This window comes from Rhinopithecus roxellana, chromosome 15 (assembly GCF_007565055.1).
Source record: "Rhinopithecus roxellana isolate Shanxi Qingling chromosome 15, ASM756505v1, whole genome shotgun sequence".
Classification (NCBI taxonomy): domain Eukaryota; kingdom Metazoa; phylum Chordata; class Mammalia; order Primates; family Cercopithecidae; genus Rhinopithecus; species Rhinopithecus roxellana.
The window spans coordinates 107486222-107558310 of NC_044563.1; the positions used below are offsets into that span (position 1 = coordinate 107486222).

Sequence of the window (72089 nt, forward strand, 5' to 3'; positions counted from 1 at the left end):
GAAAAAGATATTTATCAATATAAGGACATTGATAGGAGCATTATATTCCTAACTCTCAAAGTATGTGGTGTTATCCACGTTACAAGAATGAAAGCCAAGGCTCAGAAAAATACATACGTTGTCTAAGTTTTTATAGATCATCGGGATCAAGGAAGACAAATCCTAGATCCCTGTGACTTCAAAATGTTTGTCATCGTCACGGTGCTATACTGCCTTAATTGAAGTGCATTTCTACATACAATTGAGCTACTACGTTTATTCAATTTTTTTATAGAGAAGTAATGACTCCCAGGCCCAATGCTATTAATAAATCAAAAGTGTATTTCTAAATTATTTTTATCCTTACTTTTTTATTTTATTTATTTATTTATTTAGAAATAGAATCTTGCTCTGTCTCCCAGGCTGGAGTGCAGTGGCACAAATCTCGGCTCACTGCAACCTCCATCTCCCGGGTTCAAGTGATTCTCCTGCCTTGGCCTCCTGAGTAGCTGAGATTACAGTCACCCACCACCATGCCCAGCTAATTTTTGTATTTTTAGTAGAGACAGAGCTTCACCACGTTGGCCAGGCTGGGGTCAAACTCCTGATCTCAGGTGATCCACCCACCTCAGCCTCCTAAAGTGCTAGATTACAGGCATGAGCCACCATGCTCAGCTATCCTTGCTTTTTAACAAAAAGTATGTGCATGTGTAAATTAATATGTTAATTCTTTCCATTACAATTAATGAGCATGTTACAGTTTATGATGCATTTTTTCATATCTACTAGGCTCCCTGTTTGATTTATTCACTATGTAACTCTAATATCATCAGAAATTATATTTATACTGTTTGACAACTTGTGTAGAAAAATAAATTAATATGTAAAGAAAAAATTTAGACCTCTGTTCCTATTTTGTCTCTAGATAAACTAAACAATATATCTATACATATATGTATATATTTTAAACTGGTTACCAGGTAATATAGGTTGTAACAAAAAATACTGTTTTTTTAATAAAATAAATTCCACTAATACTAAGTAAAACTATGGGTTTTATCTCCTGTTTGTGAAACTGCCAGTAACTGACATTTAGCCCTTGTCTGAGTCATAATTTGACAGCCAATCACAGTCAAACTCTTCTAAATTGATGATCATTTGTAGTCTTAAAATGTGAGCTTCTCTTGCCATCAGCAATGTTGTTTTATGGTGCTGAATACTCTCCTCAGCTCCTGTTGATGTAGCAGCAATTACATAATAATATCTAAATATTTTTACATTCAGTGGTTCTATAATCAACTAAGTCACAGAAATCATTTGTTGACATGTCAAAGATAATTAGATCAAATATAAGCCTTCCAGCACTGGAGACTCAGGGCTATCTGCTTTGGAATCCTATGTTATTCTTGTTTTAAATAACTTCAGTGTCCTCAACTGTAGAATGGAGATTATGATGGTTACAACAGTATTTAAATAAGTCACTATACATGGTGCCTGGCATAGAAGCCACATGTAAGCACTAGCTCTCACTTTTCTAAAAAGGAATATTGTTGATGCCCATTATGAATGGGGGTTGTGCGAATTTTCAAAGATGTGTCTCATTAAACAGACAAATCTGCCCATTCTTCATAGCTCCATCCATCCCCACAGCCTCCCTCAAATTTCAGAAGTACTCAATGTGCAAAGAAGCCTGCAGCATCTAGCTGTTGTTGCAATATCCACCATTTCTGCTAGCCACCTCATCCCCATTTTCCCTGTCTTTCCAAGCCTCTCAGATTTAAAAGCCCACAGATGCTGCAGTTTCTATGAGCAAAAACACAATGGTGTCTCCAGAATTGAGCACCCTCTGCTACATGGATCACGACTGTCCCTGGGATCTGGCACAGGGGACATTTGCTTGTCAGAGTGTCAGCACCTTTGCTAGGGGTTCTAGTTCCCCTACGGTCTGAGCTCATTCTGATGTAGATGAAATTCATGCACAGAAGCCAGTGGACAGGAGCCAGGCAGCCTGGCTGGCAGGCACAAAGGCAGTTCCCCAGTGGTACCATCCTACTCCAGAACTGAGCCTAAGGCTGAGTAGTGGCTGAAAACAAGTTAAAGAATTCTGTGGTCCTGGAAGGCATTGATGGAAATGCCCTTTGATGGTCAATTTTAAATGTCAACTTGAATGGATTAGAAATACCTAGAAATTTGGTAAAGTATTAGTTTGGGTGCATCTGTGAGGGTGTTTCCCAAGGAGATTGGCATTTGAGTCTGAGTAGACTAAGTTGGGGGAATATCCACCCTCAGTGGGGGCAGGCACCAACTCATTAGCAGAAGGCCTTGATAAAACAAAGAGGAAAGATGAATTTCTCTCTCTCTCTCTCTCTGTCTCTCTCTCTCTCTCCCCCACCCCCAACCCCCTACCCCGCCCTCGATTTCTCCACCTCCTGAGGCTGAGATACATCTCTCTTCTCCTACGCTTGGATATAAGCTCTCCAGCCTTTGGACTTCAAAACTTATACCAGCAGCCCCCAGGTTCTCAGGCTTTCAGATTTGCACTGAGTCATGCTACCTACTGGCATCCCAGAGTCTCCAGCTTGCAGAAAGCCTTCCATGGACTTCTCAACCTCCATATTCACATGAGCCAATCCCCCTAAAAAAGTCCTCTCATTTATCTATACAGTCATCTCTGAGTATCCATAAAGGATTTGTTCCAGGACAATCTCCCCACACACACAGATACCAAGTTCAAGTCTCTTATATAAAATGGGGTAGTACTTGCATATATGCAGATTCTTTCCTATACTTTGTATCATCTTTAGATTACTTATAATACCTAATACAATGTAAATGCTGTGGAAATTGTTATTATAATGTATTCTTTTCTATCTGCACCATTTTTCATTGTTTTCCCAAATAATTTTTATCTGTGGTTGTTTGAATCCAAAAACACAAAGTCCATGAATATATGAAAATGGAGGGCCAACACTATATCTATCCTATATGTTCTGTCTCTCTGAAGATCCCTGACCAGCACAGTCCCAAAGCCAGGACTTTGGGGATATGCAGAGTGGCTCAGGTACCAACCAATCAAGTAGATCACTGGAGCAGAGCTGTTCAGGGATGTCCTTCAGACAAACCTGCTAATCATCAACCATTAAGATGACAGAATGCAGGCATATCGAGGAAATTCCAGGGATAAGTGGAAAAGGCAGTCTGAATGGCAAAAACACTTGAGAGACGCAGCAGTTATTTGCCAACTAAGATGAAGGTGCTTCATGTTCTACCTACCCTACCACAGGGCTACTTTTGTGTGTATCAGCTGAAGCTAAGCATAATTCTTGAAACCCATGCCCTCCATCCACACAACTTTCCAATTGCATCCCTCCAACCACAACTTCAGAACAGATGCCTACCACACAGATGTCCATGCAAGTGAACATGAGAAACTTGCGGGTAGCACAAAAATAAGATGCAGATCTTCCAAAATAAAAAGAAAGAAACAGAATCCAACCAGAGTATGTCAATCAAATTGCAAATGACTTTTAATGAGTCCCACGTAGTCAAGCAGACTTTCCTCAGTACCTTTTTGTGGTGGTGGTGGTTGGGGGACAGGGTAAGGGAACTCAAAGGAGAGAACTAAGAATGAGATAATTTCTGTACTTCACTTAACCCTTGTTCAATGAGAGCTCCTACCCCTTGAGGCACATTTGACAGTCTGTTCAGACTCTCCTATTACTCAGTTTGGCTCTGCAGACCACCAAGGGAGTGCTTAGCCACACTCTGTCACTCTTCCAGTCATCAAATATAAACCTGAGTACCTCCTATGCACCTGGCATTGTGGTAAGCAAAGGTGTAAGTAATCATAATCAGAGCAAAATAAAATAAATATAAAATAGGAATGTATGCAATACGGCTTGGAAAGGAAGGAGATAGCTTCATGGAGAAGGTCTCTTTGCCAAGACTTAATTCAATAGAAAGACCCATTAGAATAGTGCTTTTGAGGGTCCTTGCATTGAATGCAAATAAACCTGGTGTATTAGTTGGGGTTCTCCAGAGAAACAGAACTAATGAGATACATAGATATGTAATTTATTATAAGGAATTGGCTCACATGATTATGGAGGCTGAGAAGTCCCATTATCTGAAGACCCAGGAAGCCAGTGGTATAGTTCTGAGAACCAGAGAGCTTATGATGTAAGTTCCAGTTAAAGAAGGCTGATGTTCCAGCTCAAGTAGTCAGGCAGAGAGAGTAAATTTCCCATTCCTCCGACTTTTTGCTCTATTCAGGCCCTCAATGGATTGGATCATGCCCACCTACACTGGGGAGGGCCAATCGCTTTCCTTAGCCCACTGGTTCAAATGCTAATCTCACGTGAAAACACTCTCACAGACATACCAAGAAATAATATTTAATCTGGGCACCCTATGTCCCAGTCAAGTTGACACACAAAATTAACCATCACACCTGGCATTAAAGTATTCACAACCAGGACACAGTATCAGTGTAATAGATAATTTATTTGAAGACAGACAACTGAGCTGCCTTTGAACAACAGAGAATGCATACATTTTAAGTAGATCTTTTTTTTTTTTTTTTTTTTTTTTGAGACTGAGTTTCACTCCTGTCACCCAGGCTGGAGTGCAATGGTGTAACCTTGGCTCACTGCATACTCCGCCTCCCAGTTCAAGCAATTCTCCTGCCTCAGCCTCCCAAATAGCTGGGATTACAGGCACCCTCTACCATGCCCAGCTCATTTTTGTATTTTTAGTAGAGATGGGGTTTTACCATGTTGGCCAGGCTGGTCTCGAACTCCTGACCTCGTGATCCACCCGCCTCGGCCTCCCAAAGTGCTGGGATTACAGGCGTGAGCCACCATGCCTGGCCTAAGCAGGCCTTTTAATGTTTCCCTGGCTCTAGTCTTGCTCCTTTGCAATCCAGCAGAAGTGGCAATCTTTCCAAACGACGGATCCAATGTCACTTTGCTGAAATTCCTCCTCCACTTGCCAGAACCCATCAAAAGCCCATGTGCAGCTTCCCAGGCTCTCTGCTAGTACCAGCCAAGTGTGCTGATCAACCTGCAGCTCACCTCCAGCTTCATCACCCTCCACACCTACATTCCAGCCACCCTGAGTTTCCCCAGAACAGTATAATGATTCCTGCCATTGCACAAAGTATTCTCACCTCCTGGATGCTCTTGCATGCCTCACTTTTTCCACATGTTGAAAGCTAAGTCTAAATTCAAGACCCAGGTTAAATGTGGCCTCCTTGGGGAACCTTTCCCAGGCCCGAGGCAGAGGTAACACTCTATGCTGTATCTTACAAGTGCTCTGGGTTCTTCACTCCATTATAACTCTCAGGATGCTGGCTCCCCCGTGAGCACAGTAATGTGTTTTCATTTCTGCATGCCCAGTCCCTAACACAGGTATCCAAGCTTTTTTCTGCAAAATGCCAAATAGTAAATATTCTAGGCTTTGCAGGTCACACATGGGCTTCGTACCAACTACTTACCTCTGCCACTGTAGGGTGAAAGCAGCTATATACAATAGTAAAGGAATAGGCTTGGCTGTGTTCCAATAAAACATTATTTAGTTTGCCAACAACTGGGTCCTAACAGAACCTTGGGCACACAGTAGATGTAGGTGAGTGACTAGCAAAGCTGGACCCCTCTGCCCTTTATTTTGAAGGGAGGGTAGAATCCAGCTCTGTTGATGGATAACATTTCACCTTTCCCCTATACTAACTGAAATGTGAAGCCTGAAGTTTGCAAGAAGGGATGAAAATGTGCATAAGAGCAGAAAGGGTCACTGAGAGGTAGTATCAAGACTGATCTCTTCCCTCTAAGGTGCAAAGGTATTCAAGCATCAAAACATGTGGGGGAAGACCTAGGGTGTCCCTGATTGAGGCCTATTAGCAGGAAATAACTAACAAGACTCTTGAGATAAAAATCACCATAAATCTGTGCCAAGACATTGTTTTTGGATTTGCCAAAAGGCTGAGCTCAGACCATCTCCAAACCACATATCTGAGCAACATATGTACTTATAACTCTCAGACAATGTGTTGAGCTAATTGAAAAGTCTGGCTAGAGAAATTGTTCTCCTGAGTCAAGGCTGGCATTAGGCACCTGTACCTGAGTATTACTTTGGACAGATTTTTCTTCCAATCCTTTTCACATTCTGCCACAAGTCAGTCTTCCCTCAAACACTGTGGACTGGCCCCTGTGGTAGTCAGCCTTTCTATGAAGCACTAGGCAGCAGTTGCATGCACAGTAGAGTACAGGCCTGTGGTCAGAAAGACCAAACCTGGACTGACCATCTGGATTAAGTTAGCATCCTGAGGTTCTCGTACTTATTATAAGAAGAGAATTCTCACAGGAAAAACTGCATTTCCTGCTACTATAAGCAGATAGGATGCTGAATATTTCGTATTGATGCATCCCTGTCAAATGACATCTATTTACCCTAAAAAATTAATAATGCAGGATTGGCACAGTGGCTCATGCCTGTAATCCCAGCACTTTGGGAGGCCAAGACAGGTGGATCACCTGAGCTCAGGAGTTAGAGACCAGCCTGACCTACATGATGAAACCCCATCTCTACTAAAAATACAAAAGTAAGCTGGGCATGTTGGTGGGTGCCTGCAAACCCAGTTACTTGGGAGGCTGAGGGAGGAGAATCACTTGAACCTGGGAGGCAGAGGCTGCAGTGAGTGAGCCAAGATTGTGCCATTGCACTCCAGCCTGGGTGACAGAGCAAGACTGCATCTAAAAAAAAAAAACCTAATAATGTAGCCCCTCCCATTACAAAGTTATGAATGAACAAATGAATGATGGAACACATGAACAGTACAAGAAACATGTCTGAAACAGAATTCCAAATCTTTGGCTTCAAAATGTTCTAAATTAAACATCCCTGAGTACTTCTTCTGGCCTGACTTCCTACATATGCCTTATATGATTTTTTGCACCATGATGTGAAATACACAGCAAACTGGTTACATGAGCCTTGACATAGCTAATACCCTTTTAAATTGTTTTGCCTTTGATGAGTACAAGTTCCCACTCCATAGGCCCCTGCAATCCAAATATCACCACGGTCATACTTTTGGCACAGCATATAATAGCTTTCCCAAAAACTGTCAAGATCAAAGAAGTGACAGTGTTACATTTCATCACAGTGCATCTCTCAAGTATAACCCAATTGTTTTTCTCAGTGGCCACTAAATCTGTCAGTTAGTTTCCACAGGCTTCTCTGAGTCACCCTACACCATCACCGCCCCAGCTCCAAAACCAGGAAATAATTTAACCAAGATCTTTCAAAGAAAATTATATAAATATTAAAAAGGCTGATGGGCTGATCAGAACAGACATTTGATATTATGAGATTTGTAAATCAATTTATGAACTGTGTGATATGTAGGTAGAGGAATCAAGAGGCAATAACCATTTTATGGGGGAAGATCATAAACCTGTCAACTATTCTATCCCTTTGTGTATAAGAGACTACTCTGGTGCCAAAAATTGATGCTGTCACAGATCTCGTACAACAAAGCTAATGCATTTCTAATGTTACTATTAGTACTGCCTTTTTAATAGCCCCTCTCCAAAAAAGGACTTCATTTCTTCTGACATTTCCAATATGGTTGTTTACACAGCTGAGTAGAAGTAACTTCCTCTCGGCGAGCCAGCAAAGACTTATGCCTCAATTTTGACACTCATTTTGCATCCCAGAATTCCTGAAATCAGCATTCCCAGGGCATTTAGCACGTGTCTTTAATCACTAGTCTCTGGATCCCTCTCAGATGCTATTTGGTGTTTAAACACTCTTCTATTTTTCCAGAAAGTCCTACGAAATGCCATTCTGTGACACAGAAGTAGAAAAGCTCCTGAGATCCCATCGAAACATACAGGACAAATGTTTCATTACACAAAGTGCACTGGCTTGACAAGAGTTTCTGCTGCATTCAAAATCATGGCTTAGGGACAGAATGCTACCAGCTTCCAGCAATATTTCCTATTTATTTTGGTGTTTTGACAGTTTCCCTATCTATCAGGCTAAGTGTATATATGAGCCTCAGACATTCATACTTGCTGTTTGACCTCAGGCAACTCACTGCTCCACTTGGAAGGAGGATCTATCTAAGCAACAGGGATATTGATACCTGCCATTCCACCTAACAGAATGTAGTATCAAATAAGAAAATAGATCTAAATGCATTTTACTGTACAAGTAAAGCAGAATAACATAGTAGATAGAATGGGGGCTCTGAAGCCAAACAACTCAGGTAAGAATCCTGAATCCCTTTTGTACAACCAGAGATATTTACTTTCTCTCTCTGAGCCTGTTTCTTCACTCATACAAGGAGAAAATTATAATTTTCCTGTAGGATTCTTGAAAGCAAATGTGCCGCTGGGGTATAGTAGGTATGCAATATGTGAGTTCATAATCAGAACACATTTATTATTCTTCTCCTGCCTATAGGCATTTGTCCAAGCCCTTCTCTTCACACATCCACCAAAATGAAAGTGAAGTCCAAACCAGTGATCAAACAAGTGTTTCATGCATTGTCTTTCATGCACAACACACATATCTCAAAGCATTCTCCCAGAGGAATGGATCCACCATCCTATAGAGAGGGTGCTCCATGGAGGAAAGAGGTATTGAACTAAAAACTCTTTTTTTGGAAGAAGGCCACAGCATCAGTCATATCAAACCAAATGGACAGACAGCAACAGGGTTTACCATTTCCTCTGGAGGTGTCGAACAGGACTGAAGGGCTGCAAACAGCATCACTTAACGGCTCTTCAAAGTTTTCAAGTACTAGCCATGTTACATCACCATCTGAAATAGAAAGCATCTCATTAAGGGAACCTACTGTTAACGAGATAATGAAATAGAATGTGTAATTCATCTTTGGACTCAAACATACTTATGACTATTTTGATATAGCTGCTTTAAGTCAATTTCCCTAACACATTCATAATGAATTATGATAAGGAGTTTATAGGTAGGAACATGTCAAAGTCAGTGTACCATTTAATGACATGAGATGCTATTTGCTCAGTAGCTGGCATCTGCATGTGCTGGAAGGCTGCCTCAGTGTCACTCTGAGGAAGAGCTGTTGTGATCCCATTTTGCAGATGGATAATTTGATAGCAAGCAATTAGCTAGGGTTACTTAATACAATTAAATATAAATGATATTCAGAGATTGTATTAGACAATCTGTAATCTAACTTCTAAAAGCATTATTTTTCTGATTTCTCCCAAGTCATAACTGCAAAAAATGCTGGATACAAATCTGAGTGGGTAAAAAACACAGAAACACAAATTAGGCTAGTGTTGTCCAACAGAAACTTCCTATGATGATGAGATTTTCTATAATTCACTGTCCATAACATCGGCCATTAGCCACCTGTGATTAGTGAGCATTTGAAATATGGCAAAACTAAAAAATTGAATTTTAAATTTCATTTTATGTTAATTTGTGTAAATTTTCATTTAAATAGACATATACGCCTATTGGCTACAGTATTGGACAGCACAGGCATAGGCAATAATGTGACTTTCCATGGTAAGTCTGTCAGAGGAATATCACAAAAGGAGCAATATCAGACAAGGAGGAATATCAGACAAGGAGGAAGCAGGAACTGGAATCCCTAGAATGTAAGGAACTGCTCTTTCATAGTCTGGATATAGTTCAAAAATTCCATGACAGAAGATCTAGACCAGGTGGACAGATTCCCTCTTTATCCCTTTCAGACAAGCCTACCTTTTTATCCCCCACAAGGAAGCTTCTTATGATAGCCTCTTGGGTAAGAGTTCCATACATACAGAGTTACCATTAAATGTACCATTCAACCTGTGACACTTTTGATAGTTAGAATGGTCATTATTAATAATTACGCTGGGAAAACGAACAGACACCAGGGCCATCCCAGGCAAGCCTCGTCACACAGTCACCTACATTTAGGAGATCCTACAAATGCACATTCTCTGGCACACAGGACCATAGAAAGTCCTTGTTTACAATATCAGGCTATGCTCTACAAAGTATTTTACAGATTACAGTCCACAAACCTACTATGGAGTCACCAGGGGTGCTTCTTAAAAATGCAGACAGGCTCCTGAGTTCTACCTTAGACCTAATAATCAGACTCTTTAGAGGTAGGGCTTCAAATTCTGAATTACCAGGTAATTGTTATACACAAACCACAATATAGAGAAAGACAATATCTGAAAATTGTATCCTATGAAGCAAAACCCAACAGTCAATACACAATGGGGTACGGGCACTACTGTTTCTAAATTGTATTAATGATGCCATCTATGAACTATATTTGACAAGTATCATTCTTAGACTATGTGTAAACATACTCATGCTCAAAAATGTTCTTCTAAGCAAAGGAGGAAGCAACAAAAAAGGACAATAAACTCTTCCCACTCTGATTCTTTATGTCTAGATTCTTCCAACGTCTGCCTCCTGAGACAGATTACTATGGACATGCTGCAAAATCAAAACTGATTTATTCATCCCAGTCTGTCCAAGGGTGGGCTATAGAGAGAAAGACTAAAACAAGCAAACCGATATATAACTCAAATAGAGGTCAGTGCTATGAAGAAATTTAAATATCCTGATGGGACACTAGAATGTAAAGCACACGAAGGCAGGAATTTCTGTTGGTCTTGTTTGCTGAGTCATTCCCAGTATCTGAAACATAGCAGGCATCCAATAAATACTTGTTCTATAAACAGACATGATGAAGGGGCAGAAAAGGACTACTTTAGATAGAATACATAGGCAGTAACCTCTCAACTAAGAAGGTTCTTCCACGCTAGGAAGACCCCGGCAAAGAATTTTTTGGCAGAAAAAATAGGAGCTACAAACGCCTTGCAGTTGAAACAAGCTTGTCCTATTCCATGAACAAAGTCCTGCGGTTCAGCCTGGTGACCGAGGGGAGAGTGGGACTAGGTGATGTCAGTGGAATAGGCTGGCACCAGATCATACAGGATCTTTTGGGAAGCCAGTGCTTTTAAAGCAGAGGAGTCAGATGATCTGGTCTATGATTTGCAAGTTTACTTTAACTGCCCTGAGGAAAATAATCTGTGGGAACACACAAGTGGAAGTAGAAACACCACCTAGGAGGTTATTACAGGACAGCCGATAAGAGATAATGGAGACACAGACTAGGGTAGCAGGCAGAAGAGATGGAGAAAAGTGGGCAGATAAAAGACATATTTTTAGAGAAAGAGGTGGTGATGGCCACTGATGGTTTTGACATGAATAATAAAACAAATAGGGAATTACAGATAGATGGATCCAGGTTTCCAGTTTGAACAGTGAGTATTTTCCATGCCACATTTCAATGAGTTCTGGTCTTTCATGCGTTCATGTACTCTGAGGACATGTCTGCACATATGCCTGGGCTAAAAGTGCCCTCTCAACCTCACCTTTCAGGAAAAGAAAAGGCTGAAACTTCACCCTGAGTATAGAAAGGTCCATACTGTAAATAATAAAGACACTTGCCAGGTGGAAATGGCAGTTTCAGTTTCCTTGTAGTTCTGGCTGAGAGGCCTCTCATCTCTCTTAATAGAAGAATTACGGCAACAAGTTGCAACAAATCTCACCCATGGGGATGTTCTCTCTCCTTAGCCACCTTAAGGAAACAGAATTTAGATTTTTAAAGTACCAGTTGCTAGATGAGTACCAGGAAGTTGCTAGTATGGAGCTGGTTCTGAACATAATCCACAGAACAGGGATACTGGGCTGGTCTAGATGGGATCCAGCAGGTAGCACCAAGATCAAGTGGAGAAGGTGCCCAAAGCCATGTTCAAGACTGGAAACCAAGAATCTGTGCTAAAGAAATGTCCAAAATTAAGGGATTCTGAAACATGAGGAGTAAGCTCCAGGGTGACCCAATGGACTTTATCAGATGGCTTAAATACTTGCTGGGACCTCCCAGCTTTTCACCCATGCCTCAAAGTCACTCAGATCATCTAACTGACCATCATTTCAGCAATGAAAAAAATGAGAAGAGGATCAAAGTGTTTTCTATCAATACCAAATTAATTATAGAAAACTGCCTCTGTTTTTACATTGCTCATTTCATCACATCATAGTGTTTAAAGCTACATCTTCCAACGGAAATGAACAAAAGTAGATGCTGCCAATATGCCACCTTTGAGTATGAAAAGGACTCAGCTGATATTTGAAGGATGTTTCTACTGATTGCCTATTGTCATAGCATGAGATTAAAGGGGAGAGAAAGTATGGCTTGCGATTGTTACAGCCTTGATGAGAAAGGCCTCCAGTCACATCTTATTAATTTACTGTGGAACAGAATGTCACATTGACATTTCAAATTATCCTGTTGCTTTGTTCACAGGATTATATTGAGCTTAAACTCATTGAATTCCTAGTTTGGCTATTTATATGAGCTACAACTCTAATCTTCTGATGTCTTGACCTGCACACAAGACCAAATTTTACTATTTATAAAAATGATTAACTGCCCAGTCTTCGGGGGCAAATAGATGGAGGCTCAAATATTCCTTGATCCACTTCCTAACTGGATCTTCTTGGGCAAGTGATTTATCCTCTCTGTGCCTTAGTTTCCTCATTTGTGATAAGAAAAGTAATATCTACCTTATGTGTTTCTAATGAGGATCAAATGAGATAATATATGAAAAGCATTTAAAACTATCAAAAAGACAACTAGTAACAAAATAGCAACAACAATGACAACAGCTAACATTTTCAGCACTCCCCAGTTGCCAGGCCTTTACCTATATAATTTAAATATATTTACTAACTTATTCATCACAGCAACTCCTAAATTAGATACTGTAATTATTTTCCCCATTTTACAGATGAGGCAACTGAGTACCAAAGTTTAGATTATGTGCCAAGAGTACAGCCCAGGCAATCTGGCTTCAGAGCCTGTGCTTACATACTCTGCTATTTGGCATCTATCTGGATTTCTTGACATAGGCACCCTTCCCAAATTTAGATTTCCAGCCCAGATATCACCCTGAAATCCAAGCTCACATATCCTATATCCAAATGCTTCCTCATCGTTTTAGCCTCAATATCTAACAGACTCTCAAATTTCACAAGTCCAAACTCAATACAGTGTTAAATGAGTTCTTCATCCTTGCTCTCAAACCCACACTAGCCACGGTCTTCTCCATCTCGGCTTATGTCAGTTCCATCCTTCCAGAAGCTATTGGTCATTCTTCATGCCTCACTTACCCTCAAACTATACACCTACTCCATAAGAAGTGTTGCTACTACCTTCAAAATACATCCAGAAATCAACCACTTCTCACTATGTCCTCTACATCACCCTGCCCCAAGTCACCATCTATTGCAGGATCCCTGTGATTACCTCTTGATAAGTCCCTCCAAATCTGACCTGAGCCCCTTCATTCAATACTCAACTTCTCAATATCCTCCAATGTCTCTTAGTCCCAGCCAGGGTAAAAGTCAACACTTATACAATGTCCTCCAGGCCCTTAATGATCTGACCCTGCTATTATCTATGTCCTAGCCTCCTACTCCATTCCCTTTCACTTACTCTAGTCCAGCCATGATGACACCTGCTCTTTATGAAACACATCTGAAACACTGCCACCTCAGGGTCTTTACACTTACAGTTCCCTCTTTCTTGAATGCTGTCCTGCCAGATATTGACATAGCATCCTCTTTTACTTCCTTGTCTCTACTCACTGAGGCCTGTGCAGCCAGCCTCCTCTGATTCTATACCCCTCATTTGCTTTATTTTTCTCCATCACTTTTATCACTACATAACATATCATGTATTTTGATTGTTTTCTTTACTACCTGTTTTCTCCACTAAAATGTAAGCTCCATAGGGGTGGGGACTTTTTTCTATTTTGCTCATTGCTGTGTCCCCCTATCCCCCTATATCTACCTATAGACAAAGTTCACTATATATGTGACGAATAAATAAATGAACAGCTCCCCCCACCAACTGGGAGCTGAAGGACAAAAGGTAACATGCCACATATAATACAATGAGCCACCATGATGTCTTCCTTGTCCAAAGTCTCCCTTAAAAGTGTGTATCTTTCCTCATATCTGATCTTAAAGTCATTTCTCTGATTAAGCCTTATTAATCTACAAATACTCTTAAGAAAGAAGATAATAATAAGGTATCATCAGTCAATAGTACTTTAGTATAAATTAGCGTGTGGAATCTTCACCTTGTGAATTACCTGAGAGCAAGTTCAGATAGAAGTAAAAAAGATGACTAAGGAAGACAGAAGTATTAAGGGACTGACCTGATGTCGATGACCTGATACTGGGAGTGTGGGGAGTGGTGGAGGAGGGAAGTGTAAGCACCAGCAGAGGGAAGGAGGACACTGGAAGGAGAAAGGAATCTCTTTCCTACAGATTTGCCTTGGGCTGGTCCAGAATCTTCAGAAAGAAATCTTAAGCTGCTGATGCCTCCTCTCAGGCCTAAGTGAGCACCCTGACTTTTTCTTTTTCTTTACTCTTTTGCTTAGCTGCAAGTCACAAGACTTAATATTCTCTCCTTTTCCCTGCCAGGCCTACCTTACCTCTCAGTGTTTCTCCTCCACCAATGATTGGCAATGATGCAGAAGAACAAGTCCCCATCACCCATGACACAGGCCCCTGTGAGTTCAGTCCCTTTGTCAGCCTACCATAGGACACATGTCCTTAAGCTGACTACGTATTAGAATCACTTAAGGAGTATATGTATGTGAGATAATATATGAAAACCATTTAAAACTATCATAAAGAAACTAGTAATAAAATAGTAACAACAATGATAACAATATATAAACTATAGATAGATGATAGATAGATATAGATAATAGATAGATGGATGGATGGATAGATAGATAGATAGATAGATAGATAGATAGATAGATAGATAGATAGATAGATAGATAGAGTAAGAGAGATAAATTTTTTCTTTACTTATTCAGGGGACAGACCAAAGAATTGGTAAATTTCCCAAGTGATACGAAGATGTTGCCAGAGTTGAGAACAACCAGGGTGGAGTAAGCCAAGTCCACACAAAGAAAAACTGGGCTCAAGCAAGGCCTGGCCCCAGATCTCACTAGATATGACAATAGCAAAGTCACTTCATTTTTCTGAATAGGAGTAACTGCTTATTTATTTGGGTTATTATAGGAATTAAATGAAGTTATGTGAAAGTGTTTTATAAAGAGCTATATTACTGTTGGGTGCAGAGGAAAATTTTGGAGAACACCTGAATAAGCAAAACATAGAGCAACCCAGGAAATTCCAATTAAATAGCTACTTTCCTAACTAACAGCTATGACTACACAGGGAAAGGGTCTCCACACTGAGACACAGGATGCAGAATCGTGCAAATAAGTTGTCGATACTTGTGGTATCAACAATATTGACGTTTTAATTACCAAAGTATCTACATTTACTATACAAAACATAAATAATACTGTAAAGAAAAATAGAAAAGAAACTAAAATTACCCATAATATAACCATCTATGAATCACCATTATTGATATTTTCCAAAACTTTAATGCATAACACAAATATGTAAGATAAAAGTCACACCAGACATATTGTTCTATGATCTCCTTTGCTCACTTGATATAATATAAACATATTTGAATATCAATGAGTACAGTTCTTCACATCATTGTCCTAATGGGTACATTAGTAGCCAGTTCCTGAGGATTTACCACTTAGGCTATTTCCAATTTTCCCTCTCTTACAAACAATTCTGCAGTACATCCTTGCACACATATCAATGCTCACTTGTCAAATTGTTTTTCTAGAATAAATTACAAGTAGCAAAGTTGCTCAAACAGAAGATAAGAAAAACAAATACAATTATCTGGTTTTATTACAGAAATACAGGATTTTAAAAAATTCAAACAATATCTGCCACTTGCTGATTAAAATCTACATTCTCATGGCTAGATGCAGTGACTTACGCCTGTAATCCCAGCACTTTGCGAGGCTGAGGTGGGTGGATCACTTGAACCCAAGGGTTCAAGACCAGCCTCAGCAAAATGGCAAAACCCTGTCCCTAGTATAAATACAAAAAATTAGCCAGGTGTGGTGGTGCACGCCTGTATTCCCTGCTGCTCTGGAGGCTGAGGCATGAGAATCACCTGAAGCTAGGATGCAGAGGTTACAGTGAGCCGAGATCATGCACTCCAGCTTCAACTGGATATATAATAATACAAATATATATATTTATATATATATAATATATATTTTATATATATAAATATAAAATAATTTTTAATAAAATTTTAAAATTTTATTGAAAACAATTTTATTTAAAAAAATTAAATTTAAAAATCTAAAAATTTAAAATTTTTATATAACAATATAAATATTATATATGTATATATAAAATACATGTTCTCCTCTACCTGGGCATAGGGTCTAAACAAATTCTGCAGCCTCTCTTGAGTTTGGTTGAGGCCATGAGACTAAGTTTTAGCCAATGGGATGTTAGCAAAAGTGGTGGAAGCCATGTATCAGCCTGTTCTACCTTTCAGGCAAATTATTTGGTCTCACTGACCTCCTTTGTTGTTGGATGACAATGCCAAGGATCACTTTGAAAGCTATATGTTGAAGATGGCAGAGACTCCATCAGCCTGGATTCCTGAATGACCGTGACAAGCATAGCCCATCCCATGCTAAACTGGAGCAAGCCTAGATTATTTACCTAAGCAAGAAAGAATATTCTATTGTGTTTGCATATAACACAATAGATAACTTAAGAGTTTTTTATTTATAAACATTTATGGAGTACAAATGCAATTTTGTTATATGCATAGATTGGATAGCGGTCAGGTCAGGGATTTTAGGGTATTTATCACCCAAATAATGTACATTGTACCCATCAGGTAATTTTTCATCATCCATCTCCATCTCACCCTTCTGAGTCTCCATTGTCAATAACTCCACTCTCTACATCCATGTGTACACTTGTTTTAGTACCCAGTTACGAGAACATGCAATATTTGACTCTATCTGGTTTGCTTCACTTAAGATAATGACCTTCAGTTCCATCCAAGTTGGTTCAAAAGACATGACTTCATTCTGATACGGCTCCAATCACTGGAGGAACACCAGGGTCTGGCCGATAGGATTAACGACATGGACACACGTGGAGTGGTTTTAAGGAGGGAAAAGCTTAATAAGCAAGAAAGAAGGAAGGAAGAAGAAAACAGGTCCCCTGTACACAGACAGAGGGAGGGGGGATTCCAACAAAAATAAAACCTCATGTGCAGTAGAAAAGTGGCTGCTTATATTGAGATGCTGGAGGAGGCGGTGTCTGGTTTCCATAGGGCCCAGAGGATTGGTTCGACCAGGTGTGTCATTCACGTAGCCCACAAGAAAATAGGCCCTCCCACTGTGACCTGCTTATATGCAAATACAGGGTGCCATGATGTTCTACACACGTGGGGATATGTGGGGGCAGCCACGCTGCCAGGCACACTTAGGGGCAAGGGCAAGAAGAAGACAGCGGGAATCGCCAGGTTTGGGTGGACCCAGCTTCTAATGGCCCGGCATCTGCATATCAAAGCTTGCCTGCCCAGCTCTAAGAGCTGGGACTTTCCTGCTAGACAAGAAACGTTTCTGGAGCTGCTTTAAAAGAAACAAAAACTTCCCAAGGACCTCTTTTGCTCTCTATCTGCCTAAAATAATTTCTTAATAACTCCTGTAACAATTTCTTTTTATGGCTGCATAGTATTCCATTGTGTATATATGTATCCCCATTTTCTTTATCCAATATTTGTTGATGGACTAGTGTATTTTTGTCATAGAAATTCACCCTCTTTAATTATACAGAAATATATGCCTTCAAGTGGCATAGTGCCATAACAAAACTCTGACATATGGGGCAATGGCTTGGTGGTCAAGTAGCATGGGGTGGGGAAACTCTTAACAGAGGCTCAACAGTTGGAGATCCATGATATATGGTGACAAAGAATTTGGTAAAACCTGTCTTGGAAGGCAAGCCAGGTGCCTCCCATGCTTGTAGCTAGGGGGCAAGTGATCAGAAAAGAGATGTTGGGAGAGTATGTTGACTATTACTTGTTGCATTTAGGAAGGATTTACAAGAAATAAATGAGTTCAAGAAAGAATTGGTTGATTTGCAAGCAGGAATGAAAGATAATGGAGAATGTCCAGAAAATCAGGCTTTGCAGAACTGAAAAATTTAACCACTACTGAACAACAAATCATAGGAAATGAGACTGAAAATATGCCTTGAAGCCTCCATCAATTTCTGTTAGTTAAACAGAGGTATTTAACAGTATGGCAAGTACCGTATTAAATATGTCTCCTTTCCACCTAAGCCCGTAGTTTCAAATGGCTGACAAAGAGCCACCAGTAAGTTGAGGGAGAGAGGCACTGGGTTGGGAAATGAGGAAAGAGAAAAGGTTTAAGTGTTGTGTCTTAGGAAAGAATTTAGGTACAGTTACACTCACATGGAACTCACTGAAAGCAAATAGATTACAAGGCAACTAAATATTTGAGGAACTGATATTGCCAAATAATCCTGTGCCTAAACTAAAAAAGCTTTAACTATTCAAGCTTTTAAAGAATTCTTAGGCAGGCCCTGTTATTGGCACAGCAGAAAGCAAGATGAGAGTACTGTGCAACCCCTGAGGAGGGTACCTTCCTGGTTCTCAATTCACGCAGGGTCATGGAGGATAATGGACAAGGAAGATGCACCTACAGCAGGGAACCAGGGTCATTCAGTAGACAAGGGATTTCCTCCAGGATGGCAGAATCAGGATTTATTTCAGGAACTTTCCCTACCATCAGGAAAGGGGGACTTCACAAAGCTCCACCAGCTGGTTCTATCATTGCCATGAACCAGTCACTCTTCTCATTCCTGAATGGGAGTTTTTACTGTGGTTTTCTTGCTGCAGGTCCACCACCATAGTGTGTGTGTGTGTGTGTGTGTGTGCGGGTATGTGTGTGTGTGTGTGTGTGTGTGTGTGTTGCCAGTGGAGGGATGAAAGAGGAGAGAGAATGCATCTTTTTAATATGCAGGTCACCAAAGCACTAGAGACCATATCTGGATATGATTAAGAAGACTGTGCATCACCCAGGGACCCTTGCCTTTGAATTTTCTACAGAGTTTAGATGAAACTTTTTGTTATATTCCTTAAGAAAGAAGGCAAGTGTGCTCTCTATGTAGATAGAAGGGAGCACTACAAAACCTGACTCCGGTAGAAACTTTTAGCTGTTCACCAAAATCTTTGTTCTCCTCTTCTTCCTGGGAATACAGCTAGATCCCATTTCCCAGCCTCTCTTACAATTAGATATGGTCACATAACTGAGTTCTAGCAAATTGAATACGATCAGAAGTGCCATTTTCAAGCCTGCCCTTTAGACACACACATACAGACACACACCCCCACACACAGAGACACACTACCACTATGTACCACATACACCATACCACATACCTCCAGTGAATAATCTTCTATGCTCATTTTTCTTCTGCCACCTTGGTGTCAACGCCCAGGGACTGAATGTGACATCAGTATCCAGGGCAACTTTGTAAGCTGCATGTTGAAGATTGATCTCTGAATGACTGTGTGTGAGGTAGAGCTTCTCTGTACCCTTCCTCAGTGTCTAGGAACTGCTTTGGGTTGGTTACACAAAGAAAAACTAAACCTCTATGTTCTTTGAGCCATCAGCTCTATTTGGGTATACTTGTTACAGCAGATAGCCTACCCTACTAATATAATTAAAATGCACATAAATTATGAAAATGAAAGCCCATGTCTTTACCTAATTATAGTCCTTGGAGTGATTGACTTTTAACACCATTGTGTGCTCCTCTAAGATTTTTCTTCACTTGTATGTATGCATACATAATTACAATTGAGATCACACTATGGACATTATTCTGAGATACTTTTAAAGAGTTTGAGTATCAATTTTATATGATATACATTAATGTGGCTAGCTAGCACTCTATGCCTTGACTAAATAATAATTATACATTTGGGGCCAACAAAAGCCATGCGATAAACCTATAAAGCTCTTCAGTCTTTTAAAAAAGCACTTTGCTTGAAACTCAGCAAATGAGATACACAGAAAAAAGAGTATTAAACACTATCCAGAAATACGTAGAAATAACAACTTCTTTCCCAGTGACTGAAAGGAAAAGCAACAGCAAAACTCTACATGTGATTATTAAAAAGCAGACACCGTCCATCTGGCCCTCTATCATTAATCTTGTGAGTATATTTTTACCAATAAGCCTAGGATCTCACTATAGACAAAAGCCACCAGACTCTTCATTTAATGCTCTCTTAGAAGTACAGGTGCTGGTGAGCAATTGACATGTTGCCCAGTGTTTTCCTTGGTTCTGTATCCTTCTTATTTATAGATATTTTCAGACATTCTTCACAAAAAAAAAAAAAAAAAACAACACTGAACACAGAGTTAGTACATGGTAAACTATTTCAGTTAATTATTGTCTCAGAAGGTAGTACTTGCCTTGAAATTCATAGAATAATGCCACTTTCCTGATGACATGTCTAACGAAGCTTAAGAATACTTGTGCCATCTTCCAATTTTTTAAAGGTCAACTGGTTTTGCTCAATCACTATTCACATTTTCCTATAAGAGCACACAGCTCCGACTGCTCTGAGCCATCCTTCACATGCCACTTCACTGGCTGGTCCCTCCCAACCTCCCTGCACATAGGTCTGAGCAGAATGACCCTCTTCCGTGTTCCCATAGCATTTTGCCCATGCTTCTATCCAATGAATCAGACTTATTTTCGTCATTATCGTTACATGTATGGAGAACCTACGTGTCAAACACTATGCTAAGCATCTTATTTGCATTTTCTCATTCAAATCTAATAACCTATGTTGTAATGTTCAGTAAATACCTAGTATCAGAACCAAGATTCAAAGCCAGGCAATCTAATCTAAGAGATCATATTCTTAAAAATAGCTGGTTTTCTTACCTCTCTTTCTTTCATCCACAAACATCTATTGATCAACTACTATGGATCAAGCTCACATTCACAATACATTATAAGCACCTTGAAATAAAAGGCATTTTCTAAATCTTAGCATTTCTAGTGTTCAGTACCATACCTAAAAAATAATTGCTGCTCAATAAATTTGTGATGCATCACTAAATGTAAAGGCACCCAGCTTGTTCTCTACCCCACCTCTATAGTCAAACAGGAAGACAAGAAAAATCTTGCTGAAACAAAAAGGAATGGGCTGGCATCTTCCTGCCACTAGAAATACATTAAAAAGAGGCTGAACCTCTGCAGGTTAATGTTCTTGATCTTTTAAAAATCAAAGTAGACATACAATTATAAAGACTGTAACTTAATTTGTTCTAGAGTCTTCAATATTATAATATGTTGGTCCTCTAAAACTCTATGCTCTATGTTTTTCAGTCTTTTAATGGTCTAAAGAATACAGAGATCATTCAGGGTTCAAGTTGAGACAGGAAAATCTATGAAACAGGAGGGACTTCAGATAGATTTTGAAGAATGGGTAGGATTTGGATCAAAGCCAAAGATGTGGCACTTTCCAAGCTAGAGAAACAATTAAGTCTATGGGAATAGACATAGTTATGGTTAGTGTGGAACTAACCTAACTAAAATGAAAACTAGAAATCCATAATGATGGGAACCTAAGGAGATGATGAGGTGGAGGAAGACAGACGATGATAGATAGATAGATAGATGGATAGATAATTGATAGATAGATAGATAGATAGATAGATAGATAGATAGATAGATAGACAGATAGATACATAGATACATAGACAGACAAAGTGGGTTCTGACCTTAAAAGAGACTTACGACGCATAAGTTGTAATTAATGATCTATTTTTAGTTTATAAACAAAAAGTGACATAATAAAAGGAGTATTTTAAAAACATATTGGCTTGGCAACCATTTGCAAGATGGATTTCCAAGAAGCGCTCTTTTTTTTTTTTTTTTTTTGAGACCGAGTCTCGCTCTGTCGCCCAGGCTGGAGTGCAGTGGCCGGATCTCAGCTCACTGCAAGCTCCGCCTCCCGGGTTCACGCCATTCTCCTGCCTCAGCCTCCCGAGTAGCTGGGACTACAGGCGCCCGCCACCTCGCCCGGCTGGTTTTTTTTTTTTTTTTTTTTTTTTTTTTTTTTTTTTTTTTGTATTTTTTTAGTAGAGACGGGGTTTCACCATGTTAGCCAGGATGGTGTCGATCTCCTGACCTCGTGATCCGGCCGTCTGGGCCTCCCAAAGTGCTGGGATTACAGGCTTGAGCCACCACGCCCGGCCGAAGGGCTGCCTTTTTATCCTGTGTCTTTTTTCTCACTTGGGCTAAGGATAGGCAATCTCAAAATGATTGCAATTCAGGGGAAAGAGCCAGTGGAGAAACTGGCCACAGAAGTTAGGTTTCAACTACAAAAACTCTTCACACCATTAAGCCTGCATATCCTGTTCCTTGGCAAAGAAACAATATCATCTAGGGAGGAATCCCTTTACCTTAGGCAGTCCCTGCCTAGTGGGTAACCATTTTACTCGCTCTCTTTTGCCAGACACTAGCATCCTCACTCCCAGGCCTGAAGGAGCGTTTCCTAGGAACTTTTTCCAGAATTGTTCTCTACAATGAAGCATTCCACCCCTTGTCCCGAGTGAAGACCTGGAACAGCACTGCCCACAAACACCCATAATCAGACATGTTCCAAAACCACAGTCACTATCTGGATAGCTATTGGTATTCTCCAGTAGTTCACACCTGCCTACAGAAGGAAGCCAAATCCCTCCATATGGCTTTCAAGACCTTGGTAAAGTTGTCACCCACTCTCCAACTCAGTATTAACTCACAATCAGGACTCTGCCTCACAGACTCTCTTCACCAGCCAAGCTCATTAGTTCATGGAGCAGTAGCCCCATGTTTGCTGCCTATCTTTTGTGATGTGGCCCTGCTCTGAAGTTAATCCTCATCTCCTGACCCCTCCTCCCTTACCCATCCTTAGCAATCAGTGTTCTTTAACTGCCCAGGCCCACAGGAATCTCCACTTCCTTTAAACTCCTAATGAAATTATTGTGTCTACCAATTTCTTAGGCACTTTAAACTTTCATATAATTCCTTAACTCTTCTTGTGAGTATCCTTTCCTATCAATTACATTGCATTTGGCAAAAACCTTGTTGAAAGCTTTCATATCCTTCAGAGACCCAAGCACCAAATAGGTGCTCAATAAATACTCTGAAGTGAATTTATGATGACTAATTATTCATCTATGTATTTGATGAAATGGCAATGGGATAGCAGATTTGAAATGGGTAACTCATCATTTCTTCTACTATGTTACATTGCAGAATTCTAACTATAGTGACTCTTGGTATTACATATGGTTGTTCAGAAAATCAAGATGCAGTTTTAGCTCAAGGATTTAGTTTGCCTAAGACTGAATGTAAATGATGATATTATTCTAAAGCAACCATACATTGTACCTCAAAATAACTATTTTTGCACCCTGCTCGTTAATGCTCAGCACAGCTAGCTGGGAAGACACATCAAATCAGTACAAATCTGACAGTCCATTTTTCACTACCATTCTCTTCATCTATTGCAAAACAAACAAGGATTTGCTAAGCTGAGTTTGCTTCTCAGTGAAAAAAGCCTGGTAATAGTAAAATTTCTCTAAAAACACCTATGCTTCTTCAAACCCTGAAGGATGTATCACATCCACACTCATTGCACCCAGGAAAGAGAAAAAAGAAAACAGATGCCATTTAAAAAAAAAAAAAAAATGAAATGCAGTAAACTACCTAAGCCACAAAAAAATTAAAAGTTGGGGATTGTCTATTAAAATTACGGAAGGATCACTTGCCTTACAAAAGAATGTGCTGCAGGATTTTACAAATACATCAAAATCTTGGCATTTTGGATATAATAATCATTGTCTCAATCACTGCATTAATAATCAAACACAAATAATGTACAGTAATTTGTCATGTTGTTGAGATACACATCTGAGTCATACATGCTGAAGTGATTCTTATTTACCGCCTGATTTCATTCAATGTCAGAAACAATTCTGTCAGGTAGGTAGGCATTATAGCATCCCCACTTTACAGACTTTCGAGAAAAACATGCAAAGTTTATGCTTTATTGGCCTTCATAAATTTGAGCATTTCTGAGGCTGCCTGCTCTGTTTCAGTGCCAGTCTAATTCCCCAGAGTAAAGCATCTCAGACACAAGTTTTGTTTAATAATATTGTCTTTTGTTGGCCTTTGGATCTGTAACAATTTATCAGGCTTTTTCTCCTCTACCCACACTGAGATTGATCGCCTGATAGGAGGGGCTTCATTTTATTTTGTTCATTAACAAAATTCCCTCTATTTCTGTAAAGCTGCCATCTGATTCTCTAAAATTCACAAACAAAATTGGCATGTGGTGGTGGCAAGAGAGTGGCAGAGAGGTATACGGAAGAATGCCAAGGGAACAAGTCCCACAGTTCCAGGTCAGGCCCCTGACAAAGATGGATGCTTTTGATCCCCTGCTTACTTTAGCTTCCGTAAAGTAACTTCAGTAACTTTGGTCAATTACTGAATGTTACTGTGAAGAAATGCAACAGAGGTGGTACAGTCTTTTAATTGGCCAAAGTTTGGGCAAATAGTCTAAATGGGATCTTAACCAAAACTGAAAAACAGAAAAAAGAAGGGAAGAAAGTATTAAAATGAAAGAATTAATCTTTCTGGCTCCCCAAAAGTCTTTCCAAGAATGTAAAACTCCAGTTTTTTATTTTGTTATGTTCTTAAAGACACTTGTATGTTAGGAGTATCTGGGGGCACCTAGATACATTAAGAATATATAAACCCTTCACCAATCAAGGACCTAGAATTTTAGAAATACAATACAAGAGTAAAGATGAAGGTCAAAATATCATTCATTAGTGGCATATATGTATCAAAGGAGGCTGTTTGTGTGAAAGCCAAATGTGCTAAGTCATTCCCTATCCAAACCCATGGCCACACTTGCGACAGAACACCCAAGAGGAATGTCAGTCCTTAAGGCTGACCAGCCATTGCGTCTCACTGAGAAGAATAGGAACCACACTCAGGACCTTGGATTCTCCACAAACAATCAAGAAACCTGTTGCCTTCTAACCAGGTACACGCTCCCCCCCTCAGGAGGAGACTGAGGAGTAAGGCAAGAGGCCACAGGAGTATGATTTGGAAAAAATCACTCGTCGTAAAAATCAAGGGGAGAGAAGGGCCATCTCTACCAGATGCAACCTGTCACACCTCAGCACATTTGCAACCCAGAGAGCAACTCTATTAGTCCCCCCACAGCTATCATCCTATGAAAGGGGCAGATATAGCTGGATCCCAGGGCTTAACAACTATCACCTCCCCTTGGGGGCCATACAAGCCACACTCACTATATACCCAGTAGGCTCTGGGAAAAGATGAAAATGGAGGAGATATGAAACTTATAAATATGAGAACCTCAGAATCTACTTTTACCTTAAGGAAGTATTCTATTTTCTGGATTAGGCTAAATAAATTTGCTTTAGCCCACCCAAAATGTAGGACTCCTATGGGATATTATTAGTCAATAAAGATAGAAAAGAAGTACATTTTCTCTGCATATCCGAGTGTGGAACAAGGAAATTTGCAACTACCAGATATAGCTTACAAAGCCGAACACATTATAAAACAGAGCAATAAAAGTTAAAATAGACAATGAAATTAAAATGAATAAAAAGTACATATAACTAGACTCCTGAGATAGTTAATTACCAAAATTGATCACAAAACTTTGCTTTGAGCTTGCTAGAAACTGAGTCAAAATGAATTCTTAGCATCTGAAAAAAAAGTATGCAGTTCAGTCAGTCAATTCATGGATGATTCCTCCTCCATCGATTAATTTGCAATTTCATTTTGAAAGCTGTGATTTCTTAATCTAGAGGTTTAAAGGAAATAAAATTTGTAGACCAAGATTTAATAGTGTAGAACAAACTCCTTGACTTTCAGCTAGAAATCTCAGGAAGCTGAATTAACATTTAGGCCACTAGGGTGCAATTTAGAAAATTATTGCTTCGTAGGCTCAAATATAGTAGTACCCCAATGGAATTAAAGATTACAACTAAGTCTCTGCTTTATTAAATTGCACCTTGGAGTCCTGTAGTATAGGAGTCCTGTACTACTGGGTAGTACCCTTCAGGTACTGGAATTTACCTGTTTGTTGTTACTCTCCATGGAACTAAAGGTAATTATCTATTAGCATGAGCTTAGAAAACAAACAATTTTTAACCAATCCTGAAGGAGAAAAGAAAGAGACATGAATTCTATTAGAATGAACAAACATTTCTTCCCTAGTTTGGTCCTTACTGTATAATATTGTGTAAATCCAAGCATAGTAGATTATTTTCTAGAAGTGAGTTAACATTTTATGTACATTAAAATATTAATTGGTAAACTCAAATGGATTTTGTTTTTGTGTTTCGGGGTGCCATAGGATAATGAGATCAATTTATTTCCTGAATTTAGGATTCCTTAAAATAACCCTTGAACCCACGCACAAACTCTGAAAACTTTCCTAAGTGCAAAATACTTTCACTGTCCAATACAGCAAGAATAAGTCAATATGCTTATTCAAATTTAAATCTAAATGAAGTAAAATTTTAAAAGATTAAAAATCCAGTTCCTCAGTCACTCTAATCACATTTCAAATAGTCAATAGCCACATGTAACTAATGACATGGCCATAATGGCCTGAATTGTAAGTAACCTTCTAAGGCCCTAACTAGAAGTAAAATAATACAAGACAATGTTTTGCAGATTCGTCTTTGCTCATATTTCCTTCCCTCCCATCTCACCAAAAGGGCAAAATTGCTCCTCAAGTAACTGTCATAACTGTTCTCATTACCTTACCTTCAGATACAGGCTGCAAGAGAAAAAATTCACATAGACGACCTCTAAAGAGGACATCAGAGGTAACTAAGGCACTAGCGGAGGAGAAATTCCAGGAACAAATAATTAAAATCCAATGAAATAGGAGTTATAATAAAGTTACAGAAATAAGAACCCCTCGGGGATGGGAGTTCATGAGAAGGAGTGACAGTTTAACTAGGTCTCAAGTAGAATTAGTGCTTCCCAAAACCAGAAAGGACAGGATAGAGGTGTTCTAGATGAAAAAGACAGCTCATGTGAATGCATAGAGATATCAAAGAGTGAGATGTGTCTGGGGAATAAACGAAACTACATCATGGCATGAAATTACTGGGGGAAGGATAGATGGAAGGAGCTGAAATTAGAATCATGAGTGGGAGCCAAACTGAAAGCATGCCATCCTATGGGGGTGGGGCTTACTCTGCAGGGGCTAGGGAATTGGTGAAGGTTTTGGCACATTGCACATTTATGCTTTGAAAAAAAGGAAATGTTTGTTGACAAAATAAAAATGATCAAATACATATAGGATAATTTTTTAAATGTTGGACATTTATGCCACATAGCAACTTACTACCAGATGCCAAATAGAAGCAATGTTCCTATACACACATTCACACTTCCATAAATATACATATAAACATATGTATAGATTATCAAAAAATAAATATAACTATAAAATGCTAGTGAAGCTGTATGGGTGTATGGGTATGTAACCCAGACTTCCACACACACATGAACGTACATACAAACACACACACATACACAGACAAACTGATTAAGTGCTTACTCTATGTCAAGGGCTGTGTTAACTACTATTGCTATTTTATCTCATTTTAACACTTAGCAAGTACCTCAGAGTATAGGAGCTACTTTCCCTATTTTAAAATTAGAAAATTATGGCCCACATAGGTTGTTTATCTTACCCAAAAACAGATAACCAGGAAAAGGTAGAATCAGACATTGAAGTCAGACATTTATGATTTTTTAAATTATACTTTAAGTTCTGGGATCCATTTGCAGAACGTGCAGGTTTGTTACATAGGTATACATGTGCCATGGTGGTTTGCTCCACCAATCAACTGGTCATCTACATTAGGTATTTCTCCTAATGCTATCCCTCCCCTAGCCCCTCACCCCCGAATAGGCCCCAGTCTGTGATGTTCCCCTCCCTGTGTCCATGTGTTCTCATTGTTCAACTTCCATTTATGAGTGAGAAGATGCAGTGTTTGGTTTTCTGTTCCTGTGTTAGTTTGCTGAGAATGATGATTTCCAGCTTCATCCATATCTCTGCAAAGGACATGAACTCATCCTTTTTATGGCTGCATAATATTCCATGGTGTATATGTGCCACATTTTTAAGCCTGTGCTGTTATCTTGTAGTCAATATTCCCTTCCTGTCTCATATAACATATTTGATTCACAAGGGCCCAGGCCCGGCATTCTTGAAATATGCTCAGTAGAATTACATAAAATACAAAAAGAAAAATTAAAAATAAAGAAAAACTTTGATAAAGCTTGAGTTCTAATACACTCATCATATCTCAATAATGCCTAGGGATAATAAGATCAATTTACTTCCTGAATCTAGGATTCCTTAAAATAACCCTTGAACCCACACATGAACTCTGAGAACATTCCTATATACTATATATCTTCACTGTCCAATATGGCAAGAATAAGCTAATATGATTATTCAAATTTAAATCTAAACGATGTCAAGTTTTAAAAGATTAAAAATCCAGTTCCTCAGTCACTCTAATCACATTTCAAATCATCAATAGTCACATGTCACTAACCACATGGGCACAATGACTTGAATTGTAAGTTCCCTTCTAAGTCCCCAACTAGAAGTACAGTAATATAAGGAAATATTTTGCAGATTCGTCTTTGCTCATATTTTCTTCCCTCTCATCTCACCAAAAGGGAAAAATTGCTCCTTAAGTAACTGTCATAACTGTTCCCACTACCTTACCTTCAGATACAGGCTGCAGGAGAAAAAATTCACATAGACCTCTACAGGGGGTATCAGAGGTAACTAAGGAACAAGCTTTGTAGCCAGCTTATGAAGGGGAACACAAGAGGAAAGTAGTCAGCTGCTCCAGAAAATTATTAACATTAAATGGGCATGAGAGAGTTGGAGGGGAGGCACTGGTCAAAAAGGAAGCTTAGTAGGAGTACAAGATTGAAATAATCCCTGTCATTTTGTTTCTCAGTTTGAGGAACCATGGCAATCAACATTTTGTTTTCTTCTGTGAAACAACTTCTTCTGTGGAAAAACTACACTGATAAATAGCTCCAAACTTTCACTCAGTTATTGGCAGCATGTTGATATTTATCTTAAATGGCAGCTCGCTTTCTTCATTAGTTCAATGTTGAGGAAGAAGCTATTCCTTTTGAGATTTCCCACTGGTTAGAGTTAATTATACTTATCAGAGCCTGAATTCCTGGAAGACATCAAGGTCATCCCTGAAGTGGGTGGATTTCATAACCTCCAACAAGTCATGAAAACCTGCCTGCTTCTGTGTCAAGGTAACAACAGTGACATCAGATAGACTCAGAGCACAGCCATTTCAACTTATTGCATTTTAACTCCATGGTGCTACCAAGGGTGAACAAGGAGGAACAGGGGTCCATTCACAGGTGCAGCTTAAGGAAAACAGAGATTGCACAGATTCTGTTATAGATTTTTCTGTCTTAGTCACATAAGCATGGCCCTTCCTTCCTCAGGCTGTAATAATTTCAGATCTTCATGAAGCTCAAGGCAATTCATCAACATTAATCAATTTCAACACAAACTTTGGGTAGAAGGACAGGATACATAATAGAATTGCCATAGCTGAACCAAATGTAATCCTGAGAAGACAAACATCTTTGCCAGAGAAACTTAGTAGGGAGCAGCAAGAAAATAGGCTCTGGTTTAGACTAAATCATCTTCATTATTACTATTAACTATCATAGATACTCCTGTACCCACACACACACTAGAAGAAATAATAAATTCTATTTCAAAAATGACTTGGAATTGGAATTTGACCTCTTAGACCTAAAATGGACCTCAAAATATCATCTGTAAAAGCAGAAAAAAAATAAACCAAGAACAGTTTTCTGGCTTCCTCCTGTGGCACACTCTCCACTGTATCATATATTCTGGATCAGTTAGAAAGCAATTATTTGCAAGAAACAGAAAATCCTACAACAGTAGCTACTAACAGAAGTTTAACCAGTTATCTTATTTAACAAAAATTCTAGAAGTAGGTGTTCATTCACCGACTCAACAACGTCAAACCTGATGTTCTGAGATTTCCTTTCCCTTTTCTTCATGACTGTTGCCTTGTGGTCACAATATGGTCACTGCTTCTCCAGTAAAGGAAAAGCAAAGGGCATTTATGCCTGTACTTCATTAGTCAGAACTATACTACATGGCCACCCAACCTGCAAATGAAGCTGGGAAATTGAGTGCTTTAAACTGCTCACATTGCTGCCTCAAACAAAATGAGGAATCTGTCAGATGGAAATAAGAAGAGAATTAGTACTGCGTGGCCTTTTAACAATCTTTCACACATACTGATTGTCCAAGGAACTGTTTCATCCTTACTAGAGTAGACACACAATTTAATCTAAAAAGTCAGGTGTTTATTTTTGATGACCTGGGATGGTAGGGAAATGAGGAAGTAAACCTCACTCTTCTAGTTAGGCTGCACTGCCTCCCACTTACCCGCTCAAACCCACCCATTCCTATCACTCTGAGGCTATGGGTTCAAGGTTACAGTCTGAGATTCCTTGACGTCCACACATCACTCGTATCCCAAAGGGAGAACAGACAAGTGAATGACAGTTTAAGAAGTTGTCCTCCAAAACAAATGGTGTGTGGCTTTTGTTTCAAGTGAAAAGTATCAATAGAAGAGCTAATAAATGATAAAATTTGAAAGAAAAGAAAATCCTACTACATAGTATTTGTTCTCCCTGCCCCCTTTCTTTCTTTCTCTTTCTTTTCTTTCTTTGTTCCTTTCTTTCTTTCTTTCCTTTCTTTCTCTTCTCTCTCTCTCTCTCTCTGTCACACACACACACACACACACACACACACACACACACACACACACACACATTTAAAATAGTCCTTTTACCAGCAAAAGCAAAAAAAGCCTTGGTACAAGATTAGGACATTTAAACACCAAATAACTGTATATAATTGGAAGGGGAGTGAATTATTTGTCAAATAGACCTTTAAAAGCAACGATCAACTGTTAAGAATTCATAAATTCATCTACCTTTGTTTTAAAGTTAAGATAAAATAGGAATCTGCACAAGTACATGCTGGTTTATATGACTATAATTAGGTATTTAGCTTCTTGAGATGAGGATTTATTTGTTTGGAGAATAAGAGAATTGCAGCCAGTCAACCTCTAAAATTCATTAGAGATTGAACCACTTCATGCAGGGAAATGGTCATTCAACCTCTATGTACTATCCTTAGTAGTAGGAAGTCATTACCTAATAAGAGAGCCAGCCTGTGCCTAGGGCAACTGGTTGTCCAAGTTTTCCCAGAACATAGAGGTTTTCTGGGATACAAGATAATAAGTGCTAAAACTGGGAAAGTCCTAGACAAACTGGGATGAGTTGATCACCCCACCTTTCCACATAGAGCATGTTGCCCCTAACCTGACCCCATTTCTACCTCTCTTGTTCTGCTTGGAAGGAGATGAATTAGGGAAGAGCCCTGTAGTTATCATCAAACTCGATGACTAAAATAAATTTCTAATTATTCAAAATGTCCTTCTACATGTTCAAAGTTTTTATTACGGTTTATTATGTGACATCTGTTTCTGAAGGGAAAATTTAGGAACATAGCTCATAAGATGTACTTTGCTTTAAATTTTCTTTAGATTTTACCACCTGCTTTATAGCCGCATGCCACATTTAGACAGGCTCAATCCCCCTTTTCACGGTTATATTCAATAGCTGGAAGACAGATGCATCCAGCGGGTTTGATTTGTTTTGGCATTTTGGGCACAAACTTAATCATGATAAACCAGTCCAGTCCTTTTTTACTTACCCTCCTCCTCAGATTGGATCATACTGATAAAGTGTAATTTAAGTGTAGTTTTCAGTAATTCTAATAATTGACCCAGGGAAATTAAAATAATATTTTCCTGTTCTACTTGTCATAACCTGTTATCTTTCAAAATGTGCTACTGTAGGGGAAAAAAGAAATTCTATACACACATTATTGCTGAAATTTCCTGGCTCTTTGCCTCCCAGAAGAGCAATGCATGAAATATTTACTCAAAAATGGAAATATTAAGAAGTAAATGAGTTTAAACCAACCTAATTACTTTATGGGCATTTCTTCACTGCTTAAGGAAACTCCAAATTATCTTCAGCTCTGCACAGACTGTGTCAACTAGAACATATTGAAAAAAATGAAAAAGTCCTCTCAAACAACCAACTTGACTGATTTAATTCTATTTAAATAATTGCTCTCAGGATGAAGAGACTGGTTTAGTGTTGAAGGAACAAGGTCAGAGGAGTTAATGAACTTTAAGCTACATGAAATCTAAGATCATTCACTCTTTCACTTAACAAATATTTATTGAGCACCTACCATAAGCTAACCACTTTTCTAAGTGCTGTGAACAAAAGAGCCAGAGTTTGCATCCTCATGAAGCTTACCTCCTAGCAGGAGAGACAGACACCACCCCCTCGATAGTGATGATAAATAATATGAAGAAACGTAGCAGGGTAAATTAATGTCACAAGGTTTTCTTGTCTTAAAGGAGGAGTGCTGTCTGAGAAAGTGACCTCTAAATTGTGACCTAAATTAATTCAATAAAGGAAAGAGCTACCTCCCCTCCCACCATCATCTTTATGTGTATAGAACAGTGTTTCTTCAAGTGTGGTCTCCAGACCAGCAGCATCCTCATCACCCCTGAACTTGCTTAAAATGCACATTCTTAGGCCCTACTTTAGACCTGTTAAATCTGAAACTCTGGAGGTAAGGCCCAGCAATCTGTGTTGTTAGAAGTTTCATAGGTGCTGTTATACATGCTCAAATTTGAAATGAATCGCTCTGGACAATCATATCCTCTCTTCTCCATGAAAGCTTCCCAGATCTTCATAGTTGACAGTGATCTCTTTTCTCCTCTAAAATCCTTCACCACATCACAAATAACCATCCAGAAGCACTTTGACTCACTTCTTGAGTCTACTGCTAGGCTCCTCATGTACCTGAAGAATCTCTGTTTGTTACCAGTCAGCTCCTTGAAGGAAGAGACTGTAACTATTTCATCTCCGTCTTCCCAACAGCTTGGTAAAGTCCCTGGCATAAAGCAAGCTTCCAAAAATACATGAAGAGGTGATGTAGCAATCTGAATAATGGTTCCCAAAAATATTAGGTTTTCATCCTTGGAAATTGTAAATGTTACCTGATATGGAAAATGTCTTTTCTAACATGATTACATTAAAGGTCTTGAGATGCAAGATTATTTGGATAGGTCCTAAATGTAATCACAAGTATCCTTATAAGAAAGAGGAAGAGGGAGATTTGACATACATAGTGAAGGAGAAAGCAATGTGACCAGAGAGGCAGAGATTGAAACAATGTAGCCACAAGCCAAGGAATGCTGGCTGTCACCAAAATCTGAAAGAGGCAAGAAACTGATTCTCCCTTAGAGCTTCCAGAGGAGATGCCACTTTCCTGACACACTGATTTCAGCCCAGTGATTCTAGTTTCAGACTTCTGGCATCAAGAACTGTGAAAGAATACATTTCTGTTAAGCTATGGAGGTTGTAGTAATTTGTCACAGCAGACACAGGAAAGTAAAATAAATGATCACGGCTAAAAGTTGGGTATGGCTCTTGGGGGCATCACCTTGGCTAGTTACAGGGTCTGGTTATTCAGCAAAACACACTAATCTAGGTACTTGGGTAAAGGGATTTGGCAGACGTAATTAAAGTCCCTAATCAGTTGACTTTAAGTAAGAGAGACGATCCTGGGTGATTCTAACTTTATCAGTTGGAAGACTTTAAAAGCAGGAATGAGGCTTTCCCAAATATCATGAACATAACCATGTAGTTCCAGCCTCCTTGTGTCCTTCCCTTCCAGAAAACTCATGGACAATAGCTTCAGCTCATGCCTACGAGTTCAAGCTTCCTCATGACCCTGCCTGCCCCTGTTAAATCCAGGTGAAAACACAAGTATTGAGCATTTACTCTGCAGCAGCTAATATATGTACTTTTATTATTTAATTCTGACATCAATCTTATGAGTTAGGTATGATTATAATCCCATTTTATATATAAAAACATTTACACTTAGAGGGATGAACTGAATTACACAAAGTCACATACCTAACTCATTGGCATTCAAACTCAGGCAGTCTGATTCCAGAACCTTAATCACTATACCAAAGTGCTTCCCAACAAACTAGTGCCAAAAGTGTGCACAAGTCAGAGTGGGAGAATCATTGCAAGGAGACTTCCAATCCACTTAAATGTTTCAAGCTTATTAAGGGGAAACACAAACAGAAGAATTTGCTTTAGGATGAGCATGAGTCCCATAAATTTGGAACATTCAAGGCAAACCTGGAAGGTATAGAAAAGAGTTGTTTCCCAAGTAAGTTTGAGGACTTCAGCCAAGCTGAGCTCAAAGCCTCCTCTGCCCCTCCTCCACTAGTAGGGTCACTTGGCTGACCTTCCTTGCTGCCCTTTCTCTCTGAGGCAGCAACTGGAACTGCACAGATGTGCAAGACAGCAGGGGATGGACAGCCCTGGTGATAAAATTGAGAAATGTAGGAGCCCTCCACTGGGTTTCCCACATACTGTCCCATAATCATGAGAAATAGGACTTTATCAGCATTTGCCCCAGGGTGCTAATTAAATATGCTAAGAGTAAGATTCTCATATCTGGCATCTTGTAGCTAAAAAGAAATCTCACTGCAAAAGAGAGTACTCCACTTAGTTGAGAAGCTATTACACAAAGAAAACTCATTCTAACATTCTTATTATAGAGAATTCGGCATAGGTTTGTTCTAAGGCAGTTAGAGGTGAGGATGGAAACTTCCCAAAGAATCAGAAAGACCTTAAAATGAGGGAATTTCTTCTTTAAGCCTGTCCTGCTGCTATGGTGGTTGGGAATTCATCAATGCAGGGTTCCAGATTCAACTCATTAAATACATGATGTTGGTAAATTACTTACCTTCCCACAAGGAAAGTAGGTACATTGGGGTTTTTTTATATTATGGCATAATACATGTTCACTTAATAAATTTAAACAATGTATAGAACATGGAAAAACAGTAAAGTTCACTTGGACTCTCACTACCCAAAGAGAATGGACATTAACATTTTGTTAGGCGAGTGAACTAACATGTTTTTGCCTGGCTATCTTCATCCATAAAATGGGAACAAATAACAGTCTTCCTCAGAAGTGATAGAGGAAATGCTTGAGATAAATCAGGTAAAGCACTAAGCACAGGGCATACCTAATAAGGCTCTCCTATGCTAGCGTTACTACCGTCCCAGTTTGCCAGGGGCTCTCTTGGTTTTAGTACTGAGAGTCCTACATCCTGAGAAACTGGGATGGTTGGCATAACCCCACAGGAAGGATAACAGTGAAGTATCATGTTCACTGGAGCATAGACAGTGCTGGGTAGTACATGAATGCTCTTTTAACAACAGGGAGTCATCGTATGATTTGCCTTAGATTCATTGTCCTTGTCTGACACAGGCCTGCTTGGTCCAGCTTGCACTGAATGGGGAAGTCTCAAAGCCAGTGCTCCAGCCTCAGAAAGGCATTATCCTGTACAGAAGCATCATTCATCCAGAACAGTGTTGCGTTTCTAGCAAACTGCACTTCAGTTCTGCCCACCAATGTCTCCAAGTTGAAGGAAGGAGCAGGAGCACTGGACTCCTCTGAACTACTAGTCTCTCTTAAAAAACAGAAAAGAAATCAAGCACTTAGACAGAGCCCCCTGTGAACTGCAGGCTCCCAACTGCTTGCCCAGCCAAATAATATTGATCTTCTGGCTCCATTTCATTTTAGTCCTTTAACTGCTCACATCTCTGGATGGCATTGCACAGCAAGACACAAGTTCCATCACCATGGTGTCAATTCTGCCTTCAAAACTCAGCTTTGTTCCAACTCTGTCAGGGTTAGAAGCAGCACAGGCTGTAATGGTATTTTCTTAGCCACCCCCTCAGCCTGCTGATCTTTGTTCAGCTAGGGGAATGCTCATTTTTAGTGAGTCAGATGACCCCCTTTCTGCGCCCTTCATTCAATGGATCCCTCATTTTGGACATGCTGACAAATGTTCAAATGAAATTTCCTTTGGCTACAACTTGTCCCAACCTTTCTTGTTATCATCTCAGCCCTTCTATCATCTAAACAAGGACCTGCCAACTTATTGTGTGTTAATGCCCTTCATCTCCCTTTCTCCCCACATTATTTTTCACTCGGCTTCTCTCAGTTACTCTTCTCTGTGCTCTCCTGGAGATCCTTGACTCTAGTGCATTTAAACCTTTGGACTAACAAGTGCTCTGAGCTGTTTTCTTTCTCCTGGGAAACCAACTGGAAAGTCATCCAGACATGCTGACCCAGCCACATTTCAAACTAGCGCCAGAGAAGCTGTGAAAGAGCCTCCAATCTCTAAGGATCCCTAGAGATTCAACTGAGTATCCCTGAATTTGAGGAACACACACACACATCCACATCCACATACACATACACACACACTTCCACAGCCTAAAGGTCCAGGTGACATAACATTAACAACAACCATAAAAATATCTCTATCCTTGCCACCATCTGATCACATAAAACTTCAGCCTCTGACGAAGACCCCAACCCCCATAAGCATTTATGGGAGTTTATTTGTATGTACACATGCAAATCTAGTCAGGAACTATGTGTCTTTTCTGGGCACACTGCTACCACACTGCCTCTGCTGTCTTCTCTCAGGCTACTATAGTTTCCTACCTGATGCCATTACTCACTCTCTGGAACAGCCAAAACTGCAAAGTGGTCTGTGGCACCAAGGGGTGGGATAACCAGCACAGCACTGCCAGACCCATCCAATTGAGTGTAATATAAAGTGGAGACAGTAGTAATGAAATAGATTGCAGGATGTCATCTCTTCTCCTACAGCTCAGCTACAATTCCATGGAATTGAGCTGGGCATAGATCAGAGGGACTGGTACCACATTACATGCAGAATCATACCCGCTCTTGCCCCACCTCCATCACCAAAGCCACGTAAATAGTCCAAGCCCTTCATGCACACATATTTCTCCCTTTAAGATACTTTCCTACCCAAAGTGGCTCCCCACACAAATAGACCTCCACAAACTGCCATCTTGTTCCATTCACTCACCCCTACCTCACCCACCCAAGATCCCAGATCTCCAGGCATACCCAAATCCAAAAATGTGCAGACCATAAGTTCCACTGCATTTTCATACTTATATATTATTTTTAAGTGATTCATTTCAAAGTTGGAGCATAGTTCTAGACTCTGGGAATTCAAAAATGAAAGACATGCATTACTGCATTTCCTTGGATTGAATTTTTCTTCATCTGAGATTTGTGTCTCCAAAGTGCAGTATGGGTCCTATGAAGGTACAGCAAGCCCAGGAGCTAGGATGTTATGCTACCCTGATCAATGTAGCTACTTTTGTGAGTTTTCCCTGGAACAAGAGCCAATGTCCTGTCATAAGATCCAGAATCCCACAGGAAGAAATTGATCCTAATAGCACGCAGAATGAATACAATAAGGAAAATGGCTGAAACAAATGGATCTTGACACCACATTAATAGCTTTTTGTGTAGAAGAAAATGAATTCAGGAGTAAAAAATAGAAATTAATGAAGGCACCTTAGGCAAAGTCCTCCACCTCCTCCTAAATGATGGTTTTAGTAGGGTCTATCCTCCCCTCAAAGATGACCAATGGTACTGCTAAGAACTCTGGAAGATACTGTACAATTTGAATAGGATAAGCAGATTCAGAAGGCTCCACAGGCTATGAGCAGAGTCACTTCTCAAGGGAAGTGGTAAATTTCCACAGCCACTAGAGATCATTTGGCTGATATTTCAATACCAACAGTCTATGTCTTCAAAGAGTATTTATAGCTTTAATGGCATTAAGGTGACTGAACTCCCTGGGACTCCTAAACTTTTATTTGTTAGTAAAAAGTATTAATCATCTTGATGCCAGATTAGCCTATGGGGATTTTTTCCTTAGAAACTAATACCTCATCCTCAGTTATCTTCAGCTGCAGAGTCTCAGCCCCAGCAAGGCTAGATCAGCCTAAGTAGAACTGAACACCTTTCAAGGGAGCAGCAAAGGTCACACGGGGATGGGAGGAATGTGTCATAAGCAGGATTTTTCTTCCTTTCCTTGTCTTGCATGTGCCCAAGGCAGAATCTGGGCCACCCCCTTAAGATTTTCTAGGACTTGCAGATATCTAACACTAAAAAATTAAAACAAGAGAGGGTCAAGATGGCAGACTAGAAGTAGCTGGTGTGTGCCGCTCTCACAGAGAGTGGTGAGTAATCACTCATGCTACAAGTCAATTGTCTAAAAAGCCTCATAGGGATCCATCAAGGAAGTGAGGGGACACTAAGAACAGAGAACAGTGAAGCTTGGCAGCAGCACCTCCGGGATCAACATGGAGCCAGAAGGAGCTCCCCAACATGGAGAAAACGTGAATGAGTGAGAGCCCCTGGGGGATTCAAACTTCCCACAGGGACCTGTACAATCCTGGAAATGAGAGAATCACCTCGGCCTCCTGGGTCTCTAGATTAATCCAAAGAGCCACCTGGAGTTTTTATAAAGGCAACACTCAAGTCCATGGGGACCTCCCATAGGCCTTGGACCCTGGACCAGCCCAGTGCTAGCTGCCATAGCCATGATAGAGGCCACAGTCATGGTGTCTGGAAGCAGGAAGACTGGACCATTCCCCCTGTCAGACAAGGCTCAATGCCAGCTTCCAGCACAACAGCTCAGCTTCAGCCTGAACTCTGCCAAGGGACACAGCTCCATGTTCCCCCAGGAAGCACCTGAATGGTGGAACAGGAGACCTCACCCATCCTTGCTGCTCCTAGCTTGGTGGGACACACCAGCTGGGGTTTCCGGCACAAAGCCTTGCCTCTACCAAAATTTTGTGGGTGGGCACAGTCCCATGTTCCCCTGGGAAGCACTCAGAGGGTGGATCAGATGACTCCACCCACTCCTGCTACTCCTAGCTGAGTGAGACTTGCTGGCTTGGTTGGTGCCCAAGCAGGTAGGGAGCCTTCACTCTTAGAATACTGTGAGGGCTGAGATGCCTGAGTTCTCACAGGCCAGCAGGGGACTAGGACATGCCTCCCTGCACCGGGTATGTCTGGGAAAGGTATGGCCTGTCTGCCAACCATAGCCCCTTCCTGAGGGAGCACTGTGACCCAGAACACCTAACAAAGAAAATGCTGGCATGAAAACAGTAATTGGAGGGGGTTCCTCCAAGGCCTCCAAGGCCCAGGAGCAGCACAGGTGAGGGAGTCAACTCTCTCCGCCATACCCATAGAGCACTACCACCAAAATGCGTCAAAACGTAAAAGATCCATGGGCTAAGAGTCTATCTGCTGGCCACAACTCTTAACTTCAGCCTACTGAATAACAGTCCAAACCACAACACCAAAATACTTTGCCAATACACAGCACCTGTGAAAACTAAAGGAGGGGCGATTCCAAGATGGTCAAATAGGAATACCCAGTCTACAGCTCCCAGCATGAGCAATGCAGAAGACAGGTGATTTCTGCATTTCCAACTGAAGTACCGGGTTCATCTCACTGGAGCTTGTCGGACAGTGGGGGCAGGACAGTGGGTGCAGCCCACCAAGCATGAGCCAAAGCAGGGCGAGGCATCACCTCACCTGGGAAGCACAAGGGGTCAGGGAATTCCCTTTCCTAGACAAGAAAAGCTGTGACAGATGGCACCTGGAAAACCAGGTCACTCCCACCCTAATACTATGCTTTTTCAATGGTCTTAGCAAATGGCACACGAGTAGATTATATCCCGCACCTGGCTTGGGGGGTCCCATGCCCACAGAGCCTCACTCATTGCTAGCATAGCAGTCTGAGATCGAACTGCAAGGCGGCAGTGAGACTAGGGGAGGGGTGCCTGCCATTGCTGAGGTTTGAGTAGGTAAACAAAGCACAGGGAAGCTCGAACTGGGTGGAGCCCACTGCAGCTCAAGGAGGCCTGCCTGCTTCTGTAGACTCCACCTCTGGGGGCAGGACATAGCAAACCAAAAGGCAGCAGAAACCTCTGCAGACTTAATTGTCCCAGTCTGACAGCCTTGAAGAGAGTAGTGGTTCCCCCAGCACGGAGTTTGAGATCTGAGAAAGGACAGACCACCTCCTCAAGTGGGTCCCTGACCCCCGAGTAGCCTAACTGGGAGGCACCCCCCAGTAGGGGCAGACTGACACCTCACACGACTAGGTACCCCTCTGAGATGAAGCTTCTAGAAGAACGATCAGGCAGCAACATTTGCTGTTCAGCAATATTCGCTGTTCTGCAGCCTCTGCTGCTGATACCCAGGCAAACAGAGTCTGGAGTGAACCTCCAGCAAACTCCAACAGACCTGCAGCTGAGGGTCCTGACTTTTAGAAGGAAAATTAACAAACAGAAAGGACATCCACACCAAAACCCCATCTGTATGTCACCATGATCAAAGACCAAAGGTAGATAAAACTACAAAGATGGGGGAAAAAATAGAGCAGAAAAGCTGAAAATTCTAAATATCAGAGCACCTCTCCCCCTCGAAAGGAGCACAGCTCCTCGCCAGCAATGGAACAAAGCTGGATGGAGAATGACCTTGACGAGTTGAGAGAAGAAGGCTTCAGACAATCAAACTTCTCCAAGCTAAAGGAGGAAGTTCGAACCCATCACAAAGAAGATAAAAACCTTGAAAAAAGATTAGATGAATGGCTAACTAGAATAACCAGTGTAGAGAAGTCCTTAAATGACCTGATGGAGTTGAAAACTATGGCATGAGAACTACATGACGAATGCACAAGCTTCAGTAGCCGATTCAATCAAGTGGAAAAAAGGGTATCAGTGATTGAAGATCAAATGAACGAAATGAAGCGGGAAGAGAAGTTCAGAGAAAAAACAGTAAAAACAAATGAAGAAATATGGGACTATGTGAAAAGACCAAATCTACATCTGATTGGTGTGGCTGAACGTGACAGGGAAAATGGAACCAAGTTGGAAAACACTCTTCAGGATATTATCCAGGAGAACTTCCCCAACCTAGCAAGGAAGGCCAACATTCAAATTCAGGAAATACAGAGAATGCCACAAAGATACTCCTTGAGAAGAGCAACTCCAAGACACATAATTGTCAGATTCACCAAAGTTGAAATGAAGGAAAAAATGTTAAGGGCAGCCAGAGAGAAAGGTTGGGTTACCCACAAAGGGAAGCCCACCAGACTAACAGCAGATCTCTAGGCAGAAACGCTACAAGCCAGAAGAGAGGGGGGCCAATAATCAACATTCTTAAAGAAAAGAATTTTCAACCCAGAATTTCATATCTAGCCAAACTAAGCTTCATAAGTGAAGGAGAAATAAAATCCTTTACAGACAAGCAAATGCTGAGAGATTTTGTCACCACCAGACCTGCCTTACAAGAGCTCCTGCAGGAAGCACTAAACATGGAAAGGAACAACTGGTACAAGCCACTGCAAAAACATGTCAAATTGTAAAGACCATCAATGCTAGGAAGAAACTGCCTCAACTAATGAGCAAAATAACCAGCTAACATCATAATGACAGGATCAAATTCACACATAACAATATTAACCTTAAATGTAAATGGGTTAAATGCTCCAATTAAAAGACACAGACTGGCAAACTGGATAAAGAGTCAAGACCCATTAGTGTGCTGTATTCAGGACACCCATCTTAGGTGCAGAGACACACATAGGCTCAAAATAAAGGGATGGAGGAAGATCTACCAAGCAAATGGAAAACAAAAAATTGCAGTAGTTGCAACCCTAGTCTCTGATAAAACAGACTTTAAACCAACAAAGATCAAAAGAGACAAAGAAGGCCATTACATAATGGTAAAGGGATCAATTCAACAAGAAGAGTCAACAATCCTAAATATATATGCACCCAATACAGGAGCACCCAGATTCATAAAGCAAGCCCTTAGAGACCTACAAAGAGACTTAGACTCCCACACAATAATAATGGGAGACTTTAAAATCCCACTGTCAACATTAGACAGATCAACGAGACAGAAAGTTAACAAGAATATCCAGGAATTGAACTCACCACTGCACCAAGTGGACCTAATAGACAGCTACAGAACTCTCCACTCCAAGTCAAGAGAATATACATTCTTCTCAGCACCACATCGCACTTATTCCAAAATTGACCACATAGTTGGAAGTAAAGCACTCCTCAGCAAATATAAAAGAACAGAAATTATAACAAACTGTCTCTCAGACCACAGTGCAATCAAACTAGAACTCAGGATTAAGAAACTCACTCAAAACTGCTCAACTACATGGAAACAGAACAACCTGCTCCTGAATGACTACTGGGTACATAATGAAATGAAGGCAGAAATTGGTTTCAATTGTTCTTTGAAACCAATGAGAACAAAGATACAACATACCAGAATCTCTGGCTCACATTTAAAGCAGGGTGTAGAGGGAAATTTACGGCACGAAATGCCCACAAGAGAAAGCAGGAAAGATCTAAAATTGACACCCTAACTTCACAATTAAAAGAACTAGAGAAGCAAGAGCAAAAACATTCAAAAGCTAGCAGAAGGCAAGAAATAACTAAGATCGGAGTAGAACTGAAGGAGATAGAGACACAAAAATCTCTTCAAAAAATCAATGAATCCGGGAGCTGGTTTTCCAAAAAGATCAACCAAATTGATAGACCACTAGCAAGACTAATAAAGAAGAAAAGAGAGAAGAATCAAATAGACACAATAAAAAATGATAAAGGGGATATCACCACCGATCCCATAGAAATACAAACTACCATGAGAGAATGCTATAAATACCTCTATGCAAATAAACTAGAAAATCTAGAAGAAATGGATAAATTCCTGGACACATACACCCTCCCAAGACTAAACCAGGAAGAAGTTGAATCCCTGAATAGATCAATAACAGGCTCTGAAATTGAGGCAATAATTAATAGCCTACCAACCAAAAAAAAGCCCAGGACCAGATCGATTCACAGCTGAATTCTACCAGAGGTACAAGGAGGAGCTGGTACCATTCCTTCTGAAACTATTCCAATCAATAGAAAAAGAGGGAATCCTCCCTAACTCTTTTTATGAGGCCAACATCATCCTGATACCAAAGCCTGGCAGAGACACAACAAAAAAAGAGAATTTTCAACCAATATCCCTGATGAACACCGATGCAAAAATCCTCAATAAAATACTGGCAAACTGAATCCAGCAGCACATCAAAAAGCTTTTCCACCGTGATCAAGTGGGCTTCATCCCTGGGATGCAAGGCTGGTTCAACATACACAAATCAATAAACGTAATCCAGCATATAAACAGAACCAAAGACAAAAACCACATGATTATCTCAATAGATGCAGAAAAGGCCTTTGACAAAATTCAACAGCCCTTCATGCTAAAAACTCTCAATAAATTAGGTATTGATGGGACGTATCTCAATATAATAAGAGCTGTCTATGACAAACCCACAGCCAATATCATACTGAATGGGCAAAAACTGCAAGCACGCCCATTGACAACTGGCACAAGACAGGGATACCCTCTCTCACCACTCTTATTAAACATAGAGTTGGAATTTCTGGCCAGGGCAAGCAGGCAGGAGAAAGAAATAAAGGGTATTCAATTAGGAAAAGAGGAAGCCAAATTGTTCCTGTTAGCAGATGACATGATTTTACATTTAGAAAATCCCATCATCTCAGCCCCAAACCTCTTTAAGCTGATAAGCAACTTCAGCAAAGTCTCAGGATACAAAATCAATGTGCAAAAATCACAAGCATTCTTATACACCAATAACAGACAAACAGAGAGCCAAATCATGAGTGAACTCCCATTCACAATTGCTTCAAAGAGAATAAAATACCTAGGAATCCAACTTACAAGGGATGTGAAGAACCTCTTCAAGGAGAACTACAAACCACTACTCAACGAAATAAAAGAGGACACAAACAAATGGAAGAAGATTCCATGCTCATGGATAGGAAGAATCAATATCATGAAAATGACCATACTGCCCAAGGTAATTTATAGATTCAATGCCATCCCCATCAAGCTACCAATGACTTTCATCACAGAATTCGAAAAAACTACTTTAAAGTTCATATGGAAGTAAAAAAGAGCCCGCATTGCCAAGTCAATCCTAAGTCAAAAGAACAAAGCTGAAGGCATCATGCTACCTTACTTCAAACTATACTACAAGGCTACAGTAACCATAACAGCATGGTACTGGTACCAAAACAGAGATATAGACCAATGGAACAGAACAGAACCCTCAGAAATGATACCACACATCTACAACCATCTGATCTTTGACAAACATGACAAAAACAAGAAATGGGGAAATGATTCCCTATTTAATAAATGGTGCTGGGAAAACTCACTAGCCATATGTAGAAAACTGTAAGTGGATCCCTTCCTTATACCTTATATAAAAATTAATTGAAGATGGATTAAAGACTTAAATGTTAGACCTAAACCCATAAAAACCCTAGAAGAAAACCTAGGTAATACCATTCAGGACATAGGCATGGGCAAGGACTTCATGTTTTGGTCTAAAACACCAAAAGCAATGGTAACAAAAGTCAAAATCGACAAATGAGATCTAATTAAACTAAAGAGCTTCTGCACACCAAAAGAAACTACTACCAGAGTGAACATGCAACCTACAGAATGGGAGAAAATTTTTGCAATCTACTCATCTGACAAAGGGCTAATATCCAAAATCTACAAAGAACTCAAACACATTTACAAGAAAAAAACAAACAACCCCATCAAAAAGCAGACAAAGGATATGAACAGACACTTCTCAAAAGAAGACATTTATGCAGCGAACAGACACATGAAAAAAAGCTCATCATCACTGGACATCAGAGAAATGCAAATCAAAACCACAATGAGCTACCATCTCACACCAGTTAGAATGGCAATCATTAAAAAGTCAGGAAACAACAGTTGTTGGAGAGAATGTGGAGAAATAGGAAGACTTTTACACTGTTGGTGGGACTGTAAACTAGTTCAACCATTGTGGAAGACAGTGTGGCGATTCCTCAAGGATCTAGAACTAGAAATACCCAGCCATCCCATTACTGGGTATATACCCAAAAGATTATAAATCATGCTATTATCAAGACACATGCACACATATGTTTATTGCAGCACTATTCACAATAGCAAAGATTTGGAATCAACCCAAATGTCCATCAATAATAGACTGGATTAAGAAAATGTGGCACATATACACCATGGAATACTATGCAGCCATAAAAAGGATGAGTTCATGTCCTTTATAGGGACATGGATGAAGCTGGAAACCATCATTCTCAGCAAACTATCGCAAGAACAAAAAACCAAACACCGCATGTTCTCACTCATAGGTGGCAACTGAACAATGAAATGACTTGGACACAGGAAGGGGAACATCACACACCGGGGCCTGTTGTGGATTGGGGGAAGCGGGGAGGGATAGCATTAGGAGATATACCTAATGTAAATGACGAGTTAAGGGGTGCAGCATACCAACATGGCACATGTATACATATGCAACAAACCTGCACGTTGTGCACATGTACCCTAGAACTTAAAGTATAATAATAATAAAAATAAAAAATAAAACTAAAGGAAAAAATCAAATACAAAAAAAAGATCTGCACAGAGTCTTGGCCTTCTGAAAGCCTCCAGAAACAAAGCCAACTGACTGTACTCAACTTACATCACAGTTAAAGAAACACTAGCACTTGCACATGAGAAAGAATCAGTGCAAGATCTCTGGCAACTCAAAATGCCACTGTGTGCCCTTAGCTACAAATGAACACACTAGTCCCCCAGAAATGGTTCTTAACCAGATTGAGATAACTGAAATGACAGCAACAGAATTCAGAATATGGGTGGCAAGGAAGTTCATCAAGATCAAGGAGAAAGTTGAAACCCAATCCAAGGAATAAAAGGAATGCAGTTAAACAACCTGGGAGCTGAAAAATGAAATAATAATTTTAAGAAAAAACCAGAATAAACTTCTAGAACTGAAGAATTTACTTCAAAACTTTTATAACATAATCAGAAGCATAAACAGCAGAATCGACCAAGCTGAGGAAAAAATCTCAGAGCTTGAAGATTGGTTCTTTGAAGCAACTAGATCCAACAAAAAGAAAGAAAAAATAATTTTAAAAAATGAACAAAACCTCTGAGAAATATGAGATCATGTAATGAGACCAAATCTATGACTCATGAATATTTCTGAAAGAAAAAGAGAGAGAGTAACTTGAAAAACACATCTGAGAATATAGTGCATGAAAATTTCCCTAATCTAGCTAGAGAGAAGGGCATACAAATTCAAGAAATACAGAGAACTGTTGCAAAATATTATACAAGCCAACTGCTCCGAAGGAATATAATTATTAGATTCACCACGGTGAATACAAAAGAAAAAATATTGAAGGCAGCTAGAGGAAAAGGTCAGGTCACCTAGAAAAGGAACCTCATCAGGCAAGCAGCAGACTTCTCAACAGAAACCTTAAAAACTAGGAGAGATTGGGGGCATGTTTAAGCATTCTTAGAAAAAAGAAATTCCAACCAAGAATCTCACATCTCACTAAGCTAAGTTTCTTGAGTAAAGGAGACATAAAATCCTTCTCAAACAAGCAAGCACTAAGGGAATTTGTTACCACCAGATCAGCCATACAAAAGGCCCTAAAAGGAATGGTAAACATGGACACAAAAGATTGAAACCTGCTACCACAAAAAAAAAAAACACACTCAAACACATCACTCACAGGCAATATGAAGCAATTTTACAAGCAAGTCTACAAAACAAACAGCCAGCAATATGACAACAGAATCAAAATCTTGTAATATTAACACTAACTCTGAATGTAAATTATCTAAACATCCATCTTAAAAGGCATAGAGTGCCAAGCTGTATAAAAAGACAAGAGCCAACTGTCTTCTGTCTTCAAGAGACACATCTCACATGTAACGACACCCACGGGCTAGAAATAAAGGAATGGAGAAAGATCTAACATGCAAACAAACAACAAAAAAAAAGCAAGAGTCACGATTCTAATATCAGATAAAACAGACTTTAAGCCAACAACAACCAAGAAAAACAAAGAAGGGCATTACATAATGATAAAGGGTTTATTTCAACAAGAAAACTCTACTATCCTAATATATATGCACCTGACACTGGAGCACCCAGATTTATAATAACAAGTTTTTGACCTACAAAAAGATTCGGACAGCCACAAAATAACACAGGGGACTTCATCACCCAACCGACAGTGCCAAACAGATTATTGAGGCAGAAAACTAACAAAGATATTCTGAACTTAAACTTGACACTTGCCCAATTGGGTCTAATAGACATCTACAGAATATTCCACCCAACAACCATAGAAAATAAATTCTTTTCATCTACACATGGAACATATTCTAAGATTGACCATATGCTTGGTCATAAGGCAAGTTGCAATAAATTCAAAAAAAAAAATTAAGACATACTAAGCACACTCTTGGACCACAGTGCAAAAAAAAAAAAAAAAAAAAAAAAAATACCAATAATATCTCTCAAAACTATATAAGAACATGGAAAACAAACAATTTGCTTCTAAATAACTATTGGGTGAACAACAAAATTAGGGCAGAAATTTAAAAGTTCATTGAAATTAATGAAAATAGAGATACAACTCATCAAAATCTTTGGAATGCAGCTAAAACAGTGTTAAGAGGAAAGTTTATAGTGCTAAATGCCTTCATGAAGAGGTTGGAAAGAGCTCAAATTAATGATGTAACATTGCACCTAAAAGATCTAGGGGGAAAAGAAGAATGATCCAACCCCAAAGATAGTAGAAGAAAAGAAATAACTAAAATCAGAGAACTGAATGAAATGGAGACCAAAAAGTCCATACAAAAGATTAATGAAACCAATAACTGTTTCTTCAAAGGAATAAACAAGATTGATAGATCACTAGCTAGATTAACAAAGAAAAGAAAAACGATCCAAATAAGCTCAATCAGAAATAACAAAGATGACATTACAAATGATCCCACAGACATAAAAAACATCCTCAGACACTACCACGAACACCTCTACGCACACAAATTAGAAAATCTAGAAGAAATAGATACATTTCTGGAAACACACAACCTCCAAAGATGTAACCAGGAAGAAAGTAAAAACCTGAACAGACAAATAACATGTTCCAAAACTGTATCGGCAATTTTAAAAACCTACCAACCTTCTTGTACCAGGGTCCCATACACTGTGGGGGTGTAAAATGCAGGAACTCCAGCCCTGCCTGCAGGGATCCTCTCTGCAAGCGTGCCCTGTGGTGTCAGCTCCACTTCTAATTCACCAGATAAGTACTGTCGTTCAAATTCTGCATTTTCTCCCACATATGAAGAGATCATGCGTTTTATCTGCTTGGACCGAAGCAAAAGCCCCAAACCAAAATTGTCAACCCCTGCGTTGTCGCTGACTGCAGTTAGTCCTTTTACTCCAGTTTTCAGTAAAGCATCTATAAGATTCTCTGGAATTCCACATAGCCCAAAACCACCAACCAAAACCGTTGCACCATCAGGAATGTCTTTTACAGCTTCTACTGGATCTGTATAAAACTTGGTATGGCGATGAGCACTGGTGGAAAAGGAACAAACACATCCCTTGTACCAGGCTCCCCTAGATCCGCGGGCAGAGGCGCAGAGCCGAAGGCCGGAGGAGAGGAGTTTGAGAGCCGCCATCTTCTGGCCGTGAGGCAGGAGGAGGCTTCCGGGTGGAGCGCGCGTTTGAGTGTCGGTGCGCGCTGTCCCGGGCGCCGCCGATTCACTGCGAAGGAAAGCAGGGCGGGCTGGAGCCTCCACAGCGCGGCTATGACGTCCTCCCGGCCTTTCGAGGAGGTTCGCCCATCGAATACAACAAAGATGGCAGTGTTGCCATTGCCAGTAAGCCAAGAGAGGTGAGGGAGTTCAATGGTCAGCACTTTATTTTGGAGGAAGCAATTACAGGGGATTTTGCTTTGGTGAAAACCTGGAAGGCGGACCGACCAGGAAACACGATTTTCAGGAAAAGTGCAAGGAATTTCAACTTGCCAATGTGCAAAGCTGCAGAAACCACAGTGGTAGAGGTTGAAGAAATTGTGGATATTGGAGCATTTGCTCCAGAAGACATCCATATTCCTCAGATTTATGTACATCGCCTTATAAAGGGAGAAAAATATGAGAAAAGAATTGAGCGTTTATCAATCTGGAAAGAGGGAGATGAGGAAGCCAAATGTGCTAAACCTGGAGATGACATAAGGGAACGAATCATCAAGAGGGCCGCTCTTGAGTTTGAGGATGGCATATATGCTAATTTGGGCACAGGAATCCCTCTCCTGGCCAGCAACTTTATCAGCCCAAATATGACTGTTCATCTTCAAAGTGAAAATGGAGTCCTGGGTTTGGGTCCATATCCTGGACAACATGAAGCTGATGCAGATCTCATCAATGCAGGCAAGGAAACAGTTACTATTCTTCCAGGAGCCTCTTTTTTCTCCAGCGATGAATCATTTGCAATGATTAGAGGGGGACATGTCGATCTGACAATGCTAGGAGCGATGCAGGTTTCCAAATATGGTGACCTGGCTAACTGGATGATACCTGGAAAGATGGTGAAAGGAATGGGAGGTACTATGGATTTAGTGTCCAGTGCCAAAACCAAAGTGGTGGTCACCATGGAGTATTCTGCAAAGGGAAATGCACATAAAATCATGGAGAAATGTACATTACCATTGACTGGAAAGCAATGTGTCAACCGCATTATTACTGAAAAGGCTGTGTTTGATGTGGACAAGAAAAAAGGGCTGACTCTGATTGAGCTCTGGGAAGGCCTGACAGTGGATGACATACAGAAGAGTACCGGGTGTGATTTTGCAGTTTCACCAAAACTCATGCCAATGCAGCAGATCGCAAATTGAAACATGAATATTTGTACCAGGCTGCGTGTTTTTCATTTTAAACACATAGGATTTCATTGAAAGGACACCAATAATCATAAGTGTGTATTTAACAGGTGGTTTTTGATTAGTTTTCTTCTAGAGTTTCAGACTCTATGCATCCATATAAACTGTTCTCTAGGCATGCTGTGACATTTTAATAAAAAGCAGAAGGAGCATTTATAATGATCTCATTTATTAAGTGCCGAGAAGGTTGTCTTTATAATAGGCAATTCTATTGAATGCATTTTCACTGAATATGGTATGTATGCTAAATTATATGAACCTTTCCCCAAGAAGAGCCCTAGAAATTGATGTGGCTTTCCTCTTAACTATTAATTATTAATCCTGAAAGAAAGATAACATATTTGATTTTGTGGTTAGGAGAGTTGCTGTCGTGACTGTTTTTTCTTCAACCTCCTCTGACTTTTCTTTTGGGGCTTCAGATTTTATGATTACATCTTGTCCCCCTAGAGCATCCCCCTTCTTCCCATACTGCTTTTAAACAGATGCCCAAGAAGGCAAGCAGGAATGTCTCTTGTGGGGGAGAGCAGGGAGAAATAATTAGTTCAAACCAACTATCTATCTGTGCTTTTCAAAGACTAAGGCATATTATAGGAATAGGAACAGAAGAAACTGATTCTTCTGTTTTCTCATTTTAAAACAGCCCAGTATTCCTTTGTATTCTCAAGGGTCCTTGAAAATATTTCTGTTATTGAGACCCTGTGGGCTACTTGTGCTGTACCTCTTCTCAAGCCAAGAAGGGCTGCAGGATAATTTACCATGAATCCTTAGTAGCAATGACAGCAGAGTTAAAAAATAAAAGGTGCTTTACTTTCAGGCTCTCGTTTTGGTTCAGAAAAGATTTTAAATATTGAATGACACTTCTACAGAACAACAATTTTTCTTCTGCCAAGGCTACTTCCTTTAACAAAGTGTCTTTAATTCAGCCTTGTCCAACTAGGGAAAATAATGATGGACAGGTCTAGGATTTGAAGTCAGTGAACTTTTAGTGTCAGGGAATAAACATGGTGGGTAGATCAGATTTGAAAGAAACTTCCTTAGAGGTATTCTCAACACTAGACAGGGGCCCATGGGAATGACTTCAGAAGCATCCCCGATAATAGATGGGTAAGAAGTCTAGGCACCCTGAAGAACAGGTGAGACAGCTGGCCTCTGGACAGAGGTAGGCATAGTACAGTACAATATATCATTCGTCTGGTCCTAAATATAGGAACTTATTCATGTTTTTAGGTGATGGTGGTCATTGAAACTCACTTCTCTTCAGGTGTAGCTACAATTGTGTAATGTACAATATTAGAGAAAGGACAGGCTTTTAATAAGTAACACACACCATATATAAAATAGCCTTTCTGGCTGGCCACATGGTTAAATGCATACCTTCCCAGTACTGGGGCGAAACAAATGACCTTTCTTAGAATGTGCAAGTTTCATGAGAGTAATATATTGATATGATTTTGAAAAGAATTGTTGATAGTTACATCTTCAAATTTGCTTATCATTCCAGTATGCATCTTTAAGATACTGTGATTCTAAGTAGATGACTTTATATTCTTGATTAAAGAGTGCTATACTTGCTAAGAAATGTATTAAGGAATATAATAAATATTCCAAAGTGAAAAAAGAAAAAAACCTACCAACCTAAAAGAGCCCAGGAATAGATGAATTCTGACATGGTCTGGGTCTGTGTGCCCACCCAAATCTCATCTTGAATTGTAATCTGAATTGTAATCCCCAGGTGTTGGGGGACGGACCTCACAGAAGGTGATTAGATTATTGTGACGGTCCCCCTATGCTGTTCTCATGATAGAAAGAGAGTTCTCATGAGATCTGATGATTGTATAAGGGGCTTTCCCCCCTTCACCCATTCTTCTCTCTCCTGTCATCATGCGAAGAAGGATCTGTTGCTTTCCCTTCTGCCGTGATTGTAACCTTCCTGAGGCCTCCCCAACCATGTGGAACTGCAATTAAACCCTTTTTCTGTATTAATTACCCAATCTCAGGTATTTCTTTATAGAAGCATGAGAACAGACTAATACAGATTCACAGCCAAATTCTACCAGTCATACAAAGAATTGATACGAATCCTACTGAAACTATTTCAAAACATTTAGGAAAGAGCACTTCTCCCTAACTCATTCTATGAAGTCAGTGTCATCCTGGTATCAAAATCTGTCAGAGACACACACACAAAAAAGAAAACTTTAGGCCAATATCCATGATGAAGATAAACAAAAAAATCCTCAGCAAAATACTAGCATACCAAATCCAGTAGCACATCAAAAAGTTAATTCACCATGATCAAGTAGGCTTTATTCCTGGGATGCAAGTTTAATTCAACACACACAAATCAATAAATGTGATTCACCACACAAGCAGAATCAAAAAACAAAAATCATATGATTATCTCAGAGATACAGAAAAATATTTCAATAAAATCCAACATTTCATCATGATAAAAATCCTCAACAGACTAGGCAGCAAAGGAACACACTTCAAAATAAGAAGAGCTATCTATGACAAATCCACAACCAACATTATACTGAACAGGCAAAAGCTGGTACCATTTCCTGGGAGAACTGGAACAAGACAAGGATGCCTAGTCCCACCACTCCTATTCAACATAGTAGAAGGAGGCCTAGCCAGAGCAATCAGAGAAAGAAATAAAGTCATCCAAATAGGAAAATAAAAAGTCAAACTATCTCTCTTTGCTGATGATATGTTTCTATACATAGAAAACCCTAAAGATTCTCCCAAAAGTCTCCTGGAACTGTAAACATATTCAGTAAAGTTTCAGGATACGAAATAATTGTATAAAAATTAGTAGCATTTCTATACATCAGTGACATTCTAACTGAGAACCAAGTCAAGAACACAATCTCATATACAATAGCCACAAAAAATGAAGCATCTAGGAAAGTATGTAACCAAGGATGTGAAAGATCTCTACAAGGAGAATGACAAAACACTGCTGAAATAAATCAGAGATGACACAAATCTATGGAAAAATATCCTATGCTCACTGATTTGAAAAATCACTATTGTTAAAATGCTCATACTGCCCAAAGCAATTTACAGATTCAGTGCTATCCCTATCAAAATACCAATGTCATTTTTCACAGAATTAGAAAAATCTACTCTGAAATTCATATGGAACCAAAAAAGAATCCAAATAGTCAAAGCAATCCTAAACAAAAAGAACAAGCCAAAAGCATCATATGACCAGATTTTAAACTATACTCTAAGGCTAAGAAGCCAAGCCAGCATGGTACTGGTACAAAAACAGACACATAGAAAAATAGAACAGAATAAAGAGCACAGAAATAAAGTCACATACCTGTAACCATTAGATCTTTGAGAAAACTGACCAAAATAAGCAATGGAGAAAGGACTACCTATTCAGCGAATGATATTGGGATGACTAGCTAGCCATATGCAGAATAATGAAACTAGAACTCCTACCTCTCAACATGTACAAAAATTAACTCAAGATAGATTAAAGACTTAAATATAAAACCTTATACTACAAAAATCCTAGAAGATAACATAGGAATTTCCCTTCTCAACATGGGCTTTGACAAAGAATTTAAGGCTATGTCTCTAGGAACAATTACAACAAAAACAAAAAGGACCTAATTAAACTAAAGAACTTCTGCACAGCACAAGAAATTACCAACAAAGTAAACAGCCTACAGAATGGGAGAAAATATTCACAAACTATACGTCTGACAAAAGTCTAATATCCAGCATCTACAAGGAATTTAAATCAACAAGCACAAAACAAACTAATTCAAAAGTAGGCAAATGAAATGAACAGAGACTTCTCAAAAGAAGATGTACAAGTGGCCAAGAAACATGAAAAAATGATTGACATCATTAATCATCAGACAAATGCAAACCAAACAGCAACAAGGTACCATCTCACATCAGTCAGAGTAGCTATTACTAAAAAGTCAAAAAATAACAGATGCTGGCCAGGTTGCAGAGAAAAGGAAGCACTTATACATTGCTGGTAGGAATGCAAACTAGGTCAGCCACTGTGGAAAGCAGTTTGGAGATTTCTCAAAGAACACAAAACAGAACTACCATTCAACCTAGCAATCCCAATATTGGGTATATGCCCAAAGGAAAATAATTTATTATATCAAAAAGAAACATGCACCTGTGTGTTCACTGCAGTGCTAGTCATAATAGCAAAGACATGGAATCAACATAGGTAGGTACCCTTCAACAGTGGCTTGGATAAGAAAATGTGTTATATATATATACCATGGAATACTGTGCAATAATCAAAAAGAATAAAATTATATACTTTGTAGCAACATGGATGGAGCTTGAGGCCATTATCCTAAGAGAATTAATGCAAAAACAGAAAAACAAATGCCACATATTCTCACATATAAGTGGGAGCTAAACATTGAATACCCATAGACATAAAGATGGGGAACACTGGGGACTACTAGACAGGAGAGGGAAGGAGGGAGGCAGGCATGGGCTAAAAAACCATATATTGGGTACTATGCTCATCACTTGTGTAATGAAATCAGTTGTACCAGAAACCTCAACATCATGCAATATGTAACATGTAAAAAACCTGAACAGGTACCCCTTAATCTATAGTAAAAGTTGAAATTACAAATAATTATATTTAAATGAAAACACCCAATTCTCCCAGAATTCCTATTCGCTACTACACTTTATTTACTTCCACAGTAGTACTATTATTTAATTTATGTGAATCTGCAGTATCCATGTCCCTCCACTAGAATGTAAGCTCAATGGGGCAGGGGTTTGTATTTGTTTTATTCACCAATGTATTCCTAGTGCCTAAGTGCCTGGAACATACTGGAACATGGTAGGTGCTCGATAAACATTTGTTGAATGTGTGAATGATGACAGTGAATGAATAATGAGAATAATAGAATCTTAAGACTGAAAGGAAACTACCAAGTCACCTGATGACCCAATCTCTTTTCCTTCATTTACTGGCTCTGATAATGGTAACAGACAAAGTGGGTGACAGGGGAAATAATTCAGGAATCTAACTGGGAAATTACCTGAGAAAATTTGGATCTTCAGGCCCAGGGGGAAGGGGAGAGGGCAACAGATAGGGCCAGGAGAATGTAAATACTCAGCCTCACGTTTTTGTTTTCCTGATGGGTCCAACTAGAGAAGAATAAGGAGGATTCTCAATGCAATATGTACTCTGCAGTTGATCAGTCAGTCTCAGGTATTTATTGGCCACTTACCATGTTCCCATAGATATTAGTTACCAGTTTCTATATGACAAGCACCCTATCAAGCACATAGGATAGCAAACAGGACAGACCCAGACACTGCACTCTTGGAGCTTAAAGTCTATTAGGGAAAACAGCCATCCAGCAGTTCCTTACAATTGTGGAAGTGCCATTACATGGATGTGTAGAGTGCCCTAGTGGCATGTAAAAAGACCATCTAAGCATCCTGTAGAATCAGAGAAAGCCACCCAAGAAAGCACTGGAGCTTTTCTGTAACCCTTTCAATACATAGAATGCAAAAGTAAGTCTGAAGGTAAGACCCCAAAGGAATAGGGTCCTAATCCTGGACGTGGATTTTGGACCCTCAGCTTATTCTGTGACCTCCAGGCAAGTCACTCTCCTTCTTAGAGTTTCAATTTCTTTTTCTTGTTTGTGTTTTCAGATTCTGATATTTTATCATTTCTGAAAGACATAAGAATCCAGTTAGTCAAAGTCCAGAATAGAAATTAGATGAGAGGATTGATTCTTACCATAGGAAACATATGTGTTGAGGATGAATTACTTTGGTAGTTGATGAGAGAAGAAAACTGTAACAATAAAAGGAGGGACTTGTGAATAGGGAGGAGGAGTGGGGCATGGGATGGGACTGAGGGTTTTGACTGGGACAACTTTTAAATTGAAAGACAAGTAGAACAAATCATTTTAACAATAAATAATATTTGTTGGTATTTAGAACTTCGATACATACACTATCTCATTTTATCCTCACCAAAAGTCTGTGAATTATGATTGCACCTGTCTTGCAATTTTAAAACCTGAATTTGAAAGCGTCAAATCAGAACATGGCAAAGCAGAAAGTAAACTTGTGCTCCCAGCTGTAGAATCCCACTAGGAAACTCAGCAAAGAAGATGTGGATAAGCTGCTGTATAGAGATCGCTCTGGAAGGTTCTGATTCTGATCCCAGATGCAGTGGAGGGCATCAGAGGAGGAAAAAGTCACAGCTGGATCCTTAACCAAAACAGACTAACAGAAAGCTTCCAAGTATGGGCAGCTGGGAGCTATGGACAGGAGTAGAAACTTCAGGGAAGACCACTGCCTACTCATCAAGAGACATCCTTTTAAGGCAAGAAGGGTCCATCCTCCTTCACTCAGCATGATGGGGCTGGGACTGAAGGAAGCCATTATTGCATTTGTTCACTTATTCAGCAAACAATCCTTGAAATTCTATGGTCCAGCCCTAGCCTATGATTAAACAAAAGGGAACACTTGTACACTGCTGCTGGGAATGAAAGTATAGCTATATGGAAAACAGTATGGAGGTTCCTCAAAAAAATAAAAATTCATTGATACCACTTCAGGATATATATACAAAGAATATGATATCAGTATCTTAAAAAGATATCTCTACTTCCATGTTCATTGCAGCATTATTCACAATAGCTAAGATATGGAAACAACCTAAATGTCTGTCAATGGATGAATGAAAAAAAAAAAAAGGCTTATCATCACTGGTCATAAGAGAAATGCAAATCAAAACAACAATGAGATTCCATCTCACACCAATTAGAATGGTGATCATTAAAAAGTCAGGAAACAACAGATGCTGGAGAGGATGTGGAGAAATAGGAACACTTTTACACTGTTGGTGAGAGTGTAAAGTAGTTCAACTACTGTGGAAGAGAGTGTGGTGATTCCTCAAGGATCTAAACAAGAAATACCATTTAACCCAGCAATCCCATTACTGGGTATATACCCAAAGGATTATAGCTCATTCTACTCTAAAGATACATGCACAAGTATGTTTATTGCAGCACTATTCACAACAGCAAAGACTTGGAACCAACCCAAATGTCCATCAATGTTAGACTGGATAAAGAAAAATGTGGCACATATACACCATGGAATACTATGCAGCCATAAAAAAGAATGAGTTCATGTCCTTTGCAGGGACATGGATGAAGCTGGAAACCATCATTCTCAGCAAACTAACACAGGAACAGAAAACCAAACACCACATGTTCTCACTCATAAGTGGGAGTTGAACAATGAGAACACATGGACACAGGGAGGGGAACATCACACACCAGGGCCTGCTGAGGGGTGGGGGACTAGGGGAAGGATAACATTAGGAGAAATACCTAATGTAGATGATGGGTTGATGGGTGCAGCAAACCACCATGACACATGTATACTTATGTAACAAACCTGCACGTTCTGCACATGGATCCCAGAACTTAAAGTATCATTAAAAAAATGTGATACACATATAGATACTGATACAGATACAGACATATATATATAGACATAGGTATATCTATACATCGATATACCTGTATAGAGAGATATAGAGATATATTAGATATTTATATGTAGATATATATCAATATATAAAATACAGATATATTGATATATAAACACATAGATCTATCAATATATGATATATAGATATATTATATTGATACACAAATTGATAAATATGTGTAGATTGATAAATGTATATGTAGACATAGGTACATCTATAGAGGTACATCTATATATTTATATTATATAATATCAATACTATATATAGATATATTTATGTCTAAATATATATCTATATATTTATATATCAATATATAGATATACCTATGTCTACATATATATGTCTATATCAGTCTTCACATGTATATTGATTACATGTATATTTGTATATCAATATACATATTATACATATGTATATACATATGATATATTCAGTATATAGATATAACTATATTTAACATATAGATCTATATATTAATATAAAACATATATACCATATTTATATATCTATATAAATACACTGATGTATACTTACATGTAAATATATTGATATATTCTACATAGTGATATACTGATATATTCTATATAGTGATATATAGATCGGTACAGACATAAATAGGTATATCGATTGATATACATGCATATATATGTAAAATGAGATATTATTCAGACTCAAAAAAGGAAAAAATTTTTGCCATTTGAAAAAACATGATTAACCTGGAGGACATTATGCTAATTGAAATAAGCTAGACACAGAAAGACAAATACTGCATGATCTTAACTTCTATGTGGAATCTAAAATAGTCAAACTCACAGAAGCTGGAGTAGAATAGTGGCTATCAGAGACTGAAGGGAGGGAATATGGGGAGATGCTGGTAAAGGATATAAACTTTTGGTTTTACAAGATGAACATGTTCTGAAGTTTTCATGTACATCAATGTAACTATAGTTAACAATACTACATTGTATACTAGAAATTTGCTAAGCAGGTAAACCTTAAGTGCTCTCACCAAAAAAAAAAAAAGAAAAAAAAAAAAAACCAGAAAAAGAAGATGGTAACTAAGTGAGATGCTGGATATAAATTAGCTTGATTGTGGTGATTCTTTCACAGGTATACATATATCAAAACATCAAGCAGTATAAGTTAAATATATATAATTTTTATTTATCAATTATACCTCAATAAAGGTGAAAAGAAAGTAAGGTCTCTAGAAATGGTCGAAATTAAAGTAAATATGAAAAGGTCTTTTTAAAAGACCTTTTAAAAAGAAATGTAAAAATTTCTTTCTCTCAAGAAATATACAGGGTGGTTTCATGTAATGAATAAGGGTACAATTAACCTCCATGAGTCTGCGCTCCACTGTGTACCAATTTTGTGACTTTAAGCAAGGTTTTTAACTCTCTGTACCCTATTTTCTCATCAGCAAAATGGAAATGATGATAATAGCTACCTCATAAACCCCTAGGGATTAAAAAAGCACGTTGCACAGTCACAGAAGGGCCCAATAAATGTGAACTGTCATTGTGATGTAAGATGTGTCTTGAAGGAAAGATAGAAGTTTGTCAAGAAACCAAGGAAGGCAAGAGCAAGGCCAAAAACAAACAAACAAAAAAGATATTATTTATATATAAAGTCTCAGAGCATAGGAATGCTTGGGACATTTGAAGGATGCCAAAGTGGAGCTCAGGGTGCAAGTTGTCAGCAATGAGAGATGGAGGTGAAAAGATGAGGAAGGCTCAGTTCCTGAAGGACCTTTAAACCCTGCTACGGAGTTTGAACTTCCACCTAGAGACACTTTAAGCAAGAAAATAACATGATCTCATTTGCATTTCACAAATATATTATTGTCTTCTGTCACAGGTTTCCTAGAAGCAACTTTAAGCTGGAGATTGGCTTTGCAGGATGTTTATTAAAGAGTGCCCATGGGACCAACCTCTGGGAAAGACGGAGGAAACAAACAGGATTGGGCCAAGGGAGAAGTCAGTGGCAATGCCATCCCTACAATGCATGGCTGACCAAGGAGTCATCAGGAGCCCTTCAGAGTTATCTTAAGCTGGGGTAAGAAGGCCAGAACACTATCTCTTCCATCAGCCAGAACACTATCTCTTCCATCAATCATTCACTGAATGTGGACCACTCTGGGTAAAGAGATTGACATTGAGGGAGGTCCTGCTCCTCTGCAGCTGAGGCTATCCCAAACAGCTGGGACAATAAGTCCTTCATCAAATTCATCAAAGGAGGAATCTGGGCAGAACATCTCCAGGTTCATTACATTTTTCCTATTAATGACAAACAATGACAATAACCTACCAGAAAACTGAGCTGGAGTCTTCAGGTGCCATGCCAGGAGTGTACAGCCAGGTAATGCAACATGCACTTGAGTGCATATACCACACACAAGCACGCGTGCGCACACACACACACACACACCCCAGTATCTAAAAATAAAGAATTCCTAGGAGTAAGCCCCATCCGTTTATTCTGATTAGGCATAGCCAGCAGTTTCCCCTTTCTCCCTAGGTCTTCAGAGCCTTTCCAGCAGAGACAATTTTATTTATGACACCAAACAATACCTAAAAAGAAAAAAGCCCAGCCAGGAAAAAATGAGAAGCTCAGCTAGGAGTCTCCAAGGCTCCTCAATATATTTTGTACTCTTCTTTTTTTTCGGGCAGAAATTTCCATTTACAAAATTCTTACAGCTCAATTTGTCTTCAGTTAGTTTTTCATTATTCCCATTTTTTAAGCATACACATACTCGTGACAAATCATCATTTTCTCTGATTCATGTATTCAATTAGTGTAGATATTAACTTGAGCTGCCTGACCCATGGCAGTGAGTAAATGGGCACCTCCATCTGAAGTTACCTAAACTTTCCTGTATTAAATTAGCCTTTCACAAGCGTCAAACGGCTGGCATGGGGGATGGCTTCTTAACGTTTCTATTTGTGTGATATAGAAGCCTGAGACCTGCTGGTTCCTTTAAGCTCATAAACTTGTTGGAATGAGCTAAATCACAAGTGACAGTTCAAGAGAGTAGGATGCAGCATCAACATCAGAACTTGAAATGCTAAAGACAAGAGTGGAACAAGACCAAGGTTCTAAGGAACCTGGAATGGATATTTAAGGGCTAGAAAACATTGGGGACAATATATTCTATGCCCTTGTTTTTCAAAAGAGAAAATAATAAAGCTGAGAAAGTTCAGGTGAATTGACCAGATGGCTCAGTCCATTCGTGGCAGAGCTAAGACAAATTTTTTGGCATCCAGCAGTGGGTCTCTCCTCTGCTCCACCTACAGGAAAATCATAATGGAGTATCAGGACATTTACTAGAATTGGAAACATTTCAAGGCACATCTGGGCAGGAAGTTATCATAAATATATTATAAATATAGTTTTTCACTTACATTTTATGACTCACCAATGAAATGCTAGATTATTTTAAGGCTGTCATGGGAAGCCCCATGAAGGTTTATGTGGGGGTGGAAGAAATCAATCATCCTCCCCCATCAAAGAGGCCAATGGGAGACCTGCTCCCCTCTGGGTCTTCAGAGAACACGTCCTTATATCTTATGAAGCTGAAATTAATTCCATTATGCTCCGTCACTTCACTCAAGTTTATTTCTTTTCGATTTCACAGCTGGTTGTGTTATTTTTGTTTATTTGTTTCCTTCTTTATTGTCTATTTCCCCTCATCCTCAGATTAACAGATCAAAAAAGGCAGAAAACGTGTTTGTTTTATTCATCCTTCTATTCTTAGCACACAGTAAACGGAAAAAAACAGCTGTTGAATGCATGAATGAATGACAAGTGAATGAACATATTGGACATATGATGACAATTAGCTACTTTTGTTTTTAATCTTTATTGACAAAAATTGTATATATTTACGATGTACAACATGATGTTTTGATATATGCATACACTGTGGAATGGCAAAAATCAAGCTAATTAAAATGTCCATTACTTCTCATCGTTATTTTGTGGTAAGAACCTTTACAAATTTACTCTTAGCATGTATACAATACATTGTCATTAACTATAGTTACCATGCTGTGCAATAGATCTGAATTTATTGCTTCTGCCTGACTACTTGATACTATGCTTCCTTTTCTAATCATCAAGTACCTTTTCTTGTTTTCTTCCCACCCCTGTTCCCGATTCTCCCCACCATTATCATCCTGTTTCATCATTAATTTTTAAATGGGGAAACAAAGATACACAATTGCCATGTTTCCGTCCAGCATTGCACAGCAAATTAAAGACAACTAGAAGGAAATGGTGAAATTTATAAGCTTCTATCTCTTTCCACTGGAGCACACTGCCTTACACAGTCTTTGATTTCTCTTCCCCCTTATACATAAAACGTGTCTAGATGGTATATCTTTATATAAATAGGTACAAATACTCATTTCCATAATGTAGAAATAAGAGCATTTCCAAAAATGTGTTTGTTCTGTGAGCCATTGAGTCTCATAAGCTTCTCCAGGAAAAAAATTGAAAAAGGCCATCAATAAGTTTGAGAAACTTTGAGAAACTACCTACTTTATGTCCGTCTTGGACGTTCACAATGTAGTTTAGAACCCTGAACACTGTGTCATGAAACTAATTTCATTTTGTTAGATACAATCTTTCCAAATTTATTTGATCAAAGGAATCTTATTTTGAACCTAACACCCATTCATATATCTTGTAAGTAATGTTCACAAGCATAATTTGGAAAAGCTAAGATAGATAACAATGTGGACTCACTGGTGGAGGTGTGACTCACATAAATACTAAGGTTGCACTAATCAGGAGTCTCAACGTCACGAACAAACCTACCTGCCCCTTTTAGGCACTCAGCCTCTCACTATCAATCTAATTTCAAAAATAAGTCTTGAAAAATCCATAACCTAGTAGATTGCTATCTTGAAGTTCAGACAACTTATAGAGTCTTTCATCTTATAACAAGCGAATTTTTTAAAATAAAATTTCTCCATCTCCAAACCATTGGTTCCCTTTCCTGGAACTGAAACCCAAGTGATTCTCCTTAGGATTCACAATATACACTTCCAGTTTTGTAGTATCTCAATCTCTACTCCTCAGTCTACTAGCTCTATATATGACCTTGGGCAAGTTAATCACTCTGTGTCTTCTCCTCCTCTGTAACATCAGTTGTGCAAGGGCTATATTAGTCTTACGTGCAAAAAGTTTATGATAATATTCAACATATACTTATCTCTCAATAAAATAGCTATCATTTTTGCAGTTATTATCATCATCTTCACTAAGCTGAATTTCCTTGGATGATTAATTTCTCATTTATTATTTCAATATTCTATTAGCTATCTAAGCAAAAGTTGAGTTATTACCATTCCCATTTTTAAGACTGGATTTCATGAATTTCAGAAACAAGGGTAAAATGAAAGAAATGTTGAACTTACATATACATTATTATTTAACAAACAGTCAGGATACTAATAAATAAGAAAAGAGCCAAATGAGCAATTGTTTAAAATGACTATAGAAGTCTAATTAATAAATTAATAAACTAATTTACTTATTTTTTTCCAACTGCCAACTTCAACCCATAAGTAAATAAGCTTTCATCCTCATTATCAGCGTAGACATTTAAAAAGAGAATAATTATGACAACAAGATGGTCCTGATCATAAATTTTGTTTAAATTAATCAAGCATCATATGTCTGCAACTCTTCAGAAGTAGCAGCGACCCATAAAATTTAAGAATCTACTACGTACAATTCAATAACAATTACACTAATCCAGCGCACTCCTGAGAGTGCTGCCTCTGAGAACACACTCCTGCATGTATTTTACATTTATATTTATCACTCACTACGAACCAGGACCAAGCTAAGCACGTAGAAGGACCACACTCCATCACCCTCATGAACCTCAGAGTCTAGTGAGGGATAAAGTCAATTAGGACAAGATAGTTCAACAAGGGCAATGAGTACCATGGGGGCATAGCAGTCATACTGAAATACATCTTTTTTTCTGAACATTCAGTTAATAAGAATAATTGCTCTATCCCTAAGGGCCATAGACAGCAAATACAAAATGCTTTTGAGAGAAGAAGAATTAGATTTGCATGTCTTTAGAATGGCATAGCACTCTTAACTCAGCTTCATCCTCCCATCCAATTCCCCTGGTATGGGGCAGGGAGCTCACTCAGCTCCAGAGGACTGATGTCCACATTTTATCTTCTCCTCCACTGAATATTCCATAGGATGTGCTGATCCTCAGTAATAGGTGTTCCAAGGAAGCATGAAAATAATAAATTCTGATACATGTCTCATTTCATATACTGCAGTGCTTCAATGATGAAGGCTGCGTAGGTTATACCTGCTCAAGGAGAAGCAAGTGACAACTCACAAATTTCAAGACCTGAAAGAATAGTAGAATAAGGCTATGATGACCTTATCTTCCAAACCAAAAACCAGGACACAAAATCTAACAAATAACTTTTCTCTGCTTCTGGGAATTAGGCTGTCTGAGAGATATAGTTTAAATGCCAAAATATTGGCAGTTCTGGGACATTGATAGTATATGGAGACAACAGGACAATAGTTGAAATCAAGACTGCCCTGGAAAACCAAGAAATATCAATCTAAAAGAACCTGCACAAAAGACAAAGCCTTAAGATCTGTGAAGGTTAAAAACAGAGAGCAGGTGTGTGGATACAGCAGTTTCCAAAAGTTTAGGGAGAAAGCCAATGAATATTTGCATCTTGAATGCCTTTAAGTACAAAATGAACAATAGAAAAAAATATCTTTTTACTTTATAATACCATTAACCCAACTCAGTTGATCCATTTTATCTCTCTGGTGTGTGTGTGTGTGTGTGTGTGTGTGTGTGTGTGTGTGTGTGTGTGTGAGAGAGAGAGAGAGAGAGAGAGAGAGAGAGAGAGAGAGAGAGAGAGAATCTCTCAAGGTAAAGATATCAATATATCCCCATGATCAACTATCTAAATGGAAATGAATCCACATTCATGTTTCCTTTTAGGTTACTTTAGTTACAAGCATCAGAGACCCTCTCAAGTTAACTTAAAAATAGAGGGTGTTTATTGAAAGATAAATATATATGGATTATTAGGACTCTCCTTCCACTTCAGCTTCAATGATGGCAGAAACTGACTTAAACTAACAGATTTTCCAAGTTTCAAACTTAAATTCTCAGGAGAGTTATCTGATCTCCCCTCTTGTTTTTTCACACCAGCTCATACCATAGGTGACTGGCCCAACTATGTGTTCTCACCTACCCCTGGCCTTGGAAATCATGTCTTGAGCAGGACTCTGGGCTGACTGGTTTTACTAAGAGGGGACTGTAAAAGTATCCAGCATTGCTCCTAAGAGAAAATTATAGATACCTAAACTTCAAGGAAAATTTTGCAACTCTTGTTTCGTTCCAAGTACACATAGCTATTCCAGATGTGCCTATAAGTGTCTGCATAGAGAACCATTTATTCAGAGTGTCACTGAAAAGACAGCAGCTGGTTATACTTCTTTCCATCCTCAGGGTGGGTGCTGAACTATTTTCTCTGTGCCTACAATAGATGAGCTATTGTACCTCCTCTCTTATTCCCTTTCAGATCACCAAGAGATGTTACCAGTATCAGAAATGGTGGGTGCCCTCCCCATAGCATCTCAGCCCCTCTGAGATGCTACCTGCACACAATTCACATACTTTCCAATGGCACCCTATGTCATCTTCTGGTTGTGGAGCCATGCTCAGCCCCACAGGGTAAGATAGGTCAAAAGTTTCAGGGAGGTAGTGCTTACAGAATTGACCCCACCAATGAGAGATGTAAAATGGTAGACAGATATTTCCATTTCTTCATCTCATTGGAAGGACAATTCTGGAGTATATTTTACAATAATCTTTCCGGGATCCACAGTAGGATAAAGTTTCAATTGCCCATGGTGGTGATATGCTCATGAATTCATCCTTTATTAGCTTTTTCCCTTCCCTATTGTCTTTCCTCACTTCTGCCACAGGCTCCCAATCATCTCCCAAAGAAAGTATTTACACCCAAATCCTTGTCTCTGGGTTAGCTTTTATGAAAACGAACCAAAGGTAATACTCAAGGGAACATTTCATCCAGCATCCCCCAATCTGCTTCACCAACCCAGCTCTACTCCAGCAGCAACTACTCTTGCTCCTACATCTTGCTTTGATCCAAGCTCCAAAACTCATACCAAACCTATCTCTTCATCATTCTCCCAAAACCATTCCCTCTCCCCAAACCATGCATTCTGTAACTTGGGTCATCCAAGTGGCATCCATTCTCACTTAGTCTTAAAATGTCTAAGCCAGCCAAGTGTGGCGGCTCAAGCCTGTAATCCCAGCACTTTGGGAGGCCAAGGCAGGTGGATCACGAAGTCAGGAGTTCAAGACCAGCCTGGCCAAGATGGTGAAACTCCAACTCTACTAAAAATACAAAAATTAGCCAGGCACGGTGGCAGGTGCCTGTAATCCTAGCTATTCAGGAGGCTGAGGTAGGAGCATCGCTTGAACCTGGGTGGCAGAGGTTGCAGTGAGCCAAGATCGAGCCACTACACTCCAGGCTAGGCAACAGAGTGAGACTCCATCTCAAAAAAAAAAAGTAAGTCAAGACTTCCTCTGAACAGATGCAATTGGCCTCCACATTCTACTCCCAGAAGCCTGCTAGTTTCCACTGCCTGGTGCTTCTTTCTATGAGCTCTTCCTCAACGTGTCATGATGTCTGTGGTACTAATTCTTGTCAACTCTATACTGAGGACACATGGAAGACATGCTGGTTTAGCCCCCTAAAACCCATTGCCAGCACCCTTGACCCTGGCCCTTCTCCTACTGTAGAAATTTTAAAAGGCAGGCACTTACATACATTTTCAAACTTCCTTACGGTTAACGGTTCCATAGAGCTCAGTTCCTGCCAATAGACATAAGGAGATTTCTGAGATGGCTTTTCCCTCACTGATAAGGAGAGGAAAATGACCCTCAATGAGACCTCTCTCTCTTTCCCTTTCTCTCTCTCTCTCTCCTGTATTTTCCTGCCTTGTCGTCTGGACACAACTGGATAAAGAATAGGCTTTTGGGGCTGCAGAAGAAATCTGGTAAGCATGAGAAATATAAGCCAGGAGAATTACAGAGATGCCAACCCAACGAAACACATTAACATCACAAAGCTAAGAAATGAACATGAACACTGCCTCCCACCAGGCCTCTTCTTGGTTAAACAAGAACCCTTTGGTTTCTTAACTCTTTTTGTGTGAGGGTGGGAAGGGGACGGTTGGTTTTTTTAACCCTTCAGGTTAAGTCACATTTTCTTTTACTTGCAGCCAAAATTATTCCCAACAGACACAGGGAAAAACACTACAGAGTATGTATAAGATTCTCCTTTAAGGAACAACTGTTTATTAATGACCTATTCATTGAAAATGGTGGTGAGAATACAGAATATGTATAAAGCCAAATTCCTTCACAGGATTGGAGGAAAATGAGAAGTTGTGATAAGGAGGATGCTACATGGGGGCACCCCCTGAATGTGCTTACCAGGGCTGCTGCAGAAACTCCCAGAAGGGACAAGCTGCTGTGGACTGTGGTGGGAGGGACAGGCTTCCTGAGACAACCTCATGGCCACATAAGATTTTAGTACAGTAGTTGGTGAACACAGGGACCGGAATTCCAAGCAAAGGAATGTGTGAGATATGGATCTTGGTATAATTTTATCAAACATACTGGGAAAAGCAAGTCAACCAATGTGGCTGCAAAAAGGGGTTGGTGTGCTGAGTATCATTGAGTCTTGGACACTATCCTTTTGAATGCAAAACCCATAGTTGTTAATATATGCCAAGAAGGAAAGAGAGGGCCATCGTCTCAGAAGCCAGACATCACAGGCATGACAAATCTAAGAAAATAATAATAATAGCCATTTGTTGAATACTGAAAGTGTTCATGATTATAAACATACTGTGCAAATCATTTCACGTAATTCTCAATACAATCTTACAGATAACAATTACATCTCCTATTACTGTGGATAAGAAAACTAAAGTTCAAATGTTTTTTAAAAAAAGATCACACCATTAGTAATGGACAGAATCAGATTTCAAACTCAGGTCTCTCTGATTCTGATGCTTAGTGGACAAGCTGCCCTGCCTGCGGGCCTCCCTGACCCTCTGTGTTTCCCTCGATCACAGCACCCATTGCAATGACTACCGAGCTATCACCTCCCCTAGAATTCAGACAAACTGAGGTCAGCAAATATGACTCATTCACCCTGTGACTCCCATCTCAACCCTAGTGCCTAGCAGCTTTCATGACCCATCACCTCACTGATAAATGTTTACTAAATGAATGAGTCTTTACTCTCAAGTGTTGGTTTGGCTGATAAATCAAGATAATCCCTTTATGTTTAAGGCATAGCATACAAGAAGGGGGCATGTGAAACTAAAGGTTGGATGGCTGGCTTGGACCAGCTCACCCACGAAGCTCCTTTATCACCACACAGACTCTACTCTTGCCACCTAATCAATCCAAGACTGGAAATGAGTCAGGAAATAGACATTTTACACAAGTGGCAAACGGTGGATGCATCAGCACTAGCAGGACTCATCCCAGAGCACTGGGTACCACTGCAAAATCCACAAGGGAGCAATTGAGAAGATGAGAGGGGAAAGAGGGAGCCCAAGGGAATCAGTGGGGAGATGGTCATTATTGAAGAGCTGCTTTTCATCGCCAGAGGCCAGCCTCAAAGACAGTCTGCTTAAATTGTAGCTGAGTGGGTTGAAGTCAGAGGAAAGATATTTTTGTCACAATACTCACCCAACAGAAACTCATAGTATCCAGATTGGTATTGAGCAGTTCTATGTACCAGACAACAGGGAAGCAAAGGCAGAGAAGACATGCCCTCTCCAACTCCTGTGGCCCAGTCTCATCAGACAGACCACCAAACCAACAACTATGATTCAGGGGGGTGGTTAATTTACTAAAAGCCCACTAAAGGGGTGCCAAGAATGTGCATCTCATCTATGCTTTTCTCCCAAGCTTTACTGAGCACTTCCTCTGTACGAAGTACTGGGCTAGGCACAGGGGAACAAAAAGAAAATGAGTTACAGTCCCACCATCTAAAACTTCCTGGCCAGGTGAGGTGGCTCACTCCTGTAATCCCAGCACTTTGGGAAGCCAAGGTGGGTGGATCATCTGAGGTCAGGAGTTTGAGACCCACCTGGCCAACATGGAAAAACCGTGTCTCTACTAAAAATACAAAAATTAGCTGGGCGTGGTGGTAGGTGCCTGTAATCCCAGCTACTCGGAAGTCTGAGGCAGGGAGAATTGCTTGAAACCAGGAGGCAGAGATGGCAGTGAGCGGAAATTGCACCATTGCACTCCAGCCTAGCTGACAGAGTAAGACTCTGTCTAAAAAAGAAAAAAAAAAAATATTCCTAATGGAGGAGGCCGATATATGAAGTACTATTTCCATATAATGTGGTATATGTGTGCTGGTGCTGTAGTAACAGAGAATAGGCTCAATAAGCTCAATGCAGTCCGACAGGTATCAGCCACATACGGAATTGTAAATATTCTAGCAGCCATGTTAAGAAAGAGAAAAAGAAACAAACAACATTAATTTCAATAATATTATTTCTTAAATTAATATCTAACATAGTATAATTTCTACATGAACTCAAGATTTTTAAAAATTTATAGTGCTTCAGCTTTTAAATTTAAACTAAAAGTGAATGCAATTTTAAAGTCAGCTCCTTCATGTACAAGCCACATTTCGAGTATTCAGCAGTCACCTGTGACTAGTGGCTACCATATAGACAGGGTGGATCTAGAGAAAATGACACTCGAGTTGGGTTTCCAAGAAGGACCAAGAGTTATCAATGCAATGAAGGGTGGGAATGGCATTCCAAGCAGAAGGATCAGTGTAGGGGGAGACGAAGATTAAGAGTTAATAGAAAAATGAATGTGGCAAACGAAGAGACTGGAGATACAGGCAAGGATAAGATGAGCTAAACGGTGCTTTGTATGCTGAATTAAGGAGTTAGAATTTATTCTGTAGTGGTTATGGGGAGATGTATTAGTTTTCTAGGTCTGCCATAACAAATCACCACAAACTTGATGGCTTAAAACAATAGAAATTTATTATCTCACAGTTCTGGAGGCCAGAAGTCTAAAATCCAAGAGTTGGCAAGGCCATGCTCCCTCTGAAGGCTCCAGGGGAGACTCCTTCCTTGCTTTTTCCAGCTTATGGGGGCTCCCGGTGTTCCTTGACTTCTGGCGGCATCATTCCAATTGCTCTTCACCTTCACATGAGCTGTGTCTCTGAGCCTTATCTCCCTTCTCTGTCTCTTATAAGGACACTGGACATTGGGTTTATGGACCACCTCAAATCCAGGATGATTTCATCTCAAGATCCTTAATTACTCTGCAAAGACCCTATTTTCAAATATGTCACATTCACAGGTATCAGGGATTTGAAGTTGGATAACTTTTCTTGGTGGTGGGGACAATTCAACCCACCACAGTACGGCTATTAGCAAGGGAGAGAGGCAATCAGATTTGTCTTGTAGAAATATGAGAATAATGAATTAATTTTATAAGGCACATAACTCAGGGTTTATGGTAAAACTTTATATTTAGTCCTCACTTTATATATATATATATATTCAGCATTCAGATGCATTTTTTGCATCTGAATTTTTGCTGAGGCCGAAGATCAGGCTGGTAAATATCTGAGGCAGTCCTGGGACTAGGCCCTCCTGAGTCCAAAGTTCACACTCTGGACCATCAGCTCTATGCCACTTCTATCTGAATTCTCCCTGTTATCTAGCCCATGAAGGAGCTGCTGCTTCTGCCTCCATATCACACATACATATCATGGATTGACTGTTATTTTGCAAACACCTTGCAGAGGTATAAAATGAGAAGGAAATTAAACAGCAGATGAGAAGTAGTCCTGGCCTTCAAGGTATTCGCTTTGGTTTAGTGGGGGAAACAAACTGTAAACGAATATACCCCCTGTAATGTCATCATACTACAAAGCTCAGACATACTTAACATGGGAGAGTCTTCACAGAAGAAATCATCTGTGCCCAGAAACACCCATCCATTTTGATATTTTCTCAAATTATACCTAATAACTTTGCCAACATGGATAAAAACATAATTGAGAATAATCAAAATAGAAGTGACCTCTCCTTTAGCTAGTTATTGGGATTTTCTTGTCCAAGTCTACCTTCATGAGAGTGGGGACATCTTCTCCAACTCCGCCTACTTGAGCCATGATTAGAGTGTTATTGGTTTACACAGGGTAGACACTCCAATAAGAGAAAAAAAAATTAGTCAGTTCCTTTCTGACATCCAAAATTCTAAGTAACTTTAGGAAGAGGCAACCAAGAGCTCCATATGGACCAGATACCAAACTCCCTAACATCAAAATCACTTTTAAAGATTGAGTGAGGAGATCATGAAACATATTGTAAAGACATAGATCATTGAGAGGTAATTTGACATACAGAAAAGAGCCCAGTCTTTAAAGTCAGCTCTACTGAGGATGCATCCTTTGACCTTAGGCAAATAACTTAATTTCCATCACTCATTCAACAAAAAATTATTAATGGTTCACTATACATGAGGTACTCTTTTAGGAGAGCTTGGGATACTTGTGAATGAAACCGGCAAGGAAAAAAAATTCCTACTCTCATGTAGCTTACATTTGGAAGGAGGGAAGGGGAATGAAGGAATAAATAATAAGTTATATATCATTTTATATTAAAATTAAAACCACAATGAGATACCACCTTACTCCTGCAAGAATGGCAATAAATAAATAATAATAATAATAATAATAATAATAATAGATGTTGGCATGGAGGTGGTGAAAAAGGAACACTTTTACACTGCTGATGGGAACGTAAACTAGTATAACCACTATGAAAAAAGTATGGAGATTCCTTACAGAACTAAAAGTAAAACTACCATTTGATACAGCAATCCCACTCCTGAGTATCTACCCAAAGGAAAAGAAGCCTTTATATGAAAAAAGACACTTGCACACATGTTTATAGCAGTGCAATTTGCAATTGCAAAAATATGAAACCAGCCTAAATGCCCATCAACTAACAAGTGGATAAAGAAAATGTGGTATATACACACTACGGGAAACTACTCAGCCATATAAAGGAAAAAAATAATTGCATTTGCAACAACCTGGATGGAGTTGGAGACCATTATTCTAAATGAAATAATCCAGGAATGGAAACCAAATATCATATATTCTCATTTGTAAGTGGGAGCTAAGCTATGAGGACGCAAAGGCAAAAGAATGATATAGTGGACTTTGGGGAGTCAGGGGGAGGGTGGGAGGAGGGTGAGGGATAAAAGACTGCACATTGGGTACAGTGTACACTG

General features: G+C 39.5%; 2 pseudogenes across 2 annotated transcripts; one reads left to right on the forward strand and one right to left on the reverse strand.

The window, feature by feature from the left end:
* Positions 1-6989: 6989 nt before the first annotated feature.
* Positions 6990-48951, reverse strand: LOC115893642 (annotated as a pseudogene). The gene is made up of 3 exons (XR_004053709.1): positions 48394-48951; positions 8707-8805; positions 6990-7099 (listed from the first exon to the last, which is right to left on the reverse strand). The product of XR_004053709.1 is annotated as a succinyl-CoA:3-ketoacid coenzyme A transferase 1, mitochondrial pseudogene (transcript).
* Positions 48952-49052: 101 nt separating this feature from the next.
* On the forward strand, positions 49053-51761 carry LOC104658368 (annotated as a pseudogene). Its single transcript, XR_004053727.1, has one exon. The product of XR_004053727.1 is annotated as a succinyl-CoA:3-ketoacid coenzyme A transferase 1, mitochondrial pseudogene (transcript).
* Positions 51762-72089: the final 20328 nt, after the last annotated feature.